The 72,089-nt window shown below is 32.7% G+C and overlaps 4 protein-coding genes and 2 long non-coding RNA genes across 6 annotated transcripts; 4 read left to right on the top strand and 2 right to left on the bottom strand.

Moving 5' to 3' along the window:
• Nucleotides 1-10,821: 10,821 nt before the first annotated feature.
• Nucleotides 10,822-12,981, top strand: LOC134253912 (uncharacterized). The gene is made up of 8 exons (XM_062736486.1): nt 10,822-10,866; nt 10,978-11,067; nt 11,237-11,465; nt 11,591-11,698; nt 11,909-12,131; nt 12,268-12,359; nt 12,475-12,516; nt 12,640-12,981. Exons 2-8 carry the CDS (start codon nt 11,002-11,004, stop codon nt 12,735-12,737), a joined length of 858 nt encoding a protein of 285 aa, XP_062592470.1. The 5' UTR covers nt 10,822-10,866; nt 10,978-11,001; the 3' UTR covers nt 12,738-12,981.
• A 15,343-nt stretch (nt 12,982-28,324) lies between these two features.
• On the top strand, nt 28,325-30,399 carry LOC134253914 (uncharacterized). Its single transcript, XM_062736487.1, has 8 exons — nt 28,325-28,459; nt 28,647-28,872; nt 28,997-29,104; nt 29,304-29,312; nt 29,369-29,555; nt 29,697-29,788; nt 29,898-29,939; nt 30,069-30,399. The coding sequence occupies exons 1-8, from the start codon at nt 28,340-28,342 to the stop codon at nt 30,164-30,166; spliced, it is 882 nt and encodes a 293-aa protein (XP_062592471.1). The 5' UTR covers nt 28,325-28,339; the 3' UTR covers nt 30,167-30,399.
• Nucleotides 30,400-34,185: 3,786 nt separating this feature from the next.
• Nucleotides 34,186-37,278, top strand: LOC134253908 (uncharacterized). Its single transcript, XM_062736484.1, has 8 exons — nt 34,186-34,258; nt 34,366-34,454; nt 34,648-34,864; nt 34,983-35,090; nt 35,397-35,577; nt 36,088-36,185; nt 36,306-36,347; nt 36,456-37,278. Exons 2-8 carry the CDS (start codon nt 34,389-34,391, stop codon nt 36,551-36,553), a joined length of 810 nt encoding a protein of 269 aa, XP_062592468.1. The 5' UTR covers nt 34,186-34,258; nt 34,366-34,388; the 3' UTR covers nt 36,554-37,278.
• Nucleotides 37,279-46,099: 8,821 nt separating this feature from the next.
• Nucleotides 46,100-47,965, top strand: LOC134253910 (uncharacterized). Its single transcript, XM_062736485.1, has 6 exons — nt 46,100-46,314; nt 46,419-46,526; nt 46,813-46,993; nt 47,133-47,221; nt 47,328-47,369; nt 47,508-47,965. Exons 2-6 carry the CDS (start codon nt 46,514-46,516, stop codon nt 47,570-47,572), a joined length of 390 nt encoding a protein of 129 aa, XP_062592469.1. The 5' UTR covers nt 46,100-46,314; nt 46,419-46,513; the 3' UTR covers nt 47,573-47,965.
• Nucleotides 47,966-61,193: 13,228 nt separating this feature from the next.
• On the bottom strand, nt 61,194-62,640 carry LOC134253913 (uncharacterized). Its single transcript, XR_009989206.1, has 3 exons — nt 62,482-62,640; nt 61,805-61,876; nt 61,194-61,347 (listed from the first exon to the last, which is right to left on the bottom strand). It is a non-coding gene; the product is annotated as an uncharacterized LOC134253913 (long non-coding RNA).
• A 1,370-nt stretch (nt 62,641-64,010) lies between these two features.
• On the bottom strand, nt 64,011-64,869 carry LOC134253909 (uncharacterized). Its single transcript, XR_009989205.1, has 3 exons — nt 64,855-64,869; nt 64,636-64,707; nt 64,011-64,498 (listed from the first exon to the last, which is right to left on the bottom strand). It is a non-coding gene; the product is annotated as an uncharacterized LOC134253909 (long non-coding RNA).
• Nucleotides 64,870-72,089: the final 7,220 nt, after the last annotated feature.

The raw sequence follows: 72,089 nt of genomic DNA, 5'->3' as shown, positions 1-72,089 counted from the left end.
ATATCATTTTCAAAAATTGTTTAGAATATATGATATACTATAGCTTGAATACAGTGTACTATTCGTTATATCTCCATATGCATAGGCGTCAGAACGGGGGGGGGATTTGGCCCCCCCATTTTTTTTTGCAAAGATAGACATATAGTATAGGCATTTTATAGGGGTTTACCTTTTTTTGTTGGTTTAGCCCTACCCCCCCTCCTCCCGGCCCCTCCACACACACACCCTCACACACACACACACACACTTAAAATTAGCCCTCGATCCCACTTTCAATTTTCTTTCGACGCCCATGATATGTTTGATCCAACAGGTTCAAAATTTCAACTCTGTAGTTCTGAAGATGTACACCTTTATGCCTGATCAATTTAATTTAAATTGCAAATCCTAATTTCATTTTATTTGTTCTATCACAATTTGTACATTATATTTGTAAATAAAAATATCCAATATAATTTGAAAAGTGTCTAATGTAAATGCAAGTAATGTCATGATCACGTGTAATTCGTAATTAAACTCGCGATTTTTCAATTAATTTATGAAATATAAATTAATATAATTGTACTTTTGTGATTTGTAAATTGTGCAAGGTTGCATTATGCATGTTATGTTCATGCCTATTGAATTAAAGAAACAGAAAAATAACTTTTAAAACAAGTTTTGTTTTGAATATTGAATGGGTGGGTAGGGGCCGGGGCTGCTTTTTGACATGAAAAAAGAGGGATAGAGACGTTTCACCATATACCCCCCCCCCCCCCACACACACACACACACACACAAACTCACCCTCTCACACACAAAAAGAAAATTTGGCTTATCACCAAAATTCAATTCTAAAACCTTTGTACTATATTTCTAGAAAATATTGTGGGAGGGGGGGGGTCTCATTCTTATATGGCTGCAACGAAAGGGAAAAAAAGGAACAGCAAAACGCTTATTCTAATATGTTTGGAGATTGATCCCTCACCATGCATGCATGGTAACTACAGACTGCATTGGCGTCGGAAACAAATTGAAAGGGGGGAGGGGGCTAAGAATCAAACCTACAAAACACCTTCACAAGCAAAGACACACAAGCAAAAAAAGAAAAAGGGTTAAACTTCTTCCAGTACCATTTAATTTTTACAAACACTACCATTTACCCTTTTTTTGATCTAAATTCCAACAAACTGGCCCCCTGAAAATGGGGGTGGGCTAAACTTACGCTCCAACGTTCAATGCCTACACTATGTCTATCATTGCAAAAACATGGTGGCTACGACGCCTATGTCATATGGACTGTGCACAGAATAAAAATGCACAGGCACTTGTTTCGGAAATAATCTCTTATTAAAATACATGTAACACATGTTATTATCATACTAAAGGTTAAAAAATTATTTCCGAAACAAGTGCCTGTGTCCTTGCGGTAAATAAATTTATGTTACATATTGTGTAAAATGACGTTTTAAAGAATAGTACCTGTGACAAAATGGCTACACTTTTATTGATACATGTACGTACATGTAATTTATACATGTACTTATGGGTACATGTATATCAGCTGCAATAATGTAGCCCTCTCCGTTTTTTTTCAGAATATATAATTAACAAGAGGCCCACGGGCCTTATAGGTCACCTGAGTATTGTGTAACAACTTTCAAACAATTAAATTTGGTTCGTGTTTAAACCAGAGGCCATGAAATTCACAATTTACAATTTTGAAAGAGGCACCATTGCTTATCATAATTATTAACTTGGCATGCCTACTCTATTTACTTAATACCCAGAGGTAGATCAGAGTAACAAAGAGAAAATGCACTTCCACTTTATAACCAGTTGTGCACCTCACCCCAAAAGAACCACTGACCCAGGGCCATATATTTCAAAATTTTGCAAATTTTATCATAAAATGGTTGATTAATACCAAAGAGCATATTTCAAAGCATTTATTTATTTTCAGGCTATGTAACCACCCCCCCCCTCCCTTTGACCCTGGGGGCATTAAAAACCACTTTGCTAGATGCACCTTTCTTCATCATAAATATACAGTACCAACCGGACACAACCTAACAGAAAGCGAACTCGGAGCGGACCCCGTGTTCGCTCTGGGTCCGCTCCGGGTTCGCTCGGGGTCCACTCGGGCTGACCCCCAGCGAACCCGGAGCGGACCCAAAGCGAACCCGTAGCGGACCCCGAGCGAACCCGAAGCGGACCCAGAGAGCGAACCCCAAATTCAGTAGCGGTCCCAGAGAGCGAACGCAGGTTCGGTATTTCTATACAGAGCTGTCATTCAGGATTAGCGATTAACCAATCAGCGCATCAACCAATCAACATAGCATATTAATCCGACGATTGGGATATAAGATCGATCGTGTTGATTTAATTCGATATAAATGCAAACCCTGTACATACAAGCAAAACGTGTGAATGTGCTGTGTAAATCTATTGTGATTATAAAAATATTATTTAATATTTATTTATTTTAATCCTCCGGGTTGCATATTTATATATTTATTTTCTTTTTTTTATCAAGGCAAATTAATTATTATGTTTTAATTTTCCACGTAGAATTATACATGAATACATGAATATATACTATTAAAGAAAGAAATCCGGACCGCTATGAAATACGTCTGGTTTATCGGGGTAAACTCAGGTGAAGTGCGATTTCCATAATTGAACGAATTAATTATGCTAATTAATCTCGACATTTAGTAAATCGTACATTGTTTCATTCTCTCAAAATGGCGTAACTATACTTGACAAAGAATAATCAGAGAAAAGGCGTTAGTAATACGTAGTTATGTGGGTTGTTCGAGAGTTGGTAACTCAAACTAACTGTAGAGTTACACCAAATTGAAGGAATAATCTTTTTATGTATCATCAGGAATTGCGTTAAATTCACGTTCATTCTGGTGAAGTCATTCAGTTTGTTAATACCATTAGGGCGGAATGACTTCAATCTGTGCATCCAGAAGGAAGATTTCCATATACACGCATTTTTTTCATGCCCAAGAAGATCAAGAAGATTACCATGATTAAGAAGATCAATAATTTTGATGTAAATTTTGAGTAATTAATGTAACACATAAATTGAGAAATCATAAATAAAATAATTAAATAATTAGAATTTTATAAAAACAATGTGTGTGTGAAATAGGGGGGGGGGGGCTATATTAATATATTCTTATCGGGTCGGGAGAACAATTATTATTTGTTTTTTTCTTTATTCCGATAAAAATCATACTCGCTCCAAAATTCTGACCGTGAAAAAAATCTTATATACAGTGTAATGTTTTTTAGAAAATGTCCGGTAATTATTTATTACGAACTTTAAATGTGTAACTACTGTGAATGAAATCTAAATATATAAGATGTACAAAAGGTTACATGTAATTTATAGATGCGAACAAATGCATTTTTAAACTATATAAAGCATGAATTTTAAAGGTATTTAGTTTAGATTTCTTTCGTCAGTTTCACTTGTACACCATTCGATACACTGAAAATCAATTCAACACTCTTTCCTTCCTCTTCTTTTTTGTTTTCTCGTTATAACTTAAGAATAATAAATGCCTTTTAACCCGCCGTTAAATTAGTTTGAATTTCTCGGGATCGAAAAATCAATGAAATCAATTATTCATGTACATATAAATCTTCGTCGAATGTACAGTTGAATTTTAGAAAATTTATAATTGTTCTCCATTATATCACTGTTTACATGTACAGTGTACATGTCAGCATCGTCGCAAAAGCAACAATGATCGATCCACAATACCATAACTGTATTGGAATAAACAAGGGGCGGGGCGTAAAGCGGTCCCAGGAAGCGAACGCCGGGTTCGCTCTAGCGGACCCAGAGCTGACCCCGAGCAAACGCGGAGCGCGGAGCGCACCCAAAGCGCACCCGGAGCGGTCCCAAAATTTCTGAAAGCGAACCCCGAGCGAACCCGGGAAGCGAACCCGGGGTCCGCTCCGGGTTCGCTCTAGTGTTAGGTTGTGTTCGGTCGGTACTGTATATATACTTGGATCATTGGCTTAAAATCCAGAAGCAAAGAAAAATATTTACAAAGAATAAATGTATTTTTACTATATAATCAATAGAGCCCCAACTTAACACCAGAACCCCTGACCCTGGTGCCATTAAATTCACAATTTTGGAAGAGGCACTCTTGCTCATCATAACCATGTGCTTAGTTAGTTACTCTAATACCCAGGAGCAGAGAAGAAGATTTTCAAAGAAATAATGCATTTTCACTATATAATCTATAGAGCCCCGCCCTAACACCAGAACCCCTGACCCTATGGCCATAAAATTCACAAATCTGGAAGAGGCACTCTTGCTCATCATAACCATGTGCTTAATTAGTGTATTTGATACCCAGGGGCAGAGAAGAAGATTTTCAAAGAAATAATGCATTTTCACTATATAATCTATGGAGCCCTGCCCTAACACCAGAACCCCTGACCCTGGGGCCATAAAATTCACAATTTTGGAAGAGGCACTCTTGCTCATCATAACTATGTGCTTAGTTAGTGTATTTGATACCCAGGAGCAGATAAGAAGATTTTCAAAGAAACAATGCATTTTCACTATATAATCTATAGAGCCCAGCCCTAACACCAGAACCTCTGACCCTGGGGCCATAAAATTCACAAATCTGGAAGACGCACTCTTTCTCATCATAACTATGTGCTTAATTTGTTTATTAAATACCCAGAAGCAGAGAAGAAGATTTTCAAAGAAATAATGCATTTTCACTATATAATCTATAGAGCTCCGCCCTAACACCAGAACCCCTGACCCTGGGGCCATAAAATTCACAAATCTGGAAGAGGCACTCTTGCTCATCATAACCATGTGCTTAGTTAGTTTATCTAATACCCAGGAGCAGAGAAGAAGATTTTCAAACAAATAATGCATTTTCACTATATTATCTATAGAGCCCTGCCCTAACACCAGAACCCCTGACCCTGGGGCCATAAAATTCACAAATCTGGAAGACGCACTCTTTCTCATCATAACTATGTGCTTAATTTGATTATTAAATACCCAGGAGCAGAGACGAAGATTTTCAAAGAAATAATGCATTTTCACTATATAATCTAGAGAGCCCCGCCCTAACCATGTGCTTAGTTAGTTAATTTAATACCCAGGAGCAGAGAAGATTTCCAAAGAAATAATGCATTTTCACTATATAATCTAAAGAGCCCCGCCCTAACACCAGAACCCCTGTCCCTGGGGACATAAAATTCACAAATCTGGAAGAGGCACTCTTGCTCATCATAACTATGTGCTTAATTTGTTTATTTGATACCCAGGAGCAGAGAAGAAGATTTTCAAAGAAATAATGCATTTTCACTATATAATCTATGGAGCCCTGCCCTAACACCAGAACCCCTGACCCTGGGGCCATAAAATTCACAATTTTGGAAGAGGCACTCTTGCTCATCATAACTATGTGCTTAATTAGTGTATTTGATACCCAGGAGCAGATAAGAAGATTTTCAAAGAAACAATGCATTTTCACTATATAATCTATAGAGCCCAGCCCTAACACCAGAACCTCTGACCCTGGGGCCATAAAATTCACAAATCTGGAAGACGCACTCTTTCTCATCATAACTATGTGCTTAATTTGTTTATTAAATACCCAGAAGCAGAGAAGAAGATTTTCAAAGAAATAATGCATTTTCACTATATAATCTATAGAGCTCCGCCCTAACACCAGAACCCCTGACCCTGGGGCCATAAAATTCACAAATCTGGAAGAGGCACTCTTGCTCATCATAACCATGTGCTTAGTTAGTTTATCTAATACCCAGGAGCAGAGAAGAAGATTTTCAAACAAATAATGCATTTTCACTATATTATCTATAGAGCCCTGCCCTAACTCCAGAACCCCTGACCCTGGGGCCATAAAATTCACAAATCTGGAAGACGCACTCTTTCTCATCATAACTATGTGCTTAATTTGATTATTAAATACCCAGGAGCAGAGAAGAAGATTTTCAAAGAAATAATGCATTTTCACTATATAATCTAGAGAGCCCCGCCCTAACCATGTGCTTAGTTAGTTTATCTAATACCCAGGAGCAGAGAAGAAGATTTTCAAAGAAATAATGCATTTTCACTATATAATCTAGAGAGCCCCGCCCTAACACCAGAACCCCTGACCCTGGGGCCATAAAATTCATAAATCTGGAAGAGGCACTCTTGCTCATCATAACTATGTGCTTAATTTGTTTATTTGATACCCAGGAGCAGAGAAGAAGATTTTCAAAGAAATAATGCATTTTCACTATATAATCTATGGAGCCCTGCCCTAACACCAGAACCCCTGACCCTGGGGCCATAAAATTCACAATTTTGGAAGAGGCACTCTTGCTCATCATAACTATGTGCTTAATTAGTGTATTTGATACCCAGGAGCAGAGAAGAAGATTTTCAAAGAAACAATGCATTTTCACTATATAATCTATAGAGCCCAGCCCTAACACCAGAACCCCTGACCCTGGGGCCATAAAATTCACAAATCTTGAAGACGCACTCTTTCTCATCATAACTATGTGCTTAATTTGTTTATTAAATACCCAGAAGCAGAGAAGAAGATAATCAAAGAAAAACTGCATTTTCACTATATAATCTATGGAGCCCTGCCCTAACACCAGAACCCCTGACCCTGGGGCCATAAAATTCACAAATCTGGAAGAGGCACTCTTGCTCATCATAACCATGTGCTTAGTTAGTTTATCTAATACCCAGGAGCAGAGAAGAAGATTTTTAAACAAATAATGCATTTTCACTATATTATCTAAGGAGCCCTCCCCTGAAACCAGAACCCCTGACCCTGGGGCCATAAAATTCACAAATCTCGAAGACGCACTCTTTCTCATCATCACTATGTGCTTAATTTGTTTATTTAATACCCAGGAGCAGAGAAGAAGATTTTCAAAGAAATAATGCATTTTCACTATATAATCTAGAGAGCCCCGCCCTAACACCAGAACCCCTGACCCTGGGGCCATGAAAATCACAAATCTGGAAAAGACACTCTTGCTCATCATAACTATGTGCTTAGTTAGTGTATTTAATACCCAGAAGCAGAGAAGAAGATTTTCAAAGAAATAATGCATTTTCACTATGTAATCTATAGAGCCCCGCCCTAGCACTAGAACCCCTGACCCTGGGGCCATGAATTTCACAATTTTGGTAGAGGACCCAATGCTCATTACATTCATGCCAATAGTTTGCCTGCTTGATGTCCAGGAGTAAAGAAGAAGATTTTTAAAGATTTCATTAATTTTAGTGGTTTTGGCCCCACCCCTCAGTCCCCAGGGTGGCGGGGACCATGAAATTCACAATTTTTGTTCCCCTCCACCCATAGATGCTGTATACCAAATTTGGTTGAAATTGGTTCAGTGGTTTCAGAGAAGAAGCTGAAAATGTTCAAATGTTAACACACGACACACGACGCACGACGCACGACGACGGACGAAAACGGATAGCAATAGGTCACCTGAGTTACTCAGGTGACCTAAAAAACCGGAGAGGGCTTCATTATTGCAGCTAACATGTTTATGCATTTATTTCATGTACATGTAGACCATTACTGTAAAGGTAACGTTACATTTATTTAGTGCAGTATTTAAATGTTCTTTCAAGATACAGTAATGATTGTTTTTCATGATATTAAGATATGTTCTTGATATGAAACTGAGACATATTTATATTTTAAAAGTAACAGTATACAGCATGTATACAGTGACTCAAAAGAAAGCATTTATACTGTGAGTCGCTGATGCTATGTACATTGATGTATTTACGTTGGAAAGTTAATATAAAATGTATATCAACACAATTAATCTTAAAAACAAAAATGTATTGATACAGGATTATCCGCTAAATTTTATTCTTGTCCGGAATTTATGATTGGTAAACTTCATCACCATTTTGGCTAATGTCAATTAACGTTAGAAAGAATCATATATTCTGTTGGAAATTTTACTCGCGCACTGTAGAACTAGTACTAACTAATGAAATTGAGAAAACAATTTCAAAACTTCAACAATATCACAAAAAATCATACATATTACTGAACCCCCTTAACATAATTTAATTTAAATAATTGAAAATGTATATTTTCATAACTTATAGTTGCGCGAACAAACAATCTCTTGAACATGAATATATTCTAAGAGTTATCTTTCTTTGCATGTTTGAGATAATAGAAAGAAATAAAATCAAAGAGAATTAAAAAAAAATGTAATAAAAATAAATAAATAAATGAATTAGATGATACATGATTAGTTATGTTAGTATATTAAATGCCTTCTACTTTTTAATTTCATGATAAACTGTTGAGTACGAAGTTCGGTGCTGAAAAATGCATATTTCACGTAGATTTGCTTTTTTTTGTTTTGTTTTTTTTTATTACTCGTTGGTCCTTTTTTTTTTTTTTTTTATATTTTTTGATAATGACAAACAGAGGTAAGTAACAACTAACTATGAATAAGAGCATAGGACAACAGCAAAAAAAAATATATATACTAAGAATTAATAAAGAACAAATGAAATTTAAGAAAAAAGAAAGAAAACGAATAAGTAAATTTGATAACCACTACACAGCTAATTTTGCCACGTACGTGTAACATATGGTTGTACATACGACATGTTATACGTACGTGAAACCTACGTAATTTAACACATACGTGTATTCAAAACGTGCAAACGTGCAACATTTGTGTAATGTAATGTAGTCAATTTACGTACCTTTAACATACCTAACACGCATGATAGTCATGTGAAAACGTACGTGGTGCTTTTTTCATATATACGTATAACATATTTTTAACGTACGTTACACATTTTGCTGTGTACATTTATTGCTAATGTTAACTACCAAAGAAAGAAAGCTGCCTTTTCCAGAAAAGATAGAAACAAGACTCTTCAGTTTAAATTGAAAAGCGACTCTCTATGGCCATTCAGCCACTAAATGACATGTACCAGTGACATTTCAGTTACTTTTAAGCCACAAATCAGGCACTTTTTACTATTTCACTATTCTCTCACTCACCTTTTCTTTAACCCGTTAGTCACCTTCCTGTTCAATGGTTTTTTCATCCACTTTCATTGGACTATGATTTACTAAGTAAATTTAGGTATATAAAGAATTTCAGTACAATATAATTTAGGAGGGCACATACATTTATGGAAGTTAAATCACACATGTATTTAAATAAGTAAAAAAAATCAGCAATCAAAAGCGAAGAATTATATTAAAATCATCAATAAAAATATCTGTTTTGAACCACACTCGACTCTGTATACATCTTCGATATTATTATTATTGGCACGCGACAAAAATACGAAATGCTCCTTGTTTCAGTCCTTGACCTTCAAGATGACCGGATTTCTGAAGTCGGACGCGCAGTGTTTCTTTTTTTAATGAGAAGTTTGGATCTTAGACAAGATTAAATGACTAATTCTGAAAAATAACTAACACACAATTAAGAAAAATATGCAGACTGGTAAAAAGATATTAATACTGATTAAAACAATATCTAAAACCAATGCATTCCTTTTCTCAAAAGCAAGGACAATTTAATAAATTGGAATTAAGTCCTTCAGCCAATCTGTAGAAATTAAGCAGATTTAAAAATAAGCATTTATTTTAATAATAATATAAATTTTTACACAAATAATTAAGAGTCATTCTCTATGAAAAAAAATTACACAGAATGTTGAAAATGACTTATAAAAGATGAAAATTATTAAAATAAGTACCGGTAATATAAACAGTTATAAGATTTCAAAATTTAGCAATGACTATATAATTTGCATTGGTTTATTTTTTAAACATGCAGATCTAAACCATTTGAAAGATAGAGTATTGAAGCAGACATAATGAGCAGACAATGTGTACGTGTATTTCCTAAAGTAGCTTTGACGCACTTTAATATGCATGTAATCTGAGACCTTGAATGGGTGTGCGCTCATCAGGTTACATCTAAAATATTTCCTGTGCGCTTAATTTAAAAGGTAGACAATTGCAATGCATAACTTATCTTGTTTCAACTTACACAGATTTTGATGCTTTAAAACATATGAATATTAAATATGATCTCTAAAAAGTAAGAGGTCATAATGACTCAATAGAGTATTCAAAAACTAAAAGTGAAACAAAACGGTTTCTTCTTTTTTTTTGCATATTGGTAAAGTATACCGATTATCAATTTTCTTTTAAGTACAGGAGTGGCTATATCAATATAGCATAATTAAAAAAATATTTATAATGACTGAGACAGAGTAAATTTACATTGATCCCATTTTCCCCTATTTTTGGCATTTGTTTTGCAATAATTCAGAGCATTGTGATGCATTTTAGCGGTAATTTAAAAAGTATAATAAAAATACCATCTGTATTCTTTTTTCCTTGCAGTAACATAATTGAGAAATAAGAAAATGGGCTAAATATAAAAAAAAACCAGTGAACTTGCAATTCCATATTTTATATAAGCTATTGAAACAAAACAAAATTATTATTTTGATTAATATCTTTAACAAACAAGACAGGTGTTTTTAAAAATGAGTATGCAGCATAAGATGATTCACTTCGAGAGATAGACTGGTGCGATTTACGGTATTTAAAGGTAGAGTCCCATCCTTCTGTCTTTTAAACGGGTAGCTAGACTGAATTTATATTTAAATGGTGAGATAATGGGAATACCCGACAAGCTACCTGTTGACACATTTTGCTTGCTACCAGATATATATGTACTTGGTTTATATAGCCTACCTTGCAATAAAGATCAGTCAGTCAAATAAAATCAACCTAACCACAAAACCACAACTTTATTTCGGATACATTTAGTGGTTTCATAGTACGATTGCATTTAACTGATAGATTATTAATAATTAATTAATGCATATTTTGTTTCTTGTCTAGAATCATTTTAATGCCTTGCACTAATTACCCCTTTATTTTTTTACAGGTATTTTTTCTTGCCAAGAAAACTATGGAATTGCAACTCAAATTAGTCCATACTACTTGGATTGCATTTTTACTCTTTTCTGCACCAACGGTAAGATTACAAGCATTGAAATTTTACGAGCATCTCGTGAAAAAAGTTCCATATGAGGATACTCTACAGCAACTTAGAAAAATAAGTCTTCATTTGTAATTAGTAACAGTGAATTGATATAAGGACTAAAGATTATTTAAATAACGTTTCATCTATCATTTATTTTCAGACAAATGCAGATTTACCTGATGCATCTAAAGGATGTAAAGAATCAATTAAGGAAACTGCAGTTCTTGTAGAATCTTGTCCAACAACAGAACAGGCATGGAAAGAGGCAGCGTCAAGGAAAGGATGCAATACTATCAGCCACTCTTGTTCCTCACTGGAATATCACTGTGTAATTAATGCATGGAAAAATGAAACAATAGAAGTCTGTGCACCGAAGAAAAATATTGTTGGTAAGAGAAGTGTTATGATATCAGTTGATTTTTGTCATTTATTTTTCCAATTAAGAATTGCATTTACTCTCTTTTTTTTTTTAATTAAATGCATGTTTAACTCTATTGTAACTGACTTTTAACAGGAAAAGTATGCACAGAGTACAGTTTTGGTGGATCCGTAATACAGCGCAACTCAGACGCAGAATGCAAAGAATGTCCACCCTTTTATTTCTCTAACGAGAGTTATAAATGTACGTAATAATTTAAACACTAAAAACATATGTACGAATGTATCATGAACAGATAAGTAAAAAAATTCGCTTCTTAGTCTTACTGCATGTTTCTTGTTTTTGTTTTTAAATCGCAAAACTCCATGTCGGCACATTACTAGTATATCAATATAAGATGCTTTACGTGTTACGTGAAATACTCACTACCCGTTATTTCTTTTCTATGTGTAGATCCTGAGTGCTATAATTTAGTGTACAAGTCTCGTAAAACAAGCAGACCAATAGTTTCAACAAGTTCTTCTACACGGAAGACCACGGCCATATCAGACAACAAGGAATCCATTACTCCCTCCAGACAGGAACTGGTGTCAACTGATCCGGATCCAGCTCCCTCCAGACAGGAAGGGTTGTCCACTGACCCGGATTCAGAATCAGATCTCAATATCAAAATACTGTAATTATCTTTTATTTTCTAGAAAGTAAATTACATTTCTCAAATCTGCCAGTCAAAATCTATAAATGAAGCATACATTAAACCATTTTATAAGAACATCAAGCTTATGATATATTTTTTACATTTAAAATTGCAGCATCCCAATCTGCATCGGAATTGCCAGCCTAATAGCTGTTATTCTTGTATGTGCTGTTTATCGTTCAAGAAAAGAATGTTCCATTATAAGAGGTATATGTTTTTTAATTTTATTTAGAATCATTATCATTTTGGAAACCTGGAAATCATGTATGAAAGCATTAAAAATGCATTTGTTTTGAATAGGCTTAATTTTGTGTATTTGTAGATATCATTTCAAGGATATGCACGTTTAGGACAAAACAGAAAGGTAAGATTTTGATTATTATTACTTATATTATAATAACATTAGAATATGAATTATTTCTTTTATTGACTCTTTGAAAGACATATCAGTACATGCAATTACCTAATACTGTTTTTCTTCTTACAGAAACCAGCTTCAATGAAAATATCAATACTCACATTGAGAACACACCTTTAAACGAAGGAACAACAGATCACTGTTCGGTAAATATGGAATCATCATGACGATAGAGGAGAAAAATGAAATTTGATCCTGAGAAAAACTACCACTTGATGACGCAATAATAAGTCATTTATATGGTTTATGCATTCATCTGTAACAGACTGAAAAAATGGCAGCTAATGTTTTTGTTGTGTATACACGTACTATTTTATATTTATACTTTTTTTTATTTTATTACATTTTATTACATTTGATTTGTGGAATGTGCCAAACTTTAATCAATAAAGATACACCTTTTTGAGAATTGTCTTTCTCACACTGGAATATATCAGATCCTATGATCCCATGATTGCTGATTTATCAAGTGCATCGATATCTCAGCAAAAATTTGATTGAAGGGTTTTAAACCATCGGTTCAAGTTTTATCTTTTGTTTGAACTTTTGACAAATATGGATAAATACAATTTCTGATTTAGAAAAAAAAAATTTTGAGATATTCTTTCAAGCTGTCGTTTTTACTCATATTTCAAATAATTGGGAACCTTTGAATACTAGGCTTTTAACTGTCAAAAGTTTCTTTTAAATAATGTGAACTATCCCTATCAAATTTGCTATGTGTCTGCAAGTCAAACAAACATCATTTGTGATAATTTGTTTAATTTTGGCAAACAGAACATTGGTAAATCCTTGTCGCCATTTTTGATACCCATCATCTTATTATTTTGTCATTAAAGTAGATATGCCTATTTGTTTATAAAACAGAGATTGGTTTCTGAAAATTTCGAATATTTCAGTGAATATTTCTTTGAGGTCCTTAACGAGTTTTTCAGCTGCTTGAAATAAGAGTTTAATTTCTCTCTAGTATACTGATTCTTTAAAGCAGTGTCTCGAAAATCCCTTGTTTTCAGCTCCTCAATCTGAGACTATGTGATGAGAAGTGGTCACATAAACTGATATCAATTCATTTTAAGATTCAATGATGAGAGAAAGCCATGCTTATAATGACATAATTTCTACATGTATGTTGTATGTCATGGAGTTCAGGGCATTATTTATTAAACAGACCTCGTATGTCACTAAAGTATCAGTCGCATTATCCAGCGATGGGGTATACGATGAGAAACCGATGCGATTTTTGATGAAAATGGCGTGGTTGCCGGTTGGGCACCACTCGTGATCGAACGATGACTGAAGCCATTTTGTGAATCGATGGGGTAATTGGTAGGAAAAAATTCGTAGTTAAAATTCAGCGATGTCTCCAACGATGCCTCAAATTTCTCCTCATCGGCAACCCATCATTAACATATCTTTCAAGGATCGACCGATATTTGGCCGAGCATCATCCAATGTCCGTTGAATCTGAGGTCATCGTGGTGTTCAACAGATAACGTCCGATCATCGGTCGATGTTCGACCAAACATTGGCCCGTAGTCAACCGATGTTCGAACGATGTTCATCAATGTATGAACGATGTAATATACATCGGCCTATTATCCTGGAACATCGTTTTATGATTAGCATTGCTTCGCTGGCCTTTGTAAGGCCGGCCGGCAACCACGCCATTTTTATCATAAAACGCATTGTTTGCTCATCGTATACCCGTCGCTAAAGTATAAGTCACATTATCCAGCGATGGTGTAGACGATGAGAAACCGATGCGTTTTTTGATGAAAATGACGTGGTTGCTAGCCGGGCATTACTAGTGATCGGACGGTGACTGAGGCTTTTTTGCGAATCGGTGGGGTCATCGGTAGGAAATAATTCGTAGTTAAAATTCAGCGATGTCTCCAACGATGCCTCACATCGCTCCTCATCGGCAACCTATCTAAAACACATCTTTCAAGGATCGGCCGATGTATGGCCGGGCATCGTCCAATATCCGTTGAATTTGAGGTCATTGGGGAGTTTAGTGGTGTTCAACAGATAACCACCTATCATCGGTCGATGTTTGCCCAAACATTGGTCCGTAGTCGACTGATGTACGAACAATGTTCACTGATGTATGAGCGATGTAATATACATCGGCCGATTATCCTGGAACATCATTTTATGATAAGCAATGCATCGCTGGGCCTTCGTAAGTCCGGCCGGCAACCACACCATTTTCATCAGAAAACGCATTTGTTGCCCATCGTACACCCAATGCTAGATAATGTGCTGAAACTTTTAGGACTACTAGGCCGATGTGGATCGATGTTGGGGCATCGTTAACACCACGGATTACTACCGATTAAGACCGGTCTACGGCTACCGGCCGGGAAATGTGACCTAGGCATAAATTGGATTCCATGCAAGCAATGATACAATACAGGTTTCAATAATTAAATGTTCTACGAAGACTAATTCAAATATCCTCATTAGAATTTCACATGGAAGGAAAAAGGATTGTAGAACAATATATTTGCGTTGTTATTTTTATATATCTTGATATTCATGCTTTAAAAATCCCCACATTTCTTATGCTATCAATTAACAGTGTTAAAATTAAAAGTTAAGGCTCTTTGATATCATATGATTATATTTTCAAAATATGGAACTTGTAATTTTACAATTTTTGATATTGTTTATTCAAATAAAAAAATAATGATAATATAAAATAATAAAAAGAAAAAAATAAAATAAAATAAAACATTCTGTACTAGTAACTGTACACAAGGGTACTGTAAAACTGATTTTAAAATATTTCTGACAATATCTGTGTACTTGTTCAAATTCCCGTATTTACAAGTTGTACTTCGTGATAAGTAGACATATTTCTCTTTCGTATGAACCATATTATATTTCAAAAACGTATACATGAGAAGATTGATTGATTGTACATTGTTTAATGTCCCTCTCGAGAATTTTTCACTCAGATGGAGACGCCAGCACTTGCCGGTGGAGAGCTGCAAATTTTGTCCTAAACTCGGCACTCAGGGCCATTGAGCAGGCAGGGATCTTTTTCGTGCCAGCACCTACTGCGACATGGTACCTTGTTATATACGGTCTCATCCGAAGGACCTATACATGAGAAGGTAACATTAAGAAAGAATATGCAATACTGGACTTTTACGAGGAGCGCTGACTTTTACAGTTGACGATTTCTTTTACACTAGAGCTAAGTACGGTAGCTCTTTTATGAAATAAATATTTAGTTCAACATTTAATAAACGAGAATAACGGGTTATTTCAATGTATATATAAGTTGTCCTCGAAGAAAACGACAACTTCCCATCCCTCAACTCCCGGTTTTCACATGATACATGTAGTGCCTCCAACACCATACCTATGACCACTATAAAGGTTTTCTTATGCATTATCAATTATGTACTTCCGTACATGATACAAGTTTAAATGTCCAAGTAAACTGTCAACTGTAGAAGTCAGCGCTTCTCGTAAAAGTCCAATAGTAGATTATTTTACTTCATATGATGACTTTTAATATTTCAGTGCAATTTAGAAATGAGATGCATGTACCATGAAGCTGTCGTACGTTGCAAATTTGGATAAATTACTAGATAAATAATTTAATGGTGCACTGTAACCTGACAAAAAAAACCTCAATTTTGTAAACGTGATACAATTTACTGTTCTATTGTCAACTTTTCTTATTCCTGTATTACCAGTACCAGCATATAGGATATGTACCTCCTAGTGGATTCGATACGCATGAGCATACTAGTACTCTATGTACCATCAATTTCTGAAGCGATTTGAGCTATTAGCTATACAGATTTATGGAACTGCAATCTTGTTTTAGTTCACCATTATTCAAGATTATACCACTATGACACCTGATCCCAACACTGATGTTCTTCATGTCGTTATTTGCTCTGTTTCAGACCTGTATTGTGTAAATGGACTTTTGACTCGATTTGATAAACATGTATGTTATTTTTATATTTTCATTTCACAAGTTTGAAATCAAACACCTGTAAAAAGTTTTTTAGGGGGTTGGGAGGGGGGGACATACTGCTTTAATTTTATACCTGGTTACATGTGTAGCGAGATAGCGCTTAAATCTGACACCGTAAATATAAGTAACTGGATGGCTCTCAATAAATGATACTTTTGACCCCCGACAACTTTCTGATCTTTTTTTTTAAACCAATTGATTTTTAAATTAAATGATGGACTCCGTAAATAATTAAAATAAGATTCAAATATCTTGAGATGATGGTTTATTTTGACTTAATCTCTTAACAAACAAATCAAATAAAATTCAAACACTTACAAGATTCAATCAAGAAAATACAATAAAAAAATCAACGTGGCTGCAGACGTCCCTAAACCCTAAATTTACCCCAAAATATTGAGCTTCCCTAAGACATAATTAATTTCTAAAACGACTCTAATAAATAAATGCTAAAATATTACTTCTCCAATTTACTGAATTAAAAAAAGATTAAGAAATTTTCCCCAAAGTTATTAAAATTTCACCTACATCCTATCTTAAACCCAAAATAATCCGGAGTCCCCGTTATACAACGGTAGCTCACTTATATACCCTCGGGAAACGGTCCCGTTCTAAAACACAACGGAATCCGTTGGAAAGCAACAGAATTCCAGCAGGAAAATACAACGGAAAATAGTTCCCGTCTATTAAAAATTACTTTAACAAGTATGAAATATGAATAAACAGTAACTCTAATTCATTAATGCATCATAAAACATAATTAATTACCTTAAAACTCATTTTTCTATGTAAAGGCAAAAATCGGTCAGCGCATAAATATCAGATGCGCGGATCAAGAAGTAAACGAAAATTCACCCATAATGCATTGCGCCGCCATGTAAATAGAAAACAGACTGTCTACAGTTTACAACATGTGCTTGCATAATACAGGTAAAATACTTGTGAAAAACGTAATTTAATCAAAACATCTAGTAGATCTTACTCTTTTTACAACATTTATGCAATTATTTCAACAAGGACTTCATTAAATACGAAAGGATATGCATGTATTACATATACTCGTTCTACTTTCACTTTGCATACTGAGGCATGAAAAGTTGTGAATCCAATTTTTGAACATCACCTTATAAATATACAATATATGCGGTCAAATTACTCAATTTATAAATCATTCATAGGATTTAATTAATATGCCAAGATTTGTATTCTAAATACAAATAAAATATGGAAACTTGAAATGACCAAACATTACATTTACCCCTCCGTTTAAAATTTCATGTCCCCATGAAACACTAAATTATATAATATTTCAATAACAGCAAACTTTTATAACAAATTATAACATATGATACATAATCAGTGAACTCACTGCATATAATGAATACATCATTCGCCCTACTCAAATACCATGAATACTGCATACAACACAACTTTTAATAAGTACAATTAAAAATGAAATTTATGGACATCTTTCAAACTATGGCACATAATTTATTATAGTTAAAAACCACCCACCAGCCCATCTACTGTCAAATTAATCCCGGTTAAATCCAAATGTACATAATCAATTAACACACTAAATAATCTAAGATTAACAATAAAAATAAACATCCATATTACATTCTGATAATTAATATCCTATCAACTGAATTGTTCACTTTTCACTTCCTTAATCTTTTAACGGGTCCATAATTTTGGGAAGGAGGCTGTTTTCTGTAGTTCTTAACGGGTGAGCTCGTAAATCCTCCAGGTTCCTCATCTCGTTGAGATTGGTTATCTCTAAGACTCCTCAAAATATCCGTCTGAACCTGTAGTTCGTGGTGAATGTTCCTCATAGGAAGGATAATTCAGGAGACAACATCCGTACGTATCTAGTCATGATAGGGCTTAAGCTTGTCATGATGTATAACTTTCTGGGTATGCTTGTCAAGGGATTTCACTCTGTAAGTAAGATCTGAGATTTTCTCCACAATAGTACAAGGTCCCCAGTAACAATTACTAAGTTTCCCTGTGTCAGATTCATTTAGAACCCAAACTTTGTCTCCAACCTTGTAATTATTGAGAAAAGTTTTCAGATTATAGAAGTGTCTTTGTCTCTCTGCAGAGCTATTTAAGTGCTGCCTAGCTATCTTGTGTGCTTGTTGTAAACGATCCCGTAGTGATTCCACATATTCCCCATAGTCTACCACAGAGTTATCTTCCTTTGTTCTAGTGCCAAAAATGATCTCTGTAGGAATTCGCACTTCACGTCCTAGCATCAAAAGATTTGGTGAAATACCTGTTGATTCGTGTACACTTGATCTGTATGCTGCACCAAGGCATCCTAAATACAAGTCCCAGTCTGTTTTGTCATCTTTGATATAGCACTTAATCATTTTGAGGAGTGTTCTATTGAACCTTTCAGTTTTCCCATTGCATTGAGGGTGACGTGGGGTAGTTCGAGTCTTCTTTATTTCAAGAAGTTCACATAATTCATGAAAAAGATTACTTTCATAGTTACGACCTTGATCTGAATGTATTGACTCTGGACAACCAAACCGACTTATAACCTCATTTAATAGTACCCTAGCTGTTGTGACTGCTGTCTGATCTGGAATAGGAAAAATTTCAAACCAGTTACTGAAATGATCAGTTGCCGTTAAAATATATTTGTTTCCTCTTGGGGTCTCTGGCAATGGACCCAGTATATCAGTGGACAATCTGTCCATAGGAGCTCCTACAGTCATGCATCCTAAACTTGCTCTTGGTTTGTGGTATGGTTTCCTGTTTTTCTCACAGACTTTACAACCTGACACATGAGCTGCAATATCCTCTTTCATTTCAAACCAGAAGAAATTCCGAGAAACTTTATCTTGGGTCTTTTTCCTTCCCAGATGACCACTCAGTAAATTGTCATGTGCTAAAGTAATTACTTCCTTCCTTAATTTTCTGGGGGTTACAAATTGCAAGTGAGATCCAGAGTTGTCTTTCTTGTAAAATTCTTTTAGCAATAGTCCATCTTTAATTTGAAGAGCATCAAAGATATGCCAGTAGTATCTAACAGCTGGTGTTTGCATTAAAAGTTCTAACCTATCAGGCCTAGTCTGGTTCTTCACCCATTCATACACGGGACCTATGTCTGGGTCATTTAGTTGATCTTTCTGTAATTGACTTCTACCGTATTTTGTCCAAAATGTAGTATAACTGTTCTCTTTGTTCTGCGTTTGTTGTCTAGTATTTACAGCTCTAACTTGTTGATCTTGTCCTTCAAGATCACATGTTTCCAAACTCTGGCCAGGAGTGTGGAAACAGGGATCTTGTTCTACGTTGGATTTCAGTAAGAAAGAACTACACATTTCAAAAGATCTTTTCCGACATTTATTGCATAGTCCACATTTTAAATATTCTAAGTTGTCTGTTTCAGGACAAGTACAGTCTGCAGGGTTCTCACATCTGCTCATAGCATCCGCATTCCCATGCTTGTGACCCGGGCGATATTGTACTGAAAAATTAAAGTAAGAAAGAATTTCTAACCAACGGGCAATACGTCCTTTTGGTTCCCTGAGTTTGAATAACCAGACAAGTGCCTGATGGTCAGTTCGCACTGTAAATTTACGTCCTAGCAAATATTGCCTGAAATACTCTACAAAATATCTTAGAGCAAGTAATTCTTTGTCGGTAATACAATAATTTTTTTCTGACTTATTTAACGAACGACTCCCATACGCAATAACTTTTTCAGTGCCATTTTGTATTTGGGACAGGACGCCTCCAATTGCTACATCACTAGCATCTGTGTCTAGGATATATTCTCCTTCATCTAAAGGGTATGCTAAAATGTTGGGGCTAGAAAAGGATTCCTTTAACTGTGTAAATACTTTTTCACATTCCTCTGTCCAAATGAATGGCCTCCCTTTCTTAGTTAATTCTACTAAAGGTCTTACTAGTTTAGCAAAATCTTTGATAAATTTCCTATAGTAGCTCCCCATCCCTAGAAGTTGTCTAATTTCAGTAACTGTTGTTGGGCGAGGCCACTGTAAAATCTTTGAAGTATTATCGGGATTAGGCAGCACTCCTTCAGCTGATACCACATGGCCTAAAAATGTGACACTTGTCTGGAAAAGATTACACTTTTCTGGCTTTAGTTTCATTCCAGAACTTTTTATTCTTAAAAATACATCTTCAACTCGTTTCAGGTGCTCCTGGAAAGATGATCCAAAAACAACAATGTCATCGAGATAGATGATACAAGTCTGCCAGTTTAATCCTTGCAAAACAAGTTCCATAAGTCTCTGGAATGTGGCACAAGCTGTACTTAAACCCATAGGCATCGTAGTAAATTCGTAAAGTCCATATTTGGTAATGAAAGCCGTCTTAGGAATATCTTCCTCTTTTACTGGTACCTGGTAGTATCCAGATGTAAGATCAAAAGTAGAAAAGTAAACAGCTCCTCGGACTGTATCTAAGCAGTCCTGAACTCGAGGAAGTGGAAATGCATCCTGGCGAGTTACTGTATTAAGACGTCTATAGTCAATACAACATCTGGTTTTTCCATTTTTCTTTTTAACTAATACTATGGGACTAGCCCAAGGAGAACTGGACTTTCTAATTATTCCTTGTTCCATCATTTGTTTGACAACTTTTTGTTCCTCATCTGCAAATGCCAAAGGTACTCTTCTTGGAGGTTGTCTAATAGGCTTGGCACTCCCAGTATCAATTTCATGATGTACGAGTGTAGTGACTCCTAAATCGGTATCGTCTTTTGAAAAGATAGACTGAAAATTAGAGAGTAGATCTGCAATTTCTTTGAATTCTTCATGAGTTTTGTCTTGAAATGCTCTGTTATATAATTCTGAAAGATGATAAGGAACAGTTGACTCTGAAGAGTTGTCTCCCTTGTTAGAGTGATCTACTTGTAGTTTCCTAACTTGTTCTCTACTTGATTGATCCTTGTTTTCTGACGACAAGACTTCTGTTATATTTAAGGGATGGACAAGTTCTGCTTCTCCTAAGACATCATCCTGCTGTATCTTGGATTCTGTATTGAAAGGATTTAAAACTCTAATTTTTGCTGAAATTGTATTCTCCATGTCTGTCAAACAAGAAGCCATTAAAAGAGGAAACCGATTATTGAAATCACTTGTAGGTTCTATACAAAAGATATTACTCTGTAAATCCTTGTCAGACTCAAATCTGTCAATAAAAACATCTATCAGCTTCTCACAGTAAGCCGGAATGACATAATCATCTGCTGCCATAACCCTCCTGGTTTTGTCGAGTGTTTGTCTAAATTCAATTTCTGTTCCTCCAAAATTGATAGTATTATCATGCAAGTTTATATTGACTGGTCCATTTTCTGGTTTTAACAGTATATCTAATCCTAAGAGTGCTTGGTCCTCTATTTCTGCCACAATTATCTCCTCCTGGCAGGTCTGATGACCAAATTGAACTTCAAAAATGGCCTTTCCAAACTCTTTCAGTGGTTCTCCACTTACACTTGTTAACAATGTAGATTTATTTAACTTTGGTCTCTGGTCTTGAGGAATTCTCTCAAAAGTTTTCTTTGATATAATGGATCTTGTCGCACCAGTATCTGTAGTCCATACCAAATCTACTCCTTGTACAGATCCATTTATATATACTCCTGGACAGCTATTGATTTGTCTTAAAACACTAGTAACAACATCCGTGCAACAACTCGTATTAAGGGATTCACCTGCATTTGTATCAAGCATCTCACTTGATGTAAGTTGAGTGTCAGACTCACTCATATTAAGTAATTCGCTAGCATTTGTATCAAGCATCTCACTTGATGTAAGTTGAGTATCAGACTCACCAAATGTCTGAGTTTCACAATTAGGGTTAACAATGGGCACCACATCACAGTCCACCAAACTGTCTCCAAGTGTGTCCAAACAACCAACAACCCTATTCTCCTCCACTTCACAAAGTTTCCGCTGATCATGAGATTTACAAGGCCCACTGCCTATACTCTCAGCATCATAAAATATATCTTCATCTAAATCGCAGTGATCTCCCTTAATTTGTTGCAAATTATCCTCTACTGCCTCTGTGCTTCCAGACAAATCAAAGCAGGTATTTCGCTTCTCATTTATACAACAATTTTGAAAAGTTTGGCCATTTTTAAAATTCAACCGGGTCATCCCTTGGCCCTCAGAGCTGACCCTTTCTAGTTTGACGATTTAAATTCAGCAGCTCTAGGATTAAGTTTACTCTCCACATTTCCATTCTGAACCTTCTTTTCGCTTGAACAATTCCTTGCAAAATGCCCTTGTTCACCACAGCGGTAACATATCAGGGGGTACTTCTGTTTACGGGGCTGTTCTATGTTTGAAGAAGATTTTGAGGAGAGGACCTCATTTAAGATGTCCTTTAGTTCTGCCCTGGTTATAAAATCAGAATTTTTCTGACTCTGTTTGACTCTACTGCCCTGTTCAGGAGTTTGTTTTTGTTGGCCTTCTGTTTCTTTAGGATTCATTTTAGGCTTTGTGAAAATTCTAGGATTTTTGTCTGTGGCCTTTGGAGAGCTAGCTGGTTTCATCTGTTGACCTACTTGTCGTATTTGTTTCCTTTTGTGATAGCGGTCATTTTCATCATCTGCTCTGGGGTACCTAGTTGTCTCCTCATACTCAATAATAAACTTGACAGCTTCCTCAATGGTAGAGGGATCTTTGTTTAGCTCGACATAAATCCTAGCCTTCTCATTCATGAGACCTAGTAAAAACCGTGAAACTAGATCCTCTTGCCGTGTAACATGATCTCTATTTGGGTAAGCCTTACTGTAGAGGCTTTTTAATGCTGCTCCATAAGACTGGGCAGATTCTCCATTTCTTTGATCCCTTCTCCTGAATTTTGTCTGAAAGGTCTTATGAGATTCATAAACCCCAAAACGATTCCCAAGTTCCCTTCTCAGTTTCCTGTAGCTTGTCAAAATTTCTGAACTTAGCTCCTCAAAAACAAACTCGCCTGCTGTGCCTTGTAATCTCGGCAAGAGCTGTCCTAACTTTTGTTTGTCTGTCCATCTGTTGTGACTGGCTACAGCCTCAAATCTATTGATGTAGGCTTTCCAACTTTCATCTGGGTCTCCTTTGAAAGCAGGTAGTTTTACTGAAACTTGTTTTTCTTTGAAAATCCTGTTTGTAGAGACAGAACTTGCATTGTCACCTGAGTCAGACTCATCACTTGACTCATCACTGTTTGAGTCCTTGTTGGTACTCTTGTTGAGCATACTTTTTGTCTGTGATTTGTTGTGTTCTTTATTGACATGGGGGTTTTCTTTGAAATCTTTTAAAGTAGTTGTGAAAATATTCCCTATGGTCTCAGTCATCTTGCTGAGTGCTCCATTTATCATTTGAGCAAATGTTTCTAACATATTTGTTTGGCTTTGATTTATTGAGTTTTCATTCTTGTCAGGATTTTTTCCTTCATTTTGAGTATTCCTATCTTGTGTGAGGTTTGAGGGTCTTGACATTCTTTTAGTGTATGTCTTGTTTCTCTTGTTCTTAGAAATGAGAGGACTTGCATTTGAGGATTTGTTGACTTTTTGTGGGGGTTGTACTATAACTTCAGGGTACAGTACATGTACACACTCTGTGTTTGAATGATCCTCTGTGTTTGAATGATCCTCTGCATCTGAGTTGCACGTGGAGTTGTCCTCATCACATTCTGTTAAAAATTCCTCCTCACTTTCTTCTGTGAAATTCCCTACTTCCGTAGGACAGATAATTTGGTTTGTCTCAGTGTCCATTTGTTCTCTTAAAGCTGCCTGGCGTCTTGTAAACATAATTGAAGTATCATACAATCAAAAATTTTACATTTGTAGCAAGTCCGTATCGCTGGATCCACGCCTTAAAACAGTGGATCCCACTTCTGACACCAAATAAAATGTAGCGAGATAGCGCTTAAATCTGACACCGTAAATATAAGTAACTGGATGGCTCTCAATAAATGATACTTTTGACCCCCGACAACTTTCTGATCTTTTTTTTTAAACCAATTGATTTTTAAATTAAATGATGGACTCCGTAAATAATTAAAATAAGATTCAAATATCTTGAGATGATGGTTTATTTGACTAAATCTCTTAACAAACAAATCAAATAAAATTCAAACACTTACAAGATTCAATCAAGAAAATACAATAAAAAAATCAACGTGGCTGCAGACGTCCCTAAACCCTAAATTTACCCCAAAATATTGAGCTTCCCTAAGACATAATTAATTCCTGAAGCGACTCTAATAAATAAATGCTAAATATTACTTCTCCAATTTACTGAATTAAAAAAAATTACGAAAATTTCCCAAAGTTATTAAAATTTCACCTACATCCTATCTTAAACCCAAAAAAATCTTGAGTCCCCGTTATACAATGGTAGCTCACTTATATACCCTCGGGAAACGGTCCCGTTATAAAACTGTTAACACAACGGTATCCGTTGGAAAGCAACGGAATTCCAGCAGGAAAATACAACGGAAAATAGTTCCCGTCTATTAAAAATTACTTTAACAAGTATGAAATATGAATAAACAGTAACTCTAATTCATTAATGCATCATAAAACATAATTAATTACCTTAAAACTCATTTTTCTATGTAAAGGCAAAAATCGGTCAGCGCATAAATATCAGATGCGCGGATCAAGGAGTAAACGAAAATTCACCCATAATGCATTGCGCCGCCATGTAAATAGAAAACAGACTGTCTGCAGTTTACAACATGTGCTTGCATAATACAGGTAAAATACTAGTGAAAAACATAATTTAATCAAAATATCTAGTAGATCTTACTCTTTTTACAACATTTATGCGATTATTTCAACAAGGACTTCATTAAATACGAAAGGATATGCATGTATTACATATACTCGTTCTACTTTCACTTTGCATACTGAGGCATGAAAAGTTGTGAATCCAATTTTTGAACATCACCTTATAAATATACAATATATGCGGTCAAATTACTCAATTTATAAATCATTCATAGGATTTAATTAATATGCCAAGATTTGTATTCTAAATACAAATAAAATATGGAAACTTGAAATGACCAAACATTACACATGCATTACACGATTATCTATTGAATTTAGAATTCTATCGAGCTCGGCACATTTCTTGATGTTTTTATTCATGTATCATTGTTAAAGACATTTAGGGATGTACATAAATTAGTGGAAGTATCTTTCCGCCAAAAGCGCTAAAAGGAATACACCCCCAAATGGAATACATTTTCAGTATTCCAGTTAAATTGAAATAAAAGATACCGCAGTATACGATACCTTTATAGAAAAAAACCTTAATGGTGACCTAAAAACAATACTTTCTTATAGAAACATAAAAGACACTAACTTTGATTCCTTTTTATTTATCAAGATACCCTTGTGACCAGTATAACAACCATACAAACTCTACATGTACGAATGAACGAGAAAAGCTAGTGATAAACATGTTGATGAAACAAAGATATCAACAGTTTTGTTTGAATACGGTTCGGGAGTTCTTTGATCGATACTATAATCTTCTCTTCGAAACAATTTTATCGGTTCGAATGCTGACAGACCCTCTCTATACTTAGTGTATGGCCAATATTTAAAACATTAAATCATTTAAGGATTTGATGACAGGAAGCAGCAAGGGGTGTGAACTGCCGACAAGTGGGACTCAAACGCTTTCATGGCAAGAGAAATAAATAAAGCTAGATATAGTGTATCATAGGAGGACATTCAAGGAAGTCATATAACAAATGTATTTTAATTAGTAAAGAGTTTTATAATTAATCTTATTACTGTAAATCACTTTTTATTCGCGAGAACTTTATTTTCGCGTTATTACGCGAGACAATGCGTTCGCGAAAATTACATTCTCGCATTTAAAAGTATTCTTTATGATTATATAGAGGAATAATAACTAGTCGTGAAAATTATGTCTCGCTTACAAAGAGTCAATGACAATCTCGCGAAAATAAGGTATCGCGAAAATTAAGTGATCTACAGTATATTATACATGCATTTTAATTAATAAAGAAAATCAAGAAATATGTCAGCAACCAAAGCAAAGAATTATCTGAAAATAATAAATAGAATTATCTGTTATGAACCGCACCCAACTCCTGTATACATCAACACTGTACTACGCTATAATTATTAAATCGCAACACAAAACAAAATTATCTATGGTTCTGTCCGTGACGTTCAGGATGACCGGATTTCTGATGTGTGAAGTGTGCAGTGTTCTTAAACTCCATGACAAGTTTGGATCTTAGACGTACTAAATGACTAATTTTTGGTAAGAATTAAGACACAACAAGAAAAAATATGCAGATTTGTAAAAATATTAATACTGGTAAAATCAATATCCAAAACCTATGCATCCCTTCGCACAAAAGCAAGACACACGAATTGGAATTAAGCAAACTTCTTGTCTTTCAGCCAATCTGTAAAGATTAGGCAGATTTGAATTTAGCACTCATTTTAGAATATTCAATTTTTTTAAATGAGAAAGAAACATTCTCTGGGACAAAAATTTACACAGAATGCTTAAAACCGACTTATAGAATTATTCTTATATATTACATAAACAGCTATAAGATTTCAAAATTTGGCAACAGCTGATTGTATTGGTTATTGTTTAGAACACCTTACACCTTACATACAGATATACACCATTTTGAAAGATAGCATATTGAAGCAGACATTTTGAGCAGACATAAATAGCTTTTTAGTGACGCATTTTAGGCAAGTAAAGCAGAAACCTTGAATGGGTGTGAGCTTATGAGGTTACATATACATTATTTCTCAAGCGCGCGAATCAAAGCCAGACAATACATAACCTATCTTGTTTCAACTTACACAAATTTTGATACTTTATAAACATAATTCTCTAAAAGGTAAGGGGGTCAGCTGACTCAACAGAGTCATTGAAAAGTAAAAACGAAAACAATTTTTCCTTTATGTGTTTATTTGTAAAGTAAATTGAATATATTAAATTTCTTTAAAGCCAAGGAGAGAATATATCTATGTAGTGTATTTAAAAAAAAAAAAAACAAAAACAAAAACAAAACGCATGGGCCATAGTAAATTAAGATTGATTTTTTTTTCTTTATTTTTTCCTTTGTTTTGCATTAATGCAGAGCAGTGTGATGTACTTTACCGGCATTTAAAAATGGATCATTAAAATGTTCTTTTTTCCTTACAATAATTTGATTGGGTAATAAGAAAATGGGCTAAATATGAAAAAAATTAAAAAAAAAGTACCCAATGAATTTGCAATTCCATATAACAAGCTATGAAAACAAAACAAAAATATTTTTTTACATTAATATCTTGAATAAACAGTACAGGTGTTTGTCAAGATGAGCATGCAACTTAAGATGATTCACTCGGAGAGAGGACATGACAACACGCTGAGGTGTAGTGCATGGTTTAGGGTATTTAAAGGTAGAGTCCCAACCTTATGTCTTTCATACGGCTAGTCAGATTAAATTTATTTTTAAATGCATGGTAGCTAAACTGAATTTATTTTTAAATTTTGAGATAATGAATGGGAATACCCGACAAATTATGAATGAAACATTTTGCTTGCTACCGGATATTTATGTACTTGGTTTATATACCTTACCCTGCGATAAAATTCAGACAGTCAATTTAAATCATTCTAACCGCAAAAACCACATACAAATACATTTAGTGGTTTCTTAGTAAGATTGCATTTAACTGTTATAGTGTGAATACTTAAATAATGCATAGTCCGTGTTTTTATTTATATAAATGTCATGCAAAAATTATTTCTTGTTTTACAGGTATTTTTTTTTCTTGCAACGGAAATTATGGAATTACAGAGCATATTAGTCTATATCATTTGGATTCCATTTGTTCTGCATTCTGCATCAAAGGTAATATTACAAACATTGCAATGATGTGTATTTAGAAAAAAAATACGAGAAAAAGATCCATCGGAGTAAAAGATAATTACATGTTCGGTACAGTGATTCAGAAAGTAAGTTTTACTTTGCAGTATAAGTAACAGTTAATTAACTTGAGAGCAAAAGATTTTCGATTATCAATTTATCGTCTTTTTAGACACATGCAGAGATACCTGATGCATCTAAAGGATGTACAGAATCAAAGGAAACTGCAGTTTCTGTAGAAACTTGTCCAAAAACAGAACAGGAATGGAAAGAGGCAGCATCAAGGAAAGGATGCAATAAAATCAGTCACTCTTGTTCCTCATTTGAATATCACTGTGTCATAAATGCATGGAAAAATGAAACAGTAGAAGTCTGTGCACCGATTAAAAATATCGTTGGTAAGAGAAGTACCATGATATCAGTTGATTTTTGTCAATAAATATTCAACTACACTGTAAGACGTAAAATCAATTTCATTTCTTTGAATGCATGTTTAACGCCATTGAAACTAACTTTTATTAGGAAACGTATGCACAGAGTATAGTTTTGGTGGATCCCGAATACAGCGCAACTCAGAGGCAGGATGCAAAAATTGTCCATCTTTTTATTACTCTAACAAGAGCTACAAATGTACGTAATAATTTGAACATTAAAAAAAAAGATGAGTAAAACCTTTTAGTTCAAAGTCTTACGCAAAATGTAAAGACGTGTATGTTTCTTGTCTTTGTTTTTAAATCACAAAATTCCATGTCAGCACATTATATCAATATAAGACGCTTTAAGTGTAACGTAAAGAACTTACTACCCGATATTTCTCTGCCATGTATAGATCCTGAGTGCTATAATTTAATTTCTACAAAAGTTTTTGTTTTACGCTTTTATAAAACAATTCAGACAATATAAATTCAACAAGTTTTTTTTTCACTTCTACTCTGAAGACCACGGCTATATCAGACAACAAAGAATCCATTACTCCCTCTAAACAGGAAATGGTGTCCACTAATCCGGATTCAGCTCCCTCCAGACAGAAAGGGTTGTCCACTGATCCGGATTCAGAATCAGATCTCAATATCAAAATACTGTAATTATCCTTTATTTTCTGGAAAGTAAATAACATTTTCAAATTTCAAATCTGCCATTCTTAATCTATAAATGAAGCATACATTAAACCATTTTTTTTAAAACATCAAGCTTATGAATATTTCTAAATTTAACTTTGTAGCATCCCAATCTGCATCGGACTTGCCTGTCTAATAGCATTTATGCTCGTATGTGCTGTATATCATTCAAGAAAAGAATGTTTCTTAATAAGAGGTATGTGCTGTTTTTTTCCTTTAATACAATCATTTTGTAAAACTGATATTAATTTATGAAAACATTAAAACGCAGTTGTTTTAATAGGCTTAATTCTGTGTATTTATAGATATAATTGCACGGATATGCACGTTTAGGAAAAGACAGAAACGTAAGAATTTGATTATTATAATCTATCTAATAATACCATTAGTAGAGGAATTATTTCTTTTATTCACTCTTTGAAAGATATATCGGTACATGCAATTACCTAATTATGATACTGATTTTCTTTTTTCAGAAACCAGCTTTAATGAAAATATTAATACTCATATTGAAAACACGCCATTAAGGGAAGAAACACCAGACCATTGTTCAGTAAATATGGAACCATCATGACAATAGATGAGAAAAATGATGTGTGATCCTGAGAAAAACTACAACTTGATGACACAATAATACGGCCTTTATTTGTTGTATGCATTCATGTACTAATTTGTTACTGACTGAAAAAAATGGCAGCTAATGTTTTTGTTGTGTTCTATTTACATGTATTAACGGTATGCAGGTACTGTTTTATACTCTTTTATTACATTTGTTTTATGAACTGTGCCAAACCTTGCTCAATAAAGATAAATAACTATGAACCTTTTATTTTTTTTATTTCAGATTTTGCTCCCAACCCCTTATAGTCGTCTCTACATATCAAGTGATAATCTCGCTTGATTAAAGTTATTTGTTAGATTGCCGAAAATTCACTTCGAGTGAGTTTATTGCTTGTAGAGACAACTAAAAATGGTTGCAAGGTGGATGAAGTATATATATATTGGCTGCATAATGTGTAGAGAAGTAGGGAGTGAAAGGTATTTGATTAACCAATGATAGAAAGTGGAGAAATTCTCCCCAAAAGTGCGCAAAAAATATTGCGCCGTAAATTGCATTTTTTTGCATTACAGACTCTGTAGCGTTTTGGCCAAAGACAAAAATATAAAACCATTACGCTACAGATCTGCAGCTATGAAGCCTGTTACATGCCATGTACTAAAAGTTTTGCAACTGAACATGGAAACTTGCATGTCAAGGCTCTATACAAATATTCAGTTTATGTTTAATTCTTTAATGATGTAATATTTATGAAGAAAAGTGAATACATTCATCTATTTTCTAGTATAAAGTAACCTGGTGTTGTGTTAGGACTGCCGAGTGCGATGAAAGTCATTGATTATGTTTTTATGCACATGTACATATTATAATAAATAACATAAGGTGTGAGTTATAAAGTCACTGCTTCAACAGCTTTTTAAAAGTATATCATATGTAATTTCATAGCAATGTGTCAAAAAAAATTTGGAGAGACTTCCAGGAATAAATATCATACATGTATTTACATTTTCGTTTGTAACACGAATCAAGTGTAAAATATACTGATACAAAATATCATTTTTCAATGTTTTATAGGAATGTGCATGAGTACGTGATCGAATCTCATAAGACCTACTCGCGTAAGATAACTTGATTATTTATATATCTTCATGCCATATCCCAATGAAATTCTAAAAATGATATTTTATTTATTTAAATAAATGAAAGAATATAGTCAATTAAGTCGTGCATTTAGACTCAATAAACAGTTTGTCTCTATATCGAGCATATAAGACAAATAAGGCCTCAACTTAAAATGAAAGTAGTCTCTGCGGTGATGTGCTTTTCAAAAATCAGTTTAAAAAGTTGTTTCTCTAAAATTTAAAATTGCAAACCTGGTAAATAAAAACAAGGACAGATACATTAGTCACATCACGCATAACTTATTCCTCCAACACTATATGCACTTTAATGAAAATTTGATTTAAGTGAAAACTACAAAATGTTTTTGAGTCGATGCGACACACAAGATTAACTTCTGTGAACTGAACTAAAAAAACAATAGTTGTATTGCGCAATTATTAGGTATGCTTATTTCTTTATTGAACTTTGAAAGAAAAAAATAACCTAAAAATGTTTTTCTTCTTCCAGAAACAATAAAATAGCAATACTCACATTGTGGAACAACAAACCACTGTTCGCATCAGACTTAACACACAAGATTAACTTCTGCGAACAAAAAAAAAAAAAAACAACAGTAGTTGTATTGTGCAATTGAGCATGCTTTATATTCATCTCGTGAAACACATTTTCTAAAAGGAAATCGCTATGTCATCTTTGACAACACAAAACACACGTAACAGTATAGCAAAATGTTTTTGCAACTTGTTGCAAGATTATCTTGTACAATTTGCCAATAATTTTTAAACTAAAATTTTACCTTTTTAAAGCCTTCTTTCTACAATTTTTTTTCAACAATAAATGTCATTAAAAGGATGTTTTACGACGATGAGTAAACTTTTACTTCAGTAATTTCAGTCAGTTCAGTTGTTATTGTAAATTGTCACCTGTACCCCTTGCATAGAAAAAGAGCAAAGCGCTATACGTACAAACTACACACTTTATATCAAATATCTTCCCTTGATTTTTCTCTCTTTTATTTGTTTGTTTTTTTTCTTTTGATTTTTAAAAATTTAAATATATTCAATCAAACTTCAATCCAACAAACTGATTGAATGTGGCTTACTTCCTGAAAATCAAACGGAGGAACCAGGGAAGGCTTTCCAAGGAAATGTTGTGAATTGTATATGTACAACATACAATGTATATAATTCAGTAAATATCAATATGATCTCTCAGAATACACATTTTTCAATAAAACCTAAATAAGAAATTGAATTTTGAGTTTGACAACTGTTCACTTTATATTCCACCTGCTTAAGAACTTCAACATTTATATTTCAAAAAAATATTACAAAAATTCATATAACAAAAAATTGTACGAATCTGAAGCAAAAAAAAAAAAAAAAATTCTGTGAGGTTCATGAAATACCGTGTTAGTGCTAAGTGCAGTCTTCTTTAACTATTCCAAACATTTGGCCTCTGGACAAAGATACACGATTAATGTTTTGCTTTGCAGATATGTTGGGACTCATCCATTTACATGTAGTATAATTGATAATAAATCCTAAGTATGAAGTCATCAAATTCTTTACTTTATCAGGTTTGAACAAGGTTAAATATTTTGATTAATATTAAAAGATTAAAAGAACAATTATCAATATATTGCATTCTTCTTTTTTTTAAGTCAAAAATGGTCAATGACTACCGAGTTGGAATGTTTAGACAATCTTGTCGTTATTCCAAAGATTAAGTTTTAAAATATTTTATGCATATACTTAGCTCTTATGTAACAATATATTACATTGTTTTCTTAATATAAAAATTATTCTTAGGAAAAAACAAACATTTACACTATACGATAATATGAAAAAGACAATGACTACTTTATATTAATCAAACTGTGTTTTTTTTTATTTTGCAGTTTTGAATTATCTAAGCGCACGAAGCGTGCAAATCCGATTGTGGACGGAAGTGTCGTGAAGGACATATTATAACTATTGGGTACTTATACTGTCTCGCTAGTGAGCTACATGTAGCTTTTCTTAATACTAGTAACAGCCCTCGCATGGGTAAAATCAGAGTTCGTATAATATTCTCATGCACTCAAATCAACCTCAACCCATTAATAACACATAATATAATCTTGTTTTGAATGACCCACATTTGGTATATTTAAAAACGTGTTTACATTATATATGATCTTCAAAAAGAAGAGTTCATATGACTCATGTCAGTCTTTTTACAAAATCATAAGTATATTATCCTTTTGTACAGATCAAGTGAACTGAATATTGATTTTTTTTTGTGATGTGCCAAAAAATCTGTTTATAATGATTCCCAGGTAAACATTTCAATAATTTCTAAACGTTGTATTAAATAAGGCAAACATCACCGTGACAATAAATGTTTCAAACAACTCTCCATTTTTTTTCATCAATTCTAGCATAATATACAAAAAAACGAAATATTTCTTAGGTTTAGGATACATGTGCCACCCGTGTGCACATCTAGCTCTAAAAAAGTGAGAGAGAAAAAATGGAAGAAATAATGATAAAAGCAACTTAGAAAATTTGCAATTGAACATATCATACTATTACTATGCAAAGGAGAATGTTACCTTTTTCTTACTTTTTTTTAATTATTACCCGAAATAAAATCTTTATCTTAAGAGCTCTGGCTACAATCATACATTGAGAAAATATCAAGATACATCATGTATACAGAGGAAGATATCTTTTAGCATTTACGTTTTACTGTATTAAAAGGTAGGTACCATCGTCGTGTCTTTTATACAGGTAGCTAGAATGAATTTATTTTTAAATGGTGAGATAATGGGAATACCCGACAAGACACAGATTATGAATGACACAGTTTGGCTACTACCGGATATTCATGCACTTGGTTTATATATACCATTTCCTGTAAAATTTATCAGTCATTTAAATGAAATCAACCAAACCACAAAACCACAGTTTTTTGTTCGTAAACACTTAGTGGGATATCCTAGTAAGACTGCATCTGTTCACTTTATGCTAATTCATCAATAATTTATGAAAACATTTTCTGCTTTTCAATATCCGTTGCACTAATTATCCCATCTTTATTTTTTACAGGTAATTTTATTTGCAACAATACAATGGAATTAAAGTGCAAATTGATCCCTACCATTTGGATTGGATTTGTATTGCACTCTGCATCAACGGTAAGATAACAAGCATTATTATTATATGTATATAAATATAGCCTTTTGAAAAAAAAAAATTAAAATACTCAGAAAGTAAACTTGTTTTGTACAGTTATCTAGTAAAGTATTTGTCTTAGTTTACTGATAGTAACTTTGAGTGACATGTGCTTGCAGGATTATTTTAATATCATTCTATTTGATTTTTTTTCAGACTCATGCAGAGATACCCGATGCATCTAAAGGATGTAAAGAACCAAATGAAACTGCAGTTTTTGTAGACTCTTGTCCAACAACAGCACAGGAATGGAGAGAGGCAGCATCACGAAAGGGATGCAAAAATCGCTGTTCCTCATTTGAATATCACTGTGTAATAAACGCATGGATAAATGAAACAATAGAAGTTTGTGCACCTATCAAAAATATTGTTGGTAAGAGAAGCATCATCATGTCGTTTAATTTTGTAAATTTATATTTATTAATGATTGATTGCATATAATTTCATTTTCTGATACGTTAACTCTACCTTAAAGTATCTTTTGTTTTCAGGAAATGTATGTGCAGAGTACAATTTTGGTGGATCTAGAATACAGCGCAACGAAGGCGCAAAATGCAAGAAATGTCCATCAAATTATTTGTCTAATGAGAGCTTTAAATGTACGTAGTATTTTTAACCTTCATTACGCTTTTGTGATAGAACATGAAGTGTTTACACTTTGTAGTATAAAGTAGGAAAACATGAGTCAAAAACTGAGTCAAAAACTTTTTGGGTAATTTAATCCAAAAATTCAAAGATACCGTATTGCGGGTTCTAAGTCTTTTGAGGGCGGTCCGCTAAAATTTTAATCGCTTTAGCACTTTTTGGGTAATTTAATCCAAAAATTCAAAGATAATCAATAAGATTATTAAATGGAGGACGTCCTTAATGAAGATAAATATATCCTTTTTCTCCTCCATATATAGATCCGGAGTGCTACGATTTAGTCAACAAAACACGTGAGAAAAGCAGACCAACAGTTTTAACAAGTTCATATTTTACGACAACCAAGGTTACAACAGACGATAAAGAACCAATAACACTCTCAAGACAGGAAAGGTTGTCCATTGACCCTGACTCAGATTCAGATCTTCATACCAAAATAATGTAATTTTTTTTAAAAATATGTTTGTTTAGTCATACTGCAATCAATTATCATACTGCATACGTTCATAAAAAATGGCTTTATAAAAACTGAAAATGAAACATACATCAAGAATTTTTTATTAAAAATATCGATGGACCGTTCATGGAAGCTCAGTCAGTAGAGCGCTCGTTCCGTGACCGGAAGGTCATGAGTTCGAATCTTGGCCGCAACCGACCTAAGTCGATAACATTTGGTAGCAACTGTTCCTTCACCATGCTCGGCACTTTGAAATAAAAGTTGCGGGTCCTACGGATGAGACCTTAAAAACAGCGGCAGGCATTGGCACGATAAAGATCCCTCGCTGTTCAATGGCCCTTAGTGCCGAGGAAAAGTCAAAATTTGAAGCCCTTCACCAGCATCCGCTAAAGTCTCTGTATGAGTGAAAACATTTTGAGAGGGACGTTAAACAATATAAATTCAATCAAAAAATATCAATGGAGTATAAATTTTTATATTCTCTCTTTTTCCAGCATCCCAATCTGCTTTGGAATTGCCAGCCTGCTAATTGGAGTTCTTATATGTATTCTTCATGTACATCGTTCTAGAAATTCATGTTCCTCCATACTAGGTATGTGCTATTGTAATTCTTTTAATTCCATTTCATTTGGAAAACCTCAATGCTTAACACCTACTAAGAAGTACGTTTTTTTTTTATACATATATCAACTTAAATCTATTTTAATTACAGATACCATCTCATGGTTTTGCAACTTTCAGAAACAACAAAAACGTAAGATTTAAAAAACTAAACACAGCCTCTCTAAACCATTATTTATTACTGTAAAGACCTAATCGCTGATGTATTTGTATAAAGCCAAAGCTGTACTTATTTTTGCAGATACCGATGTTAATGAAAATCCTGATACAGACATTGAAAACACACCATTAAATAAGGAAAACACAGACCGTTGTTCGGATGAGACGGAGCCGTCATGAGATATGAAAAGAATGAAATGACCAACATCTAGGCGAAACAAATTAAAATTGATCCTGGGGAAAAATTGATACTTAAAGAATAAGATTTTTTTTGATAAACGTATGAAACGAAGTCGGTTATGTGATCAAATCCTATATCGCCAACGAGGCTGGTGCAGTTTGCTTTCCATACTCAACAACATCTGATCATTTGACCAACTGTGTGTTATTGAGCATTTATATTTTACTTTTTTATTCTTGTCACGAAGAAATACAACCACTATTTCAACTTTGCTATTAAACTGCGAAATAAGGTACATAAGATATCATGTGACGTCATATTCGGAACAATTCAAGTGGCTCGTGCAGTTTGCTTTCTATACCCAAGGACTAATGATCTAGACCGACGGAATGCCGCTGAAAAATTAATTTCAATTAAATTTGTGTTACTTTATAAAGCATCGGCAAAAGTCAATTTAATGATTTGTCATCCCTTTTCTTACGCATACCCACATTTGTTATTGATGTACAAAGACACTAAATGGCAGCTTGTGTTTTGTTGTGTTGCATTTATTAACTGTATGCACGTTTTGTTATATACTTTATTACCACTGTCGTAGTTTATAAACTGTGCCAAACATTGCTCAATAAAGGTACATATTAACCTTTCATACTGGAATTCGAAATTTCTTGTCAAATAATGAAGACATGAAATAAATAAACTGTTCAAATTAAATCTTTAATTTTAAAATCAATCATAAATTAACCAGGTATCTGTTACTACGTTTTCAGATTTTCCTTCAATAAACCACAAAACAAAAAAAATACATTCTAGGGACAATCAATAGATTTTAAAACCTATAAATACATCTCATCATGAGTACGAGTATATATTATACACATCCAATGCATTTAAAATCGTAACGACTTTTCATACTCAAACTGTTGATTGGTTTCAATGAAATCTGTACAAGGCTTGTAAGCTAGGCAGAATTAGTGTCTATAAGGCGGAGAAGAAATGGGTAAGATATCCAAAGAAATCAATCTACTAAAATCATTATCTTGTCTATAATTGTGAATAAATAATACATGGTAAAAAACGATTAAAGACATATTTTATAATCTGGTTACTAACGAAACCGGGGGGGGGGGGTAGTAATGCACTTGTGTGTGTGCGTGTATATGGTTGCATTGTGATAAATGTAATTTGGGCTCTTTTTCCTAATCCGCTTTGTGACTTGATCCGTCTTGTAACTTCATTAATGCTTTCTTTTACATAAAAATTCAGAACTCCTATGGCTTGCAGAAGAGGACTCAGGATTTTATAGTACATGAATATATGAAATTTATATTTTCTGAAGGGATAAAAGAACAATATTTCCTCTCCGCATCCTTTACTTTTTTCACAAAGCTATAACACAAATTATTAAGGTTTTTTATAAAAGTTTTGTGATTTAAAATGTTTTGAAATCGTTATAAAATGTCGAGATGGATTTTATTTTTTTTCCCTGAATGTGTTGTTTGTACTTGTTAATTATTTAAAGAAAACTCCTTAAAGCATACATTTTCATAAGAATGTAATTCAAATGACATCAATCTTTTAGTTACATATATCTTTTGTTTTTTAATCCTGAGTAGTTAAAGCATAATTTTCTGGAAATACATGTTTTTAAATTTCGAAAGTATACCTTATATGAACAAGGAAATAATGCTTTTTTTTGGATATATAAAATATATATATATATATATATATATATATATATATATATATATATATATATATATATATATATATATATATATATATATATATATATATATTCTAATTCAGATTTTAATTCATTGTATTCTAAGCACACTCTGTAAGATTGAATTATCTTACAGCTAATTCAATCTTAAAAAAAAAAACATAAAAATTAAACACTCGTATCTTGGCAGGGACTTCAGGATTTCAATATTGATTTGAAGGGTATAATACATAGTGACATAATTATATCAAACTTAAATTTCAGTCTATTTTGATAGAGTATAATTGAACTGTAGAAATCGTTATTTGCGTTCACTTTTATTGTTTTGTAACAAAATTCAATTTCTTAAATAAAGCATAGTTTCAAAAAGCAGTAACAAACAACTCGATCTTTGTTGGAGACAAATCTTTAAGACAAATTCATAGTTAGAGCATGAATTTCTATACAACAAATTAAGGCGATCTATTAAATAGAAAAAAATAAATATTTCTCATGGTTAAATAGATATAAATGAGATTTTCCGTAAATTGAAGAGAATTTTAAAATGTTATTAATGAGAAAAACGAAACGCTAGGGACCAGTACGGATCGTGGATTTTGATTGCATTAACAGAAAGCCACTTATACTTTATAAAGGAGTTATCAGAAAGTTGTGAAAAAAAATTTTGTGTATTGATACTGCACAAGATAAAATGATGTTTTCTTTAGGTATACATGTATTGTGTCGAGACATCGATTTTTATAAATCATTAAAATGACATCTATTTATTTCCCAAAAAGGTGGCAAAGAGAAAAATTCCTGTTTGGCAAACTTGCAGAAAAAAAATCCCGTATTTTTTGTGAAAAGATGTTAATCTAAATTCTAATAATAAAAAAAAACCACACAAACACAATGCTTACAATTGCTTTACAAAACCTTTATTTTTTAATGTTCTTTTTCTGTTTAAATAATAGTAAATCATTTTGTACCCGCAATACCCATGACTGGAAGATCATGTGTTCAAATCACGGCGGAATCTGACCTAAAACATAGGTAGCAAATGTTTCTTTCCAAAAAATCGAACCTTTTAAGTGAAAGTCCATCGGATGCCACGTAAAAACCGAGACCCCGTATCACGTTCAATTTTGTCACACTTCAACAGGTTAAAGAACAATAAGAAAGATACCATTCCATTTACTCCATTTACTATTTAATATCTGTTTATGAGAACCTGTATGATTTAAAAGTTATTTTCTGTCGTGAAAACATGATGGTGTTGCAAATTCGTCACGTTTTGAAATACAGATTTGTTAGATTAAATTTCATACATCCTGTATATTTATATGGATCTTATTACCTTAATCCCATATATCTATTGTGATCCGCGCATCTGTCCGAATCAAATTATCAACTTCCCAGCTATTGGAATTAAATTCCCATTCGAGGAATATCGGGTCTGTGACGTAATGCTTAAGCTGTATGACATAAACAACCAGAAATTTCAGAATCATACAAATAAAAAGTCATATGATTGTATTTTTGATTATAATTATTAGTTAAATTAATTTAGTTTTCTTCGTTATTATTGCATTACATGTGTAGATAAATCTGTGTTTAATGTAATTTCAGTCTTAAGCATATGTGTTAATTTAAATGTCACTACTTCTTTTGAAATATCTGGTCATCTGGTATAAGATATTAGAATCTTTTTAAACTGTTTCGGTACAATGAAACAATTTTGGAGCGAATACTCGGTAAAAAGCAATTTTATTATTTATCTCGATAGAAAAAAAACTGTATTCTTCGTTGGCTTTGCTTCGTCGGAAAATATTTTTCCTTAGGGGGAACCGTGTATTATTTCTATTTTTCTAATTTCATCCGTTCCATAGCTATATTCTTTTCAATATTGTGCTTTTTAATTTTTCATAAGATAATTAATGTAAAATTGATGTAAATGTAGTAAGAACTAGAGATACTGCGAGCAATGAGCCCACTAAATGATACCCCCGCCTCCCATATGAATATAATGGCAGTGGATATGGTTTGCTCTGGAAAATCCAAAATATATGTCAGATCGAAAATCAAAATAAGAGGTGCACAATGGCAATATGTAATAAAGATTCTGTGAAAGTTGCATTAAAATTTTTTCAGTGGTATGAGAGAAGTTGCGGATAAGAGATGTGTACCACAAAGCGTAACAGACGGACGGACGTACAGACGGACGGACGGATGAACGTACAGACGGACGGACATACCGATTACTATATAACCTCTCGCTTTTTAAGCGGGGGGTATAAAAACAGTCAAAGGTTTTCCAACTATCAACAGGAAAACAATTTAACAATTTGAAAGGTATAAACAAAGTGACAAAATTTATAATCTAAAATTTATGTTGCATCTTAAAAAGATATGGCGAACTTCAGCTTTAACCCTAAAGATAATATCTTTCCAACATGATACAGTAAATTTTATTGATTTTAAATGTTTGCGCTATGTGAAATCTATTATTGCATAATAAAAAAGGATTATGAAGGGGGTACACCTTTAGTTTACAAATTGATAAGCTAAGTTTTTATTAATGTCTAAAAATAAGAAAATTGATAAAAAACAATGAAATAAGATGGACCTCTATACATAACAAATATTAATTAAATCTAGTATCTAATATATGCATGGCCATATAGAAAATGTATGTTTTTAAATGTAGATTGTTATATTTTCTTTAACTTTGAGTACTATATTAAGTCTTAAGTATTGAGAAAAATAAAGGTTAAAGGTTAATGAAAATAAAAACTTCAAATGCATTCATGATCAACTATAGCTTATTAAATTAATCAAGACTGTGTAAGCATCGCAGTAGCTTTCATTGATCGTTTCGAAGTAACGCAATATCGTTATTTGAATTTCATGACTAAAAGGATCGTTTTATTGGGATACATGTATGGTATCGAACTTTTGTTTAGCTACACATGAAGAATAGAAAAAAAAACTAAACATAGAGCTCTTTTGTGTAAATTTATAGTGCAAGCAGTTGTAGAATGCACTTTATTTTTTGTATTTTTGACGTGTTTTGACCAGCTTTGTCCTTTCTTTTAAACAATCGATATCCTACTTGCATAAGTATATGAGTCTTAAAAAGGTCTTTGATATGAAATAATATAAAAAGTATAAAAAGATCGTTTTAATATTTTGAACTTCAGAACATTACATGTATTCGAAAGGAATTTCATTCATAATGTGAGCCAGCAATGATTATACTCGTCCCTCAAGGCCATTGAGCATGGAGAGATCTTTTCGTGTTAGTATTTCCTGCGACAAGTGACCTTGGTTTATAAAATCTTATTCCAAGGATCGGTATCTACGCCCACAGTGGACTTAAAACCCACTGAACCATATCCGATCAACTCCATACTTCGCGATTCTAGAGCAGACACTCGATTGCGCCATGCACATGATATCAAGAAAATGACAAAATTCATAATTTAAATTTATATTGCATATTAAATCTTTGTATGAAAAACATCAGCTGTAAAAATATAAAGAAAACATCTATTCAAGATGATAGAATAGATATTATTGATTTTAAATGTTTGCGCTATGTGTAATCTGTTATTACATAACAAAAAGGAATATGGCGGGGATACACCTATAGCGTACAAACTAATCAGCTTAGTTTCAATTCATGTTCAAAAGATATCAAAAGATTAAAATGAACAAGAATATATTATGTACCTATATAGATAACAAGCATGCATTATATTTATAATCCAAATAACGAATGCATGCCCATATAGAAAATGGCATTTTTGCAAATATAAATAGTTATAACTTTCTTTTATTTGAGTAAAATATAGAGCTTTAAGTTTTGGAATAAGATATTAAAATTCCAGCTAAAGAAAAAAGAATGAAAAAAAAAATATATTTATGATCATCTTCAGCTTATTAATTGCATAAAGTTTGTGTAAGCATATCTGTAACTTTTATTGATCCTTTTGAAGTAAAACTGAGGAACATGTATCACAATATCGTTATCTAAATTACACTTACAGGACTTTACAGACCGTTTTATTGAGATATATAATTGGATTTTTGTTTTACCTCACAGTGAGAATAAATAAATCCAAAAAAAAAAAAAATCATAAAAAAGAAAACCATAATGAACTTTTGTGAATATTTATAGTGCAAGCAGTTGTTGTGTGTTATTTTTGTTTGTATTTTAAATGTGCTTTGAACATCGCTATCCTAAATGCCGTGAAGGATAAAGAAAAAAATCACGAAATAAGCATAAAACACCTGCTTCGGTCATGTAGACAAAATGAATTAGATTGCAACATACAGATGTTTGTTTATTTTTCGGTGAATTAGAACAATGATTTTAAAACAATATAATTTTGAAACAATCTTTTCTCTTTACTTTGGTTGCGTTCCCAATCTAGCTTTTCAGACCTCCCCTAATATCTAAAAATAAAGGACAAAACATCACTATTTTACTCTGATACGATCTACTTTGTCATCGTGACATAGAGATTATATTGCGTTTGCGTTTGAGTCCCGACTATCAGCAAAATGATGAAAATCATAGTTTTACTAGTTTGCTTTTCCCTTTAGCAAACACTTTTAGCAGAAAGCTAACATATTTTGAAATTTTACGAATTAATATTTTCGTATATATATTAAAAAATACGTACAACAGGTTATCAAGTAAATTTTACATCAGTTCACACTATGCTCCTTCAGATTTATTTTTAATGAAAAGAAACCTAAATAAATCACGATTAATTAAATAATTTTACCAAAAGTACTCTAAGTCTGTCCTTTTTAGGAAAAATGTAAAAGGTACATTATACATCTAAGTCCAAAGAATAAAATTCAAAGAATTATCAACTTTTCTCAAATTATGTCTTTTTCTGTCCTTAAATTAGTAACATGTTTCTCAATTATCTTTGATAATAATTTTTTAAAAAAATATTTTGAATAAGATTTTACGGAATAATAGAGTATGAGTTTTCTTGGATCGTAACGGACAATCCCCTGATACAATTTTCAACCACAGGAGGTATTTTGGCGCTCTTGGTGTGACTCATATTTGTGTCAATGGTTACTGTATTCCAGTTTTTTCCCCTAAAATTCCTGATTTTAACAAGTTAGCAGGAAATCTTTGGGTTGAGACCAAGACACTATTAACAATTAACAATTGCCTAATGTATCAAGCATCACACTTGTTTTGAACAAATGTAAAAGAATGTTCTGAGATAAAGAAAGATTGATTAGATAAACAAAAACACTCAAACTTCTACAATCTATTAATCAGAATCAAGGACTTTAGTATGGGGAAAATTACGGTTTCCGGAGATTTGTTCATTTAACACTTTCTTCAGTAGATGCATTAATATTCACTTTAAATAATGATTGTATTCATTTGGACAAAATAATGATATACATTTTTTGAGTAAACCTGTTTTTTTTTTTTAGATTTTGCATTTACAACAACTGATGTCTGGTATAACTTGCACTTTTTAATTTACCTAGTACACTGAACTTAATATTGTACAATATGTAGAGGTGTAACAGCAAACTGTATTCAATTCATAGAAGAAAAAAATAAGTGACTCGGAATAAACTTATTCTTAACTTCACTCAAGTATCACGTTTCCTGATTATAAATGAAATAATCATACTTTCATCATGCCCATATGATGAAGATGCTTCCCAGTTTTGTGCGATTCAAATCAACGATGTAAAAACGATATTTTATTCCAATAAACTTTGGATTATAATTTAACACGAACAGAAAACAAATCTAACTGTCTTCTTTATAAAGCATTCTTCCTCTGAGCCGGTTACGTACATGTTTGTACTGTCTGAAAAACAAATAATCCAAGTACATTCATTATTCATCAAGTCTTTAACCAATAAATTAAAACTTTTATTTTTCCTCATAAATAATTATAAACATCTTTGAAAAATATATTTCTAAAGAAATTTCTCTTTGAACACAGAGATAAGCTGGTCTCTGATACCATCTGAACACACCTTTCGTATATTTTTGTGCATAGAAAAGGAAATTATAAAACCTGCGTTTTTGATGTTAATCACCGTGTGTTTTTGATGATTATCGTTTTAAGACACAAATCGAAGCTTATCAATAACCATGCAAAAACTATGAATATGAAGGAAAAGCAACCGGAGGAATAAAAATGTCCTTTCGGTTTGTTGCTTTGGATTTACTCATCTGTGTACTAGAACTCGCTATTTTTTTTCTTTTAGAAATAATATCAAAGTGTATCGAAAAACAAGAGTGAAAAAGTAAAAAAAAAATCATTTAAACAATGATTTGAAAAATGTGATAAAAATGATCATACATTTATTCCGATTTTGATCATTTTTTTAACCCTAGCAGATCACCTACAACAAAATGACATAATTTTTCTGTTTGTTTGTTTTATTGATTTTTTTTATCTTGATCTGCCTTAACATTTTCTTATCGTTACCATGCTGCAATTCTAAACTGTAATTTCAATAAACGACTAATTTATTTAATTTTTTTGTCAGTTAACATTTTCTGCGATATAGGGGCATCGATTTAATCATTCCAAAAAAAAAACCCAAATCTCTCTCTGTGCGCCCCACCTGGGAAAACTGTTTATATTTTACGTATTATTAACCAAAACAGGAAATGCTACTGTCATTTAAAACGTCAAAGATCTCTTTTTTGTTTCTTTAAAAACATTTTTTAATTTTTGAATTTTGAAAATAACGATATTTTCAAATACAGCTTATCTTTAAGCAATTCAACTGACATTTTTTGTTATTTAATTATAAGGTTTTTCAGATTTAGATCACTTACTACAGTTTATATTTTTTTTTCCTTATATCACTTTGACCTCGAAAATATAAGTAATTGCTATTTCGAGTTATATTTCATAAACCAATAAAGAAATGCACATGTGTATATCAATCTTGATATCAACGATGAATCATCCTGATAAAGGTCGTTTAAAGCTGCCAGTGAATGTATGGTTTCTATTTTAAAGTATGTCAATTGTAAATGGTCCACCTATTGATATTTTTAGAATTATATTCTTTTTTCACTTATTTATATAATTTTTCCTGCATTTTACAATTTGATCAATAAAAATACGGTAGTACAAATATTATTTTGTGCATATCAACTTTGTTGTTCATTAGGTGATGGGATAATTTTTTCATGAGGAATTCCTGTTTTTAAAAGGTATTAAAGCTGCCAAGAATGTATTTTTTCTGTTTCATTTCAAAAGATGTTTATTTTTTATGTTATAAAATTTTCACCGACTGTTTTTTTATTCCATTTTTGCCATTTTTAAATGTTGAAATAATGGAAATACCCTAAGAGACACGCTATGTAGGACACACTTTGTGGGTACCAATTACTTTTGTTTTATATAATTTAAAATATAATGATATGAAAGTCAAATACAAGCAATCTAACCACAAATTTTAGTGGAAGAAGGATAAACTCAATTTAGAATATAATTTATTATTAGGTCATTATATATCATTCCTTTTCCTAGTTCTTCACTGGAAGTGCAATGTGATTACTATTTCATTTTGTTCAGGGATTCTTCTTCACATTTCAAAGGATGGATATGCAATGCAAATTATGTACAGCGATGGTGATTGCATTTACACTGCTTTATATGGAAAGTTAATATACAATGTTTATACAATATCCATTTGTAAGATATAATTTTTGTCTCTAGCTAAAGAAAAAACGGTTGTATTTTTCATCTAGTTGCATTAAAGTATCATGACATGTAAAATGTATTACTCAATGCATGTATATAAATGAAATAAGATATGTTATTAATGACAAAGAATGTAGAGACTCAAATAAAACTGCAGTGCGTGTAGAAACTTGCCCAAAATCAGCCGAAGAATGGGAAGAGGCAGCACTAAGGAAGGGCTGCCATAACGTAACGTTTTCTAACACTTGTTCTTCATTTGAATACCACTGTGTTATTAATGCTTGGATCAACGAAACGATAGAAGTGTGTGCACCGATTCGAAATATTCTTGGTAATAATCAATGATGAATTCACTTGATTTTGTCGATTTATAATTTCTGTAAAAATTTATTTATTGTTTATGCAACAACTTTATTATTCCTTGAATATTACTAGGAAATGTGTGTGCTGAGTACAATTTTGGTGGTTCAAGAATACAGAGCAACAATAACGCAACATGCGAAACATGTCCAGAAGTTTATTTATCTAACATGAGCTATAATTGTAAGTATTACATGTTCTTGGAAATTATATAGTACGAACTTGTTCTTTGCAAATTCATCGCATTAATGGTGGCCCTGGACAAAGAAATGTACTTACGAAAAGAAAACAGCTATTTTAGCACATGTATCAAATTCTTTCCTTATATATAAAGCATATAAAGATATTTTAACACTACTTACATGTAAATCCTTCATCATAAAGAATACCAGTATTGGATTTTTCAATACTATATTATTAAAACAAATAAATCAATTTTCTTTTAAACTTGTCTCTCTAATACATGTAGATTCTGAGTGCTACGATTTAGTTTACAAAGCACGTAACAGAAGCAGACGTTTAGATATTACTATGCCATCCGCTGTGGAGAGTACTATGAAGGCAGAAAGTATAAAACCAATGACATCACCGAAAAAGAAACGACAGTCAAATGTCCAGGAAGCAAACATGGATATGGATACCAAGATTGTGTAATTACTACTGTTTTTTTCTGTTTATGCAGAGGACACATGCTACATTATATTTAAACAGAAAATAAAAAAAAATACTTATTATAAGACATTGTTTTCAAATATGAAACACATTAAGCTTAGATTTAAAATTTTGCAGCATTCCCATCAGCTTTGGTATTGTCGCTGTTACAGTTTTAATTCTTATATGTTTGGTACACTGTTTAAGTAAAGAACATTTTCTGAAAGGTATGTGCTGATTTTTCAGTTGCTCCTTTAAATTAATCTATTTAATTAAAAAAAATGCACGAGAGGTATTGAGTATAAATAATTACATTGTCTTGTAAATTTTCAGGTTTTATTTCAAACAGTTGCAGATTTCAGGCAAGACAAAAACGTAAGATTTAATGAAGACTCTCCATCAAAAATTACCAGGCATATCATTTGATATCTGTTGGAATTTAATGTGAATTCCATTCTCTTTCAAACATATACATGTCAATTTTTTTTGAAATTTGTAATTCATATGTTTTAGGATCCATCACTAACGAAAACACGAATACGGACATTGAAAGCACACCATTGAAGGAAGTAACATAAATTATTTTTGTTTACGGGAGAACAATAATCAAAGCACCAGCAGCTTGTTTAAAAGATACAAAAAAAAACAATATCTGGTTCATAAACCGTTTGTCTGAAACATGTTATTAATATTGACGTGAAGAAGAAAAGGCAGCTAATAATTTGTTGAGCTCCATTTATCAAATATATGCACATACATGCATTCTTATATACTCTATTTACACTGATGTATTATGTTAATTGTACTAAATTGTGTTTTATTAAGGAACACTTAACCTATATCGTGTTTGTTTTTTGTTTCTTTTTTACTTTTCTCAATATTAAATGAAAGTCAGAATAATTATGATTTTTAACAGAAAGTCTGTTATCACAATCTTAACATCCAACTGTTTAAAACAACATATTTCAATGAAATCTTGAGATTTGCAAGATTAATTAAATATTGTCGCAAAATTATTTTTGTTTATTATTAGTGTACATTATTTATTTTCTAAATAATTTTTCCAATAAAAATTTTCTAAATACATTTTCTAATAAAAATTAGCCGTCAGAAGCTCAGTCGGTAGAAAGCTTGCTTTGTGATGGGAAGGTCATGTGTTTTAATCACGGGGACAGATGCCTTAAGTCGATGCAAAATAGGTAGCAATTTTTTCCTTCGCCAAGTGCTCGTCATTCTGTAGTGAAAGTTTCGGGTCCTTTTGATGAGACGTTAAAACGAGGTCCTGTGTAACAATAGGCGTTGGCACGATTAAAAAAATCCTCCTGCTCAATGTTCCTGAGTGCTGATTAACTTTATATATTTGGAGCATTTCATCGGTTTATGGTGACATCTCAATATGAATGAAAATTCTCAAACATGGCATACAATAACATATCAATCCAATAAAAATACAACTTTTGCCCAGTTCGCACCATCATCAATTCATCCTCTTTGTCCCCTTAACGTCGTTATGTCATGAACTCTTAATATAGCTCTTTCTATTTTGCTTCAGTGCACTTTTTTCATAGCTGAAAGAGAAACCGACTTCAGTCCTATTTATAATTTCCGAAAGTATAGCTTTGTGTAATTCACAAATGGCACGGTCGCAAATTCCATTTTTATACAAAAAGAAGTTTTTTTTATCTATTATGAAACTTAATCAATGCACTCTGGAAGGGATTTCTTATATAGCATCAACATTTTTTGAATCTTCTGTGCACCATATAAATTGCAGACAAAACTTGAATTTAAGTTAACAAATTCGAAAGCAAACACTTTACAGGGATATATGATCAAATTTTATTCCATTATAGCTATACAGTAAGTCATTTTCCCCATTTCAATCGGTGACATTGTAAATGATAAGTCCTTCTTCGGAACCTTGTCATTTCAACGGAAGATGCATTTTATAATGAAACGATATCTACAAGGATATGGATGTCTGCTATTGATTTCCATGTATTTTACACGTACATCCAAATGCATACATAATGGATTGAAAATCGATAGCATACCGCTTTATGTTACCTTTTTTTCGAAACAAACTTCCATCAAGAAGTGTCAACTGTATCTAAATACCATCATAAGTGCATATAGTAAGTGAAACTAATCACTTTACTACCGAGATCATAGCTTTAAATTCAAACGAGGTAATGAATAAAGAATTGATCTATAATTAAGCAAAATCATTAGCATGAACTATTCTTTTTAAAATAAAAATGATTTAGACACGGCTTTGTCTCGAAAGGGGATGTTGTTAAGTTCGACGAAGGCAATTTTGATTTTGCGATTCCTACCTACCTTGAACAATTCAATATCTGCTTTAGAAATAAATATACTGTATAATTTGTGAAAGTTTAACATGTATCAACATATAACATATAGCGGCATTTAAATGTAAAGTTTAGTGCTGTCAGATTTACATGTATGTACATGTGATTATTTAAATCAAAAACGAGTATTTTGTTTGAAAACCTATTTGAAACATTCTTAAACCATGATTGTTTTTTTTTTTCATACTAAGGAAATGAAAATGAAATAGTTTGATTTCTACGAAGAATGAATTCCATTCGTATTTCCCTCAAGAAAGAAAATTATATTCATCACCCGATTCGTTATATTAACATGGTTCTTGAATAACAATAGGCGATGTTTTCTCAAGAATTTACTGAAAATTTACGTCATGTATGTATATTTATATGTATCATCTCTTCTATCCTTTATTATGAAACTTCTTGTCCATAAAACAAAATTCCATAGATATTTTGAACGTGATTAAACAGAATTAGTGAGAACAAGACTCTTCACAGAAAGAATAATTTATGAGGCAGATTGGAATACTAGTAGGGATGCAGACTTAACTGATGCACGTGGACTTTACTAATTTTTATAAACCATTTACAAAACATAGGCAATTGCATACCACATTCTTAAAAATTGAAGTCTTATCTTCACAAATATACGTTGCAAAATCAAACAGTATTAATGCATCGAGGAAAATGAAAACACAAATTGGTCTATGTCTAATCAAGATCCTTCAAGTGCGAAAAATAAGATAAAACTGAAGTATTGATTCATTGATAGTATATTGTTTAACGTCCCTGTCGAGAATTTTTCACTCATATGGAGACGTCACCGTATGCCGGTGAGGGGCTTCAAATTTTTACATTTACTCGGCACTCAGGGCCATTGAGCAGTGAGGGATCTTTATCGTGTTAACCCTTGCTGCTGACACTGGGCCTTGGGTTTTAAGGTCTCATCCGAAGGACCTGCAACTTTCACTTCGAAGTGCCGTGCGCATGGTGAAGGAATAGTTGCTACCTGTTTTATCGACTAGGTCAGAACTTATCAAAACTTTTCAAAGAGGAACGACAAATCTGAACAATTTGTACCAGATCAAAGATGTACATGTGCATTCCAATATCATCTCAGTATTTTTAGGCGTTTACAATAAATAATGGAAAATTACAGAAATATTTCTACAAAAAAGATATGGTGAAAATATTAAACTTTAAAATTACATGAACTAATGAACAGTAATACGGTATTGTATTAATCAAGAACATTTTTAATGATTAAGGGGGCTCATTACATCCCACAGTTTATTTTAGATATCATTACAGCATCACTTATAAAACAAATATCAAATACATGTATCCAAATGGAGGTATTGATATCATAAATATTTTTTGGAGAACTTTGAAACTTTTTTTTTATAATTTTAATAAGCCAATAATGCGACAAACATGAAGGTGAAAAACTAAATCTTAATAATATTAAAATTTTCCTTAACATTTCATTTAACATTAAAGTATACTTTATGTAAAATATCTACAACTTGCACAAATATCGTGAAGATTGAAGTTATTTGCCTATGAAATAATATACACGCACGAAAGAGGACAAAACGAGTCATTTTTTCACACTATAACACTATTCGTTATGAGTTGGTCTTTTCTACATTTTTTGGAAAGGTAATTCTCAAAGTTTGTATAAAAACATACATATTTTGGTTTCCAAAATGATGGAGCAAAGACTCACTATACTTTAAAAATATAATATTATGACATAACTTTCGTATCTTTTCGAGATATACTTGAAGTCCCTTAAGTCAATGGTCATATTACAAACATGATTTGAATGCCACATTTTATCAGCACTTGTGTAGCGTATTGGTTAGCGTGCTGGTCTCAAAAGAGAATGCAACTCAGGATATTTTTTGCCAAGGTTCGAACCTAATGGATACCACATTTTTTTTTTTATAAAAGAATAGATTTTAACGAAAAAATTTTCCTCAAAACTTTTTGTTTCTCATGATTTCATAAAAATTAATGATGAAAACTTTATTCTAAATACTAAATTCACAATTTGAATATGATTTTTATATATCTGAAGCTATTGGGCTTTCTGCACGCTAGGATCACACAACTCCTTTCAACAAGGTTGTAGATTTTAACTCAAATTTCCTTCAAACAAATATGTCAGTGATTGATAGAGCTCAATGCTTTGCTATAAAATGGCACATTACTTGTATGTCGAAGATTTGACAGTTGTTTTCTTTTGTTTCTGCTCAAAAGCAACCCTTCTTGGATTATGCATAATGAATCCTTTACTTTGTTTTCACTGTTTATATAGCAATTCTTCCTAAAAATTAAAATACAACATTATTAAGTCAAATTTCATTTTTCTTTATTCTATCTTCATATAATGGTATATTCAAAATGGAATTTGCATAAACACATTCTAGATTTCATAAAATCAAGTGATAGGTAGAGCCTACCTCATACAGCAGGAACGTAGCATCGTTTTTGAAAGTGGGGGGCCAACCAGAAATTTTTTTTTACTTACCTGAAAAAGTTGACAAGCCAAAAAAAATAAAAAAATAAAAACAAACAAAAATGTCGCCCAAAGTCGAAAATTCTATATCTTGGGGTGGGGGGGGGGGGGGGAGAGGGGTGGTCATCTTTCTCAAAACCAAATTAATTACACTTCCAATTTTTTCCGTTCAATTCCTTGATAACACTGTACTGTGGTAAAAAGTGGGGGTGGGGGGAGGGCAACATGCCTTTCAGTGAACATTTCCTATAGAAGGGTAATGTTGGTCAAAAAGTGGGAGGCCGGCCTCCCCCCCCCCCCGGTTGCTACGTCCCTGTACAGCGATGTGTGCCTTAAGGAAAAGATGAATTGTGAGTTAGGAAGGATAACTCCTATCTATAACCCGTTTCCTTGTTATAGTGCACCCAGTGGCGGATTTAAGGGGGGGCGCACCCGGCGCGCGCCCCCCCCCCCCCTAAAATTGTCAAAGTTAACACAAATCACAGTTTCGTCTACAAAATGTTAATATGTATACTCGGTAGACCTCATTTTTACCCTACAAAATCGCTAGAATCCAGGAGCTTCCGGGGGCTTTGCCCCCTGGGCCCCCACCAGGGCTTTGCCCTGGACCCACTGGGGGCCTCAAGGCGGCCCCCAGACCCCTTGCCTACTTTTGGCGCCCCCCTAACTTCAAATCCTGGATCCGCGCCTGGCACCATAACACAGAACATGAAAAAGTGGGATGCATTTAAATTCAACATATTCACTGTTTTAGTATCATTCATAAGCAAATGTTGTCATAATTTTACTTAATGAAACTACATAGTATATGCATACCATGAAAATATATATGACGTACGTATAACAAAACTATAAACAACAGGGAGGTAATAAAACGACTAAACACCACCACTTAAATATACTGAAAAAATGGTCACCAAAAAGTGCTGCCACTGTTCAAACTGTAATTTTGCATAAAAATATCTAAACGTATTTTTCACTTTTTAATTGATGGTTTGGCATTGGTTAGGCAGAAATACCTTTGTAAATAATTTTTTTTTTCTAGTTGACAAATTCATAACACGTCCGTTTAGAATGATTTTTGTTAACATTTCAAGTTGTAACGAATAAAAAAAGAGTAAGAATAGCTTTCTTTGAATCTACAAAAATTATAATTACCTTGTTCAGGCAATGTCATGCGCCAGGGAAGTATTCCAAGTAGAACTCACTACCTGATGTTTTGTTTGTCTATTCAGGAACACTATCAACAATTTCAAAACTTAGGGTTATCGTTATTTAGCTCCCCCTGTCGGCCAGCAGAAATGCTAGTGTATAGCGCCACATGTGTTTCATCTATTTTTAAAGCGTTTTAAAGGTCAGGGTCATATTAAAAAGGTTCCTATAAAAATCGTCCCCGAGAAAACAGTAGAATCAATGTCGGTTTATTTTTTGTGTAATACGTCATCAAAAAGTGGTGTAATGAGCCTCCTTAAACTATATTTAATTATCTAGAGCCTTGAACGTATGTTATGTTTTTTTTAAAGTACATCAATGAAGTGTTATTTGAGTACCGTAATAAGGGTCTTGTCGCAGGTAAATGTAAAACTTTAAAAATAGAGTTTCTTATTTAAAAAAGCAATCAGGACATAATGACAAGCACATGAAATGCAATATTGATAACCTCAAATAAGACAACAATTTGACTGGGTCAATTCTAAAGTCTTATAAAATAAAAAAATCATACATCATGTTGTTGTATATTTGTTGTAAATTTACCGTTTCTTGAATTTTGAAATTTATACGTTTGTTTACTTACATGCATGGCACGTTTGTTTTTAATTTTCAACTTCGACACACTTAACAATTTCATAAACATACTAAAAATATTCAAATTCAATAGTAGATAACTGAATTAATAATCATAGTCATTCTTTTTATGTGGAATATACATTTAACACATAATAGCTTTTTACTAATGAAAATTACTGTGAATCTTATATATGTATGAAATATTATGCAAATAAGACGTCTAAATAAGTAGAAGTGTATGGGATTAGGTGCCATAGCGGTATGCATCCGTTGGAGCGCTCATATCCACTTTTTCGTCACAACCGCCTTTTACTTCTTGTCATGACTGGACAAACGAAATTTTTAAAATCTAGAAGTAAAGTAATGGTCTTACAATATCTTATTGATTGTCTTTGCTGACAAAGCATTATATTGACCATAGAATTTGCAAACTATTTACTATAAACCCACTGTTGATCTTTTTGTATCCTACGAAATGGCAATAGCTTGTATTGTTTAAGACATGTGAAATGAATTAAGCGTTTAGAATAAATGTTGACTCTTGGAAATTAAATCCGTACTATGGTGACATATCAGAGAATAAAATTTTTGTATGGGTAAAGATATTTACTAAGACCATTATCTGATATCATACGTGTAAGATTCAGCAGAATTATGTTCACATGCAACTTATTTATGATAACCTTCGAAATAGCTAAATTAACATGTAAGATAATTACATGAACATGCATTTAGACATGCAGCTAATATATGTTAAATTGCAACATAATTTATATACTGTATGCAGCGTTATTTTTCGCCCCGTATTACTTTCGCACTGTCATATTTCGAAGCAAGTTTGCTCCGTTTTAAATTCGCCCAGAGAAATTTTCGTTTAAGTTATAATACTGGCACCTGATCCCACCTCTGATGTTTCGGAGGTCCTTGTTTGCTCTGCTCTTTTTTTTGTAAATTGTTTAATGGACGTTGAAATTGAATACTGTTCGTTATTTCCATATCCTTCTTTTAACCACCGAACATGTATCTCTGCTAGTGGACAATTTGTCCCCGAGGATACTTGTCATTCGGTACTTATTCATGCATGAGTACACAGAATAACAAAATGATACTGACAGGCGCATCACCCAGTATAAAAAGGCGTCACTCCTTTGAGTCTATAAGGGACACAGACTCAAGGAGTTCATTTGGTGCCCATCGGATAATCCTCATGGATATTAAACATATGTCACATGTACAATCTTCAGATTTCCAGTTTTGGTATAAAACCAAAACATCATATACCAAATTGAAAGAGTGTAAAGTTTCTATCACAGATATATTGGATGATTCTGATCCTTTTCCGATCCAATGTCTTCGGTTTCAAAATGTTCTGTGCGAAACTGTAAAACCTGTGACATTTTGATATCTGGCACTTCTTTCACCAGTAATCTTACTGGACAGAGCTTCTATACCAAAACTGGGGAAAATCTGAACTGCAAATCTTCTAATGTTGTCTATGGAATAGAATGTAATCTGTGTGGACTTATTTATGTCGGTGAAACCAAGGGTTCGCTTAACAAAAGAATACCAGGTCATCGATTTCAAATCAATCATGGTGGTCAGCAGCTTTTATAAAAACATTTAAATTCACCTGATCATTCAATTTAAGCAATGAAAGTTAGAATTCTGGAAACGATTTATCACCACACAAATAGTCCGTCGTTGCGTACACCTTTCCTTAGACAACATGAAGAAGTTTGGATTAGGAAACTAGGGACAGCCTTTCCCTATGCTTGTTATGACAATGTTGATAGTGTTGGAAATCTTTCAAGCCTGCAGTGTAATAAAATAAATGTGATGGGACTTTTTAACAATACTCAAAGACATAAGCGTAGTCATGGACATCGTTCGTACAATAAACCTGCAATACACGACGTCTCTTTTGATTCATTACTACCTTATGTAAATCAACAGTTAGGTCTTCATCATATTCGAACAAACCTTTACTCTGTCCCTTTGAAACTTTTAAATAACCTTCTTGAAAAGGAAAAAGGAACATCCAATTTTAGATTTCTCGTCACCTGAATATAGGCTCGGTTCTGTGATTATGGATATTGCATATCATAGGCTTTTTAAACCCGCACGTTTCACGGAAGAAAATGCAGCTAAAACAATCCGTATTTTCCTTAAACTTTAATATGCCAATAAAGGAATTGACGCGGTTAATATAAGTAATATTCTCAATCACAAAAGGGTCCAGTCTTGTATTCCTCCATATTTCAAGTTAAAGACTACACCTTGTGTTTCTTACAAATATACATCAACCATTGCTTCCAAATTTTTCAATATCAAAAACACTTTACATGGCCTGGATATCGACTATCTGTAAAATAATCCCCCTTCGTGTTCATGTTCTTCTTCGCCCTATAACTAAACTAGTCCTGCTGGACACGTTATTACATGTGTCGTAAAAATAGTTCGTAATGAGGACCTTAGATCACTTATTTAGAAAAGTCCTAAATATAGGGAACCCCATCCTTCAACTGGCGTCGAAATGGATTCTGTTGAAAATTACGCCAGACGATGGGCCAGATATGAAAAAGAAGACATTGAAACCTAGTCAGAATGGATTAAATGTATCAAATCCATGTTAAAGTCACGTATTAATAGATTGAGAGGCAAAATGAAAACCATCTATCCTTTTGTGTTCAATAAAGCTGAAGTGAAAAAAGAAATAGATAGATTATACGATCAGTACGTATTGGTTCCTGTCGACAAAGCAGGTAACAACATTGTCTTCGTTTGTAAGGCTCATTATATAAATTGCATTCTAGAAGATCTTGGATTTAATTCTACAAGTGGTAATCCTACTTATACCCATTCTTCTCTTTCTAAGGAAGAAATTCTTCAAAATCACCTATCAGTTTTGAATACTTTTAATATTCCACAGAGCCAAAATGAATTTGAACTACCTAATATATATTGGATTCCGAAACTTCATAAGAATCCTTACAAACAAAGATACATTGCAGGTTCCAGTAAATGTTCAACCAAGCCTCTTTCGTTACTTCTCACTAAAATATTGACAGTAGTGAAGGAAAAACTTCAAGAGTACTGTACAACTATATATTCAAGAAGTGATGTAAATCAGATGTAGATACTTAAAAATTCTAAAGAGCTTTTAGACAATTTGAAATTACAAGACTTTACAAAAATCAACAGCTTAAAAACTTACGACTTTTCAACTTTATACACAAGAATTCCCCACGACAAATTAAAATCCAGGCTTTTTGATATCATTGACAGCTGCTTCTTCAACAAAAATGGAACTTGTAAATTTACTTACCTCGTCATTGGTCATTTGAAAAATTATTTTGTTAAAACAGATTCTGATTGCACACATAAGTACTCTGAAGTTGACATCAAAAATATGCTTGAGTTTCTGATTGAAAATATCTATGTGGTTTTTGGAGATAAGGTATTCCAACAATCTATTGGAATTCCCATGGGTACAAATTGCGCTCCGTTATTAGCAGACTTATTTTTATATTCATATATAAAGCAGAATTTATGCAAAACCTTATGCGTGAAAAGAAGAAAACACTTGCTGTGGCCTTCAACTCGACATTTAGATATATCGACGACGTATTGTCAATTAATAATGATAATTTCCATTCCTACGTCGACACGATATATCCTGGTGAGCTTGAGATAAAAGATACCACAGAGTCCGACACTTCTGCTTCATGCTTGGTTATATACTTGAAAAAGATACTTATGGTACATGTAGTCTAACAACCAAGCAATATGATAAATGGGATGACTTTAACTTTTCTATTGTCCACTTCCCTTACTTATGCAGCAATGTACCTTCATCACCTGCATACGGAGTATATATATCTCAGTTGATTCGATACGCAAGAGCATGCTCTACGTATGAACAATTTCCTAAACGAGGTACATGTAAATTATTGACAGGCAAGTTGATGAAACAAGAATATCAACGGTCTCGTTTAAAGTCATCATTTCGTAAATTCTATGGTCGATACATTGACATTGTCAGCAAATACAATTTATCATTGAGTCAAATGCTGACTGACGTTTTTCATACTATTTGTTAGTCCATTATTTAAACACTGAATTGATGAAAGTTTTTTCCATTATTTCCCGATTATGACAAGGAGCACACGGCGGGTGTGACCGGTCAGCAGAAGATGCTCACTCCTCCAAGGCACCTGATCCCACTTCTGATAGTTCGGAGGTCTGTGTTTGCTCTGCTCTTATTTTGTTTATTATGTTCCCCAAACGAAGTTGGGGAACATATTGTTTTTACTCTGTTTCTTATTATTATTATTATTATTTTTCTTCTTCCTGGGAAAATTTTGTCCACGAGTGATCTTGTAAACTACACATCCGACTTAGGTGAAACCTTTTTAGGGTTAGTAGGCATGTTATGTAGAGTTGCCAAACAAAGGTCATTTTGCGCGCACGTGCTTGCAAGAGCGCTCACGTGCATTAGGTGAAATTACCAATATAATGGATATTGCCGTAACTTTTCTATCTTTTGATGAAATTTTTTGAAACTCATAATGTAAGGATACATTAGTAGTATAGACAAGAAAGCATGGTCAAAATAGCAAGATTTCACGCGCATGCACGTGCGCTTTGCTCTGATTGGCTGAAACTAAAGTATCAATAACTTTCTTGTTTCTTGTCATAATCCTTTGAAATTTTGAACATAGTCCTACATTATAATGATCTACCGCATGATATATAAGAATTTTCATGAAAGCATGCGCATGAGTGTGTGCTGCAAGCTGATTGGCTGAAACTTTAAATGGCTATATCTCCTTTGTTTTTTGACGAAATTCTTTGAAATTTAAAATATAGTCATGCATTGGGATATCCTACAAAATGATATAGAAAAAAAATCATGAAATCACGCGCATGCACGTGTGCTGCAATTTGATTGGCTGAAACTTTAAATTGCTATTTCTCCTTTGTTTTTTGACGAAATTCTTTGAAATTTAACATATAGTCATGCATTATGATATCCTACGTTATGATATTTAAAAAAAATTATGAAATTACGTGCATGCACGTGTGCTGCAATCTGATTGGCTGAAACTTTAAATGGCTATAGCTCCCTTGTTTTTCAACCAAACAGGATGGGATTTAGAACATGGATAGATGTAAGGGAATCCTACCAGAAGGTATGATCATCATGCACGTGCACGCACGTGCGTGCATTTGAAACGAGTATTTATAAAACTACTCTTGATAGACAAGATGATATGGTCATAACGCACATGCATTCACATGCGCTTGGGTGCAATGCTAAAAATTGAATATAATTGGTATCCTTCTGGAAAAAACGTTGTTAAAGTCAAAAATGCACAGAGTTTGTCCTATTTAATGAAGCTTACAGGGAATATAGGCACCGAAACAGAGTTGGGGAGCGTTTGGGGAACATCTGTAACGGTTCCCGTTACAATTAGCACTAGTTGTTTAATTGACGTTGAGATTGAAAACTGTCCGTTATTTCCATATCCTTCCTTACTTTGAATTCGCTCCGTTTTAAATTCGCTCACTCTCAACGAGGGCAAAAGGGCAAAAAATAAAAGGGGGCAAAAATTTCCATGTATACAATAGACACACGACTTGTTTATGTCAACATACACTATACCTACATGTATGTTAACATGCTTCTTATTTGGGTCACAAAACGACTTATTTATGTCGACATGCAAGCTATATTTTAACATAAAAATTTATTATGTAAACATGCAAGATAATAAATTGCATATCTTGCATGGTGACATAATTCACTCGCATGTTAGCATAAATATTTTGCATTTTGACAAAAATAAGTCTTAATGGGGTGTCTACATAATTATCTTATGGTGATAAAATACCTTGCATGTCTACATCATTATCTTGCATGTTGACACAAATAAGTCTCATGACAACATAATTATCTTGTGTCTTGCATGTATGATGTCAGATCATGACGTTATCAAATAAATCAACCAATCTTTAAACTATGTTTTCCAATAAGAGGGGTAACTAGCATGTCAACATAATTATTCGGAATGTTAACATTTATATAAAAATGTTGCATGTTACCGGTATATAATTTATTTTGCATGTAGGGGGCAGAAATATGCAATTCCATGCTTAAAAACATGATCATAGAAGTTGAGAGGTTAATTATTAAAAGATTGAGATTGATTTTAAAATTTAAAAAAAGGTGATCAGTGAATGTTTAAAGTCTGAAATTGCAAAATGAGATGAAGAAAAAATACAGAAAACAAGGACAGACCCCGTGATTTGTGACGTATATTTAGCAAAAAATACATTTATTTTTGGATTTATCTAATTTGTGCAGCGACGAGTGGACAGGTAACACTCATAAAATAGTTTTACAAACGCTTCAGAGATAAAAGTTTTTGTAAATGGAAAATTTCGTTAAAACTGAAACGATGCTTTATTCATAAACAAAAACACATGATATGATCACGGCATGATAAAAAAGAGCTAAAATTCTATTCTAAAAATTTTCTGAAAGGTATTGAACATTGACATGTACACTAAAACACATGCATAGTTCATTGTCTTATTCACGCAAAACCATTATTATTTTTTAAATAGTTCAATACACAGGCAACTTAGCCACATATGATTCTTATATGAGTATCATATGATTCTCATATGATTGGTTTCATATGAGAATCATAGAAAAAGGGCATCATATGTGAATCATATGAAGCAAATCATATGATTTACATATGATCCACATATGTGAATCATATGAAAATAACTACATATGATTTTCGTATGAATGATTTAAGTGTGTTTGAAGCCATTTACATATGAGAATCATATGAAAATGGCATCATATGTAAATCATATGAAACACTTATGTGTGTTTCAAGCCATTTACATATGAGAATCATATGAAAAGTACATCATATGTAAATCATATGAAACACTTGTGTGTTCTTTTTCAATATTTTTCACATTCTTGTTCACATTTAAAAATCAGATATTTCTGCTTTAGATGAAAATTCATTACATTACAATGATCTATCTTCATTGGTTAAATATTTTAAAATATCTTAAAATGCTTACACAACTTTTTTGATAAAATTATTTTCATCAAGAGAAATAACTTATTTTTCACAGTGTACATTCTAAACAAGAAAATATACTAACAAGTCATTAGCATTTGTCGATATACATGTATTAAACATATTCTAACATGAGTACAAATTATAAGATTTCAGCAAAATGATTTAGTAGTTAAACATGTATAATGTACATGTACAAATGAATAACATAATTAGGTAATGTATAAAAATACCATATGACAGGAAAGTGTCCAAAGCAGCATTGAAATATCAGCAATAACATTTGTCATGTATTCTCTATTGTAAATTTATGAAAATCAAGTTATTGATTATTCCAGCATACAATATGGGAAATCTTTACAGGTCAAATTCAGATAAGATTGTGTACATCCTCCCCATTTCATAATTATACCATATATTTCTTTGCTCTTTTTCCTTCTGAATCTTTCAGTTTTTTCAGTTGTCCTCCCTTTGATCTTCCATGACCATTTTGAAAATCTCTTTGAACTGTACCGTACCAAAAATGAATATCCACCACTTCTCCTTTTCCTGAACAATTTCTTTGCGGCACTGAATGCTCTCTACAAAAATTTCAAAAGTAAAAATAAAATAATTCTTAAATTCTATGAGTTATAAAAGTTACTTAGGTATAATCAGCAAACAAATGTATGCCCAATTCACTGACACAGATATGATACAAGATAAAACTAATGTTAAATATGTTATACTAGGTGTTTTGAGGAATCCTATGATGTAATTTGCTACACAATTACACTATTGAAATATATGCTGCATAGTAAAATCATAAAAAGCATTTTTTTTGTTATTTTGACAATTAAATTTGGAATGTTCAAACAGTATATATTAATTCAGATTGTCAAAAAATTAAGAAGATTCTGATACAGATACATGTATATTATTTTTGGACAAAAAATACTACAGACAAGTAGACAGGCAGAAAAACAGACATTGTGATTCCAAGATATCCCAAACTTTTGGGAAGACTATAACAAAGTTTATTTAACAGTGTGTAGTTACCTTAACTTTGAAGCAAGCCTTGGATCTTGGGATTTGTTCTTTATCTTATGAGAGGCTGACTGTATATTGAACCTGTAAGACAAATACTCACAGTCTCACACAGTAGATATTTTCTAAGAATACATTTAATTAAAACTTAAACTATCAAAATGAGAGAGTACAAGTTTGTAGGTTCTCTATAGTCTTCAATATATCTAACATTTAACCCGAAACTATAGGCACGCACACCATTCACTAGTGTTGGGGGGAAAAAATAATTGTCAGTAAATGAACACATAGATGTAAATATTCAATGGATTAGCTAGCTGATGTTCTTTCAACACACATGCACATGTATTCATACCTTTAAAGTTGGATGTCACTGTTATAAATTTTTAGTGGAAATTCAAAAATCCAATTTATCCCCCCTTTCCCCACAAATTTATTGTATACTTTATAGTTTCATAGCCTTTACAGCCAGCAAAATCTATTCATACTTTGCATATTTTAAGTGCACTGGATTTAAATTATAATGTAGAATAAAATTTCTAGAGTATTGAGTTGAGTTGAATTTTTTTTATGAAGCCATGCAAACAATGTAGAATTATAAAAGAACAAAAAGAAATTATCAAGAAATATTTTGTCATAAAGAGACATTACAGATACTTTGATTTTTTATTTCAAGTATTTATTTTTACCTTCAATATTGTGATGATGCAATCGTCTGTCAAATCAGCTTCAGGATCAATCGCCAGTCTTATCAGCTTCGGGCTCTTTGGACTGAAAAAAAAAACAGCACTGTGACACTGAACTCAAGTTGCCGAATGCATCTATAGGCCATAATAACAAACATTTGTCATTAAGAAGGAATCCGGATTTGATAACGATCTCAACATATATACATAACGACATACAAGGTTTCTACTTTCACTTTCATATCAGTACGTAACAAAACGAAAACAAATTCAAGTTCTAAAATGTAGTGATGCCTTTAGCCTAACATGTAATGTTTACATTCATTCAGAAACAAATTTTATCCAAACTTACTTACAGATCACGAACGTTATTCGTTAGGTTTACGAAATGCATTGATTTAACAATTACATGCATGATGCAAGTGATAAGAGTATATATTCAAAATTTCATCTTGAAAGACATTTTAGGGGTCCATAATAAAGCTTCTAATTTAGCAGTTAGAGTAGAGTTTGGTGCACTTCCCATTATTTTCAGAGTTTATAAATTATTATTTAGATATTATTATAGATTTAAAAAACTTGTTGCAGATCAAGAAAATTCAAACTTACTTTTACAACATGCATATTTAGAGGATGAAAAACTTGCAGGAAGTGGGAAAACATGTTGGCATAACTGTATACAAACTATACTTGTTGAAGTTATTGGTTCAAATGCTAATACATTATCAATAAATGATTTTGAAAATAATTTGAAAAAATATTTTGAGAACATAGTTTTTAAGGATATAATAAATATCAGAGAAAAGGGTAATGGCAAATTATCATTCTACAGCCAGTTAATAAGTCAAGGGAATCTAAACAAACTTGAAATTCAACCATACTTAAATTTTTCCATTTCCAAGAATCTTCGTTCTTTTTTGACTCGATTGAGAATAAGTGCTCACAAATTACAGATAGAGGTTGGCAGATATTGTAACCCAATTATACCAAGAGATGAAAGATTTTGTATTAATTGTAAAAATGTGGTTGAAGATGAACATCATTTTTTATTTGTATGTCCTCTATATAAACAACTAAGAAGTGAATTTTGTACACTTTTTAATAAAACCTGTTTACCCAGATAGCATGAGGACATTGGCCCAACGTTGGCCCAACAATGTCGGTTATGTTGGGCCAATGTTGGCAGTTTTACGTTGGCCCAATGTCTTACTGCTCATTGGCGCGCCGTTGGCCCAACATGTTGGGCCAATGTTGGTACAATACTGTTTGTTCATTTGTCAACGTTGGTACAACGTTATTCGAACATACCAACGCCAACGCAATATTTTTTTAACGTTGGCCCAACGTTGGACCTCAGTTCAAAATATAATCATGACGTTGGTCCGACGTTGGTCCAACGTTGGTACAACGTTTTTGTTGAAATGCCAACGTTGGTACAACGCTATTCCAACGTACCGATGCTAACCAAATATTTTGTAACGTTGGCCCTACATTGGACCTCAGTTCAAAATATAGTTATTACGTTGGTTCAACGTTGATACAAAGCAGCTGATTCTTGAAATATCAATGACACAATTATTCCTCAATACAAATGTCTTACAAAATTAATTAAATTCTGTAATTTTTATTTCCCAGATTATACGACACAATTAATTTCACCATGTTTGGTCAAATACTTTTTTCCTCCTAAAATGTATCACAATATATTCTTTGCCACTTTCACTTTCATTAAAGTATTCCATGGAATGTAACTAAAAGAAGGAAGAGGTAGAAAGTTCAATGTTTCTCAAGTACACTCCTCATCACTATGTCCACTACTAAATATCACTTTGATATAAGAGTCTTCAAGTTCTAACTGTAGAGTTTTGAAAGGTCATATTTGCATCACTTATCACTTTTTCTGTTGTTTATCTGTTCTTAGAATCCATGTTTCCCACACATATAAATCAGTCCCTTCCATATACAGAAATGCCACATCAATAGTCTCAGAGTGAAGAGGGTTTTTCCATCCCGGCAATTCCTGCAAACGTTAAGATTGTCATCAATTAAAATAGTATTTTCAAATGTTCATCATCATCACACATATTTTTAAAGCAATCCTTAAAATTGAATTTCACATTAGTAATTATTAAAAACAAATACAAAATAGTTACTTACATTTCACTGGTTAACATTCTTGCGTTCACTTACAGATCCGGACATATCTGCTCTGTTCAAGCCCGCCAATTCCTATAAAAAGTTAAGGTCGTCATCAATTACAATTGTTTAATCAGCTACCTGGTACCAATAATTTGAAAGCCTACATGCAGGCCATTACAATGTTGTGTATTTCACATTATTAATTATTTCAATAACAAAAACAAAAGCTATACTTACATTGAAAGGATTAAACAGACACATACGCTTTGAACTGCTAAAGTTCGTGGTTAAAAAAATCTGATTTAAAGATGACGGTTTCCTTGGAGACCTATGAGTCACCTGCCGAGCCAGTGAATTTCACCAGTGACCTATTTATTTTGGAGCCCAAAACTTGCAAAACACAGCACTTTAAATTTGATTCAATTATGCTAAATATAGAATCTACCAAGATATAAAATTACTATATGTATTTCACAGACTTAAAAGGATTGTCTCATAATTTCCATTCAATATATAATATAGATCACATGTTTATAATGAGTTGCTTATTACATTACCATCGATTTACAATAGATAAATCTAAATTGATGAATACTTTTCGCAACATTGGGCCAACGTTGGACCAGCATTTCATCTCAAACATTACAGGCTACCTGTACATATACTAGTAATCCCAGTATTCCTACTATTTGACCAACTCCAGTTCAGTCAAGCACGCCCAACACAGAGCAATGCATCATTATATTGTCAACATTTATTAAGCTGGGCCAACGTTGGGCCAACATTGAATAACTAACAATAAGTGGCAATGTTTTGCCACTAACGTGTACTCAGTTAGACCTACATTGGGCCAACTTTTCATATTTAACACACAATGGTCTTAATCCATGTCAACATTTACTCGGTTGGACCTATGTTGGGCCAACATCTTAATGTCCAACACCAAATCGCTATGTTTCTTGTCAACATGTAACTACAATGGGCCAATATTGGGCCAACATCACATGCCCAACACCGTTGGTTTAGCTTTCATGCCAACGTAAATGAACGTTGGACCAACGTTGGGCCAATATCACATGTCCAACACCGTTGGTTTAGCTTTCATGCCAACGTAAATGAACGTTGGACCAACGTTGGGCCTATATCTGTTCCCCAACGCCAACACTCCACCAACCATACAACCAAAAACCAACGTTGGCCCAACGGAGTCATGCTATCTGGGTATCTTATGAAATTCTTAATCCAGCAGATGTTAATTCTACAAGGAATATTTGTAACTTCATACGTGATGCATGTAATATAAGAAAATCTATGTGACTATATATTTTATATTTGTTTACTGTATGTATGACTTGCGCCACATGTGGTTTTTGTCAAATTGAATAAATAAATAAATAAAAATATATCGGTAGAGAGTTCATACGCACCTGTAACAATAATGAAATTATATTTAAACAATATGAATCAAAAGTCTTTAAAATATTATTGTTAGGAGATCACTTGCCTTTTCCAAACACCCAACACGTCTGCTGCAGCAGTGACGTCAAAATTGACGTATATTTTCATCCGATAAAAGACAAAACCGGCCCGGAGAAAAGTACGGAATTATTTTAACTTTACTTAGCCAAACCCAAAAGATTTAAAATGAAAAGCAAATTAATTTATTCTTTATCTATTTTGTCTGGGAAATGCATTCTAACAGAAAAAAAAATTGTGAAAGGTTTTTTTTTTAGAAGGAAAGGGGGGGGGTTACAAAGTAGAACTTTACATATAATTAATTATTAACAAATTCTTTTGAATTAATGTACATTTAAATTCATCTTTTGATATATATAATTGAAATTGCAATTTTACTTCAGTATAACAAGGAAAGATAAGTGAACACTGTTTCATATGATTCTCATATGATCACCGTTTCATATGATTCTCATATGATCACAGTCAAAACATTCGTATCAATTTTACCTGAGTATAACAAGGACAAATTAGTGAACATTGTTTCATATGATTCTCATATGTTCAGTTTCATATGATTCTCATATGATTATTGTCAGAATATTCATATGATTCTCATATGCAGGATATTTCATATGAGAATCATATGTATATTACTTCATATGATTCACATATGTATGATCATATGATTCTCATATGATTGGCCACATATGATTCTCATATGATTGTATATACATATGATTCTCATATGATCAACATATGATCTTCATATGAAAGGCAATGCATATGTGGATCATATGTGGCTAAATTGCCTATGTATGTTGGAAGACAAAAGGACATCAATTCAACATTTCATTAGTAATGATCAAGGTCAATTAATCTGGTTTTAATTTAAATTCTTGTCTGTGCGCCAAGACATTTGTCGATTATTATTTTGCGTTGCTTTATTGTGTACATACTCTAATATATACTCAAATAGGATCTAAAATTTTAAAAAGTCAACAGTAAATCATAAACAAGAGTTAATGCGTAAAATTAGGATAAATATCATACATGTCACTAATTATTTTTTTCTTTTTGCATTTTGTACATTTGCACATTACCTTTTTGCTCATTTACATGTTTGTATGCTTCAATAGCATGCACGTTTAATACATATTACTAGAAAAGCCGGATTTGTTAAATTCCTTGAACGTGATATATTGAACACATTCTAAGTTTATGAATACAATGCAATGCACTATGATTGAGCTTCAGTCCTTGCTGAAGTTAACGTTCACAACATTATTTATTCCCCTAGTGTTGAAACCAGAGGAGCCTATGTATGGAATTCTTCAGAGCCATTTCGTGCGTTTGTGTCACTTGGTTTTCCGTAGCCTTTTTCTTAACGCTTGCAAATATTCAGTTGAAAATTGAATTTGGTATTCGAGTAAAGCTTGATGAGTTATACACCTTGTTTTTATTTCGTTCCGCTTCATTGTTTTTTAAGGATTTACGATCTCCTCATTTGAGCAGTTTTTTTTCCGAATTTTTACTTTTTACTAAACGCTCGCAGATATTGAGCTGATTTTCCATATGTTATTAAACCTTGATGTGTTAAAGACAAAAAGACTAAGTTTTGACTTCGATCTGCATTACTTTTTTCTGAATGATGGTATCTTTAATGGTCTTGTTAACAACTATTGATTTAAAAGTTGCTGGATAGGTTTATAGTGACTGTAGATGAAAATTGATTTATTTAAGATATTTTTAGGGGGGTGGGAGTGGGGAGGTAGGTCACTTTTTCATGTACACAGGATCTTATAAAATGACATATTAAGATAAAGAGGGATTCTGGTAGGTGATATTGATCGTCTCTGACAGATACCTGTCTTGCTCCTGTCTTCTTTAGCAAAAAAAAAATCTCTTGCTAGTTCAATGTAGAGAAAAATATCTATCAAAGGGAATTTATTTAGGAGAAGATATACATAATTCAGGAAATTTTGAACCAAGAAGTTTTATTCTTATAAGAACTACTTATAGTAAGGTTGCGAAAAAAAAAAACAAAACTAAACTCACTACAAGAGAAATTAAAACAAAACAATGATGATTTTTTTTTACCTTGTACAGTATGGGATGTCATTGGACTTTTGATAAAGATTTCATCTGCACAAAAGATGAAATGACCACAAAAAAAGAGAAAAAAATCGATGAACTTTCCTATCTGAATTTTATACTGAATCTGATGATGTTAAATACGGACATACTAATAAGTCAGAAACGTACTGACATTCCCATTTTCTACTGACAAACTTAAAAAATTACTGACCTTTTTACTGCCGGTACTGATAAACTTAGAAAAGTGCTGACAATCTTAGTCGGTGCTGATAAACTTAGACAATTACTGACCCGTTTACTGTCCCTGCTGAAAAACTTAGACAAGTGCTGACATTTACTGATAATTACTGTCCCTATTGTTCTCGTTCTGGCTACTTATAAGGCATTGTCCTAAAGTCAATATTAACCAAGGACGAAATCAGATTGAACTTAATATTTTCATGGAATGAGTTGTAAAAAGGATTTCAATATCTTAAAGCAATATTAAGAAAAAAAAAATATAAAAGCATTGTTTCTTGAAAACCAAAATACATTTCCAATTATTACTTCCAGTGCTTCAAAAAGCTGCATTTGCAGTGTAAGATGTTTTGCTTATTACAGCGATGGTTTCCTCATATGTAAAGGTTCATATAACTTCATTTACGTATAGGAATATTTTTTTACAATTGATAAATTAAAAGCACCTTTGAGTGCAATAGCAATTTGGAGTGCAATATAATGACAATTGAAAGATTAAAGCAATATGAGCTGCAAGTTTGGGATGGAGCAACTTTTTGTTGCAAATTTGTAAGCAACTATATCAATGGCAGAAAAAAAGGAGCATTTATAAACTTCTGTTGTTTTTATTTGTGATGGAATTTGCTCTAATATATGCAAAGTGAAATTAATATTATCATGGTTATTTTTTATTTCTTATATAATGCTATGCATTGGACTGTAAGGAAATATTTTTCTGAAATAATTGTGAATTTTTATTTTGGCATTTTTAAATAAAACGATTAAAATTAAATACAAATAAATCATTATAACACATTTAAACATCATTTTCTTTCCCCAAACTGCAGCTCATATTGCTTTAAGCACTGCTAAAGGCAAATCAATTGATGTCGAACTTCGGGAAATAAATTGTTAAGTTGCGGTGAAACTACATGTATACAAATGAATCTCAGAAAATAGAAAATTTTTCTTTTTCATACACTCTTACATACTGTGTTTTCGTATACTTATTGTAAACAAAATTTAATGTGAAACTTATCTTGTCATTATAATACTATTTGAGTGTAAAATCAAAGCCAACTTGATCTCGCTTTACTGATAGAGATTTTGTCATAGTCTAATTTGACATGCAGTTTCCATGTACTCGTGACACAGAAAAAGTTACTTTTGCATCTTGTGTATATGAAAATTAAAACTTAATAAACGTGATCTGACTTAAATTGGTTGATATTTTTTTAATTCATTACCAATATTTCACTGTCTTATTAAATTGAAAACGAAAAGGTCCCTTTTAATATCGCAGTCATGCGCTTTTATGCATTTATAAACGTACTACATTCACAAACACAACTTTTCGAAAAAATAAACAAATTAACGATATCCGCTGAATTATAAATCATAATATTTTATTCGCATGTAGTAATTGTGCCCAATATTCTGAAAAGAATTGGGAACAAATTGTGTGCTGTGGTTTTTCTCCGTAATTTTACATTATTTCACTACGTTTAGTGTTAATGCACTAAGGTGATACGACGCCTAAATTCTATATAATTTTAACACTCTTCAGGTTATGGAATTTTTCTTAAAGAAAACACAAAACAATTTAAAAGTAAAAAAAAAATATCCGCGCATCGTTGAACTTTTAGGATTTTTGCACTTTAGGTATTTTTTTAAGTTTAACCATGCCACGTTTACAAACACCTGATGAAAGTGAAGTCGCTTTGGCCGAACTCGGTTGCGACCCCATACATACATATGCATTAGTACAATACCCATTCAATTGTAACTAATTCTAATAAAACATATATTAACATTATGTTGATTTTCTTGGAATATTTAAAGGCATATTTCTTTTCAGCGGCCTTAACCTAGCTGGTACTCAGTTGACCTATTGCCTATCTGTTTTTGTCCATTGTAGGGCATCATGCAATGTGCATGGTGAGTCGTGCAATAACAACTGAGCATTTCAGCCTCTTCTCTAAAACCACTCAACAAATAACGGCATTTAGCATATCTCTGTAAAGGGGAACAAAAATTGTGAGTGTCTTTGTCCCTCTCCCTTGGTGCCTGAGGGGTGGGACAAGAACCACTAAAATTAAGTCATTTTTTAAAAACTTGTTTCTTTACTCCTGGACATCAAGCTGTTAAACTGTTGGTATGATTGAAATCAGCATTGAGTCTTCCACATTTGTAAAATTCACAGCCCCAGGGTCAGAGGCTCTAGTGCTATTCCGGAGCGAAAAAAAAAATTATATTTAACATGCATTGCTTTTTGATAATCCTCTTCTCTGTTCCTATGTTTTCAACAGAGTAACCAATTACATAGTTATTATGATCAAAAATGTCTTTTCTAAAATTTTATGGCCCCTGGATATCATGTTCTGATGTTAGGGCGGGATTCTTTTTTATTATATAGTGAAAATGCAATAATTCTTTGTAAATTTTCTCTTATGCTCCTGGGTATTAATTAAACTAAAAATACAAAGTGATGTTGAATGAAAATGTCTCTTCCACAATTGTGAATTTCATGGCCTCAGTAATTAAGTAATGTCTGTAGTGTTTAATTTTTAATTGCGTTGTTTATTCATACAAATATTGATCTATTTTCTCTTTAGAAAATATCACAGCAGAACAAAATACATCCTTAAGGAGGGTCAATCTATAAATGTTTGAGGTTTGAAATTGAATATTAATCCTGCTGCCATGGGAAACAAAAAACTCATTATACGAACGTATGGAATGAATGGAAAGTATGATAATAAATGGTGAATACTTTATTGAAATAATATTTTAGCTAAATTTTCCTTGCATGTAATTGCAAAAGATTCATCATGAATATTTCATTTCCACAAAAGAAAAAAAAAGAACATTATTTAAAACAATTGAAGTAGTTATCACAAAAACAAAATATAACCAGTACCAATCCAATGAACTTTATTTTTTACCTTTAATAATTACTCTGCCCACGTTAAAACTGATCAATAGCTGAATACAATTTGACATCTGATTTGCCCACTCCACGAAAAACCATTGACCGAATAGTTTGCTATCGCGCCTAGTGAAATTACACATTTGCATCACTACTGACCTCTGCAATTGACCAATCATAATAAGCGAATTACAAAGCGAAAGGTAGACACAATTAGAATTAGGTACTAAATTCTATATAATAGTAACAAAATAGTTGAAGCAAACCTTCAATAGGGTCAGTCAATAGTAAAGACGTTTTCTTTGGGACTTAAACTGGCGTGTTTTTCTGTTAACGATGTAGTTTCAGGTTAATTGAAACAAACTTGTATGAGGCCAAATAGAGAGCGCATTTCTAACCCCGTCAAACTTATTGTACTCCTTAAATGGGTGTGTGAAGTAGAGGGAATCAGAAACTCTTGACTTGTAAAGATGGTAGATAATATGCACCTATATTACACGAGTACTAATAATTGGAAGTGGCTCTTGAACTTTAAACGATGAAGCAAAATCTTACAATTATTAAAAAGATTTCAAGCAGTGATTAGAAAATGTATTTTGCTTAATGAACCAATAGTAGATTTCCTATACATGTATACATTTAGGTTTCCACGGAAATGGGTTTCATGGATATGATTTCTTAATATTTCTGGATCAGTTTCCTTTAAAAAATAATTTTACAAGTAGCATATTGAGATACAAGCTTTGTGGTGAAATAAAATGGTAGATGGAATACC

This window comes from Saccostrea cucullata, unplaced genomic scaffold (assembly GCF_032062105.1).
Source record: "Saccostrea cucullata isolate Sc308-1 unplaced genomic scaffold, CSIRO_AGI_Scuc_v1 ctg4114, whole genome shotgun sequence".
Lineage (NCBI taxonomy): Eukaryota > Metazoa > Mollusca > Bivalvia > Ostreida > Ostreidae > Saccostrea > Saccostrea cuccullata.
The sequence above is the reverse complement of the archived record's forward strand: the minus strand, read 5'-3'. Positions and strand labels throughout refer to the sequence as shown.

Coding starts and splice junctions, on each gene's coding strand:
- LOC134253914 (XM_062736487.1), top strand. CDS start 28,340: ATGCAAAAATTATTTCTTGTTTTACAGGTATTTTTTTTTCTTGCAACG. Junction 29,556..29,696: donor GATCTCAATATCAAAATACT/GTAATTATCCTT, acceptor TTAACTTTGTAG/CATCCCAATCTGCATCGGAC. Junction 29,789..29,897: donor AGAATGTTTCTTAATAAGAG/GTATGTGCTGTT, acceptor GTGTATTTATAG/ATATAATTGCACGGATATGC.
- LOC134253910 (XM_062736485.1), top strand. Junction 47,222..47,327: donor TAAAGAACATTTTCTGAAAG/GTATGTGCTGAT, acceptor GTAAATTTTCAG/GTTTTATTTCAAACAGTTGC. Junction 47,370..47,507: donor ATTTCAGGCAAGACAAAAAC/GTAAGATTTAAT, acceptor CATATGTTTTAG/GATCCATCACTAACGAAAAC.
- LOC134253908 (XM_062736484.1), top strand. CDS start 34,389: ATGGAATTAAAGTGCAAATTGATCCCTACCATTTGGATTGGATTTGTA. Junction 34,455..34,647: donor TATTGCACTCTGCATCAACG/GTAAGATAACAA, acceptor ATTTTTTTTCAG/ACTCATGCAGAGATACCCGA. Junction 34,865..34,982: donor ACCTATCAAAAATATTGTTG/GTAAGAGAAGCA, acceptor TTTTGTTTTCAG/GAAATGTATGTGCAGAGTAC.
- LOC134253912 (XM_062736486.1), top strand. CDS start 11,002: ATGGAATTGCAACTCAAATTAGTCCATACTACTTGGATTGCATTTTTA. Junction 11,068..11,236: donor TACTCTTTTCTGCACCAACG/GTAAGATTACAA, acceptor ATTTATTTTCAG/ACAAATGCAGATTTACCTGA. Junction 11,466..11,590: donor ACCGAAGAAAAATATTGTTG/GTAAGAGAAGTG, acceptor GACTTTTAACAG/GAAAAGTATGCACAGAGTAC.